Genomic DNA, 72,089 nt, shown 5'->3' with positions numbered 1-72,089 from the left:
TCAGAAATTTTGGGGCCCCTTACACAGCTCAAGGCCTGGGCCCCCCCTCCTACCCCGCCCCTTTAGAATCCATCCTGACTCCACCTCCCCTCCACCCCCAAGGACCTACCCCCAATTTCATAATTTTTTTACAACTACAAAGACAGTAAAAAGTGATAATCAGTGATTTCAGTAAGGAATTCATTTTTGACCAAATAATATGAAGTCTGCTACCACGACAAGGTAGACTCTTTTAAGCAGGACCCTCCACTAACACTAACTACACTACCTGTTCTAATCTGCCCTAGCAATCTTCCCCTGGCACATTTAAAAAAAAAAAAAAAAAAAAGCACAAGGTTTACTGTTTCAGTGTTATGGGGGGATCTGTGGATGACGTACTGTTATGGGAGGAATCTGTGGAGGACTTGCTCTTATGGGGGGAATATGTGGATGACACACTGTTATGGGGGAATCTGTGGATGACACTGTTATGGGGGAATCTGTGGATGACACACTGTTGGGGGGGATCTGTGGATGACACACTGTTGGGGGGGGGATCTGTGGATGACACACTGTTGGGGGGGGATCTGTGGATGACACACTGTTGGGGGGGATCTGTGGGTGACACACTGTTATGGGGGGGTCTGTGGGTGACACACTGTTATGGGGGGGGGGGTCTGTGGGTGACACACTGTTATGGGGGGGGTCTGTGGGTGACGCACTGTTATGGGGGGGGGTCTGTGGGTGACGCACTGTTATGAGGGATCTGTGGATGACACTCAACCACTCTCAAACCCAACTGGTCAAACTTGTTAAATGGATCCCAAACACAATATGCACAATAACACACCCCACCCCCTCCAACACTTAATTAACCCCTTCATGGCCTAAACATTTATTTCAAAGCTGAACACAAAGCTAAATAGGGCTAGGTGGGCTGGCAAGGGAGGGGTTAATAACAATGATGGAGGATCATGGCCCTGTGGGATAATCCAGAAAACAGCTTTGCATTTTACCCCTGAGCAAAGACCACCTTCTTTTAACCTGAGACTCATTCGATTCTTTCTTAGACTCCCTGTACTAGTGTCAGTGACTCAGACTCAGAGCTGCTAGTGTTTGCCTTGCCTCAGCTCTGATTGGTTGGTGGGCGGGGAGGGGAGGGGCTGGCAGAAGCAGCTTCCACTCTAGGATCAGATTACACTCCTCCCGAGTCCCTCCCCTCCCTGCTGCCAGCGGCTCTGCTATTGTGTGCTGTGACTCACTGACTCAGCTCTGATTGGTTGGTGGGCGGGGAGGGGCTGGCAGAAGCAGCTTCCACTCTAGGATCAGATTACACTCCTCCCATGTCCCTCCCTGCTGCCAGCTGCTCTGCTATTGTGTGCTGCGTGACTCACTGACTCAGACTGAGCGGCTTCACATGGATCGGCTCAGTCAGAGGAATCGACTCCTCCGATTCAGTGAACTGAATCGATTCAAATGAATGATTCGTTCATGAACTGGACATCACTAGCAAGGAATGATCAATTGCCCCCCTCTAGCGATGCAATAAAGTTCAACTCAAGTCACTGACAAATGAGAGGGGGTAAAAAAAAAATTAAAAAAAAAAATAAAAAAAAAAAAAAAAATTTTTTTTTTACATTGGAACTGGCCGGGCCCCCCCCAGGGTCTGGGCCCCTTGCTGGGGTATCGGCTGTACCCCCCTGATGGCGGCCCTGGCGATTAGTGTTGAGCACGAATATTCGAATTGCGAATATTGGCACTTCGAGAATTCAAGAATATTTAGAATATAGTGATATATATTCGTAATTTCGTATATTCTAGATTTAAATGTTTTCATCAGTAACCTCCACTCTTGCTTGTGGGCCAATGAGAAGGCTGCAATGTCTTTGTCTGAGCTTAACAACACCCCTAGCAACCAATAGGAAAGTTGCCTACCCCTTACTATTTAAGAACCTCCCCAGCAGCCATTTTCTGTAGTTTTATGGCGTTTTGAGCGAGACAGCAGTGTCATTGCTGTGCTCTGTGCTTTCCACACTACATTAGATAGTTAGATAGCTTATATATATATAATACAGATAGTTAGTGGGAGATAGTCAGTGTAGGTTATATCCTGATGAAGTGTAGCTGTTGCAGTGCAGTGTATTAGGTTCTGCTGAATGAGAAGTTTCACGTATTGCGCCAAACTGCATATAAAGCCATTTTTAATGTTTTGCCGTATCAACCATTTTCTCCAGTCTCAGGAAACTTCTAGCAGCTTGGAAAATGTAGCAAAAGTGACCCACGCCTGTATTTCGTGCGCATTACGCAAATATTAAATTCAAGAAAATAATCTTGAATTAGCAAACATATGACGAATATTCACCCAAATATTCGTGAAATATCGCAAATTCGAATATAGCCCCTGCCGCTCATCACTACTAGCGATATGCCCCCATTGTCTGAGATGGGAAAACAGGAATTTTGTCTACGTCAGCCTCTTACCAAAACACAAACACATCCCATTATACTCCATCGGAACTGGTTGATTATACTTTATTTTTTTTACCTAAAGCCTACACTTCATTATTTGTGCTCTAGAAAAAGACCAGAACAGCAGTAGTAGGCACACTATATAAAAAATTGCAATATTAAAACATTACCCCCCCCCCCCCCCCAAAAAAAAGAGACAAATTGGTATAGAACTTTAAAATAATTTATAACAAGCAATAAAGAAACGCAAAAAAAAAATAAAAATCAAATAATATTTACATTTTACAGTTCGTACCGTTCTCTGGTAAAAGGGCCAGTAGCTTGTGATGAGAGAGGCATTACCTTTGCACATTCACCCACTGTTGTAGGCCCATGTCCATGGAAAGGGGGCTTGGATGGAACATAACTCAAATTTTCTAGCTGATAAAAGGATTCCAGGTCCTGGAAATATAGTGATGGAGAACTAAACTGTATCCGTGAAGTTGGTGGTCAAGGAACTAGAGTGCTTTGGGTTGAAATGCTTGGACACACCCTACACAGTCTGCTTTGCTTGGCATACTGGAACACTTCTATCAGCTAATTGATTCCTGTGTAGAAAATAAATCACTGCTATACTAAGGGTCCAGTCACACGTCCGTAGAATGGGTCTGCATCTGTTCCGCAAATTGCGGAATGGTTGCGGACCCATTCATTCTCTATGGGGCAGGAATGGATGCGGACAGCACACAGTTCATCCACATTTCCGGAGCGCGCCCCCGATCTTCCGGTCCACGGCTCTGGAAAAAATATAACATGTCCTATTCTTGTCCGCAATTGCGGACAATAGGCAGTTTTATGTGGGTGCCGGCCGGGTGTATTGCGGATCTGCAATACACTACGGACGTGTGAATGGACCCTAAGACTAATGCATCACAGGTGCCTCTCTTGTAGGATACGTTTCAGGCAGGGGGCGAGACTCCATAGTAAAACCTCATGGCCCTCAGCACTGTTCCTGTTTAGCACACAAGCATCGATAACGGCCTGAGTATCAGAAGCAGGAACAGGCTGAGGTCGGCCCCCCCTTTTTTGATGGGATGGGTTGTTGAAAGACCGTGGTGTGCGATCTGGGACAGATGGTTGGTCTTACGTTGCAGGAGGTTGGAGGTGGAGCTGTCAGCAGAAAAATAAACAACTAGATGCTCCAACTGTGTCTCATCTGAATCCTCTGCAAAATCTTTGGCCACACTGTCAACAGTCCTGTAAGTAATACATTTGAAAAATGTAAATTTGTGAAGAAGCATTAGTGGTAGCTCTGAGCACTGAGAGTGTACAGCCTGAAGGTCATTATTTTGGGGGCGTGACTTGGCTGCTGAGCAGTATGCAGCCTGATCTCCTTGCTCTTCACATATTCAGCGGTAAACAGCGACTCCCAACTCTCACACACACATCAAAAACCCGGCTATATGCAGGGGTTTGACCTGGGAACCATGCCTAGAAGAAAAACGGTCAGTGCTAAACCTGGCAAAGGGCTTGAATTCTATTCCTCCCAAAGCTCCAGCGCCGTAACAACATCATGAGCAGACTCTCCAGTCTCGGATCCCTCATTTCTGAAGATAGACCAGGGTGCCACCTAGGCAAAAACATCACTCAGCTTCTTCTCATGTGTCATCCTTGTTGACGATGCCAGTAGATGGAGCAGGATGCTCTCCGAGCCACCATAATGCTGCTGCATCACAGGCCTCAATGCCTTTCTCCTCCACTCGAGGCAGCCATGCCAAACGATGACCTAGATTAGTGTTGGAGTCGGACATTGTAAATGAGGTGGGCGATATCTTGCCTACCACGGCGCCTGGCACTGTTAGTGCCGATACCTTCTATGATACACCAGCCTTGGCAGCCACAGTTACCGAAAGTTCACTTAAGACTATGCTTCAGGCCCTCCATCAGGCCTCTATTCAGGATTTAGAGGGTCATACACATGTAGAAACAAAAATGGGGTAAGTGGTGGTCTCATAATAACCTTATTGATGCTCATACAATTTAGAAGCTGACATGCCAAAACTTCAAGCCAAGATGGTGGATGTGGAAGACAGGTCCCACAGAAATAATATCAAGTTTAGAGGGAGCCCAGAGTCGATTCTCCCCAAGACCAAGACCTGACTGCCTATATACAATCCTTCATAAAGCTTATTCTACCTGAGTGCTCCCCTCAAGATCTGGAAATTGATAGGGCTCATAGAGTGCCTAAGCCCAACCACCTTGCTGAGCATTTACCTAGGGATGTGCTTGCACGTATCCATTTTTCCAAGTCAAAGAAAGGCTGCTGATGGCGACTAAATAAGGCTACTTTCACACTTGCGTTCGGGGTTCCGCTTGTGAGTTCCGTTTGAAGGCTCTCACAAGCGGCCCCGAACGGATCCGTACAGCCCCAATGCATTCTGAGTGGATGCGGATCCGCTCAGAATGCATCAGTATGGCACAGTTTGGCCTCCGTTCCGCTCAGCAGGCGGACACCTGAACGCAGCTTGCAGTGTTCGGGTGTCCGCCTGGCCGTGCGGAGCAAACGGATCTGTCTAGACTTACAATGTAAGTCAATAGGGATGGATCCGTTTGACATTGACACAATATGGTGCAATTTCAAACGGATCCGTCCCCCATTGACTTTCAATGTAAAGTCTGGACGGATCCGTCTGAATGAAATATAATGCAGGCGGATCCGTTCTGAACGGTTACCATCGTTTGCATTATAGGAGCGGATCCGTCTGTGCAGACTCCAGACGGATCCGATCCGAACGCAAGTGTGAAAGTAGCCTAAGAGACTCAACTAACTTCCATCCCCTTATGAATCAATGTTATTGTTCTCAAACCTGTCTGCAGTGACTTTGCAACTACGAAGACAATTAACCCCAATTACCACAGCACTCCGTGATAACAAGATTTTATATAGATGTAGCTTCCTGGTCCGCCTGTTGATTAAAAGAAGAGATATGCTTCATGTTATTAGATCAGTGGAGGAAGGCACTGACGTTTAAAAAAAAAATAATGAACATCCCCATTGCTGCTGGCAACCCCTTGCCTTCTGGGATCACTATGGAATGGCAAACAGGGGGTACAAGGCAGAATAAACCTACTTGAAGTGGAAGAATGAAGAAATAGGATTTTCAAATGGCTTCGACTGAAGTAGCAATATGCTATTGTCACAGTTTTTCACCCTCATACAAGGGTTCTATTTTGTTGTATCTATTTTCATTTTACTTTCCTTAAGTTATTACTATTGTAGTCTTACGGCTACCAGGTGTCTCCGCTTCTATGTATCTGCTGTTTGGAGAGATGTCAAAAGATGCGGATTGGAATTCTGCCCGGTAACAATATGTTATTTGGCTTTCCTTTTAGTTATGGTACTTAAAGTATCATCTTTACATGTTAAGGATAAGGTTGCACATGTGGAATAAGCAAAGCTTCTTCATTGTGACATTCTGTGCTCGCAGGAAACCCATCTTATAAAAAAAAAATGCTTTTCACATAAAACACCCTAATTTTCTGGACATTTTCCACTCGCATCACCCTGGCAAATCAAGAGGATTGCTGTCAGGAACTCGGTGGCTTTCCGACTAATTCAGGAGATAATGGACACTCAAGGGCGTTATATTATAGTGATCTGTTCCCTTAATAATGTGGTATACGGTACATGCTTATTTCATTATATGCTCCAAACAGAAGACAGATCCACATTTTTAATAAGATGTTCAGAGTGATCTCAAAAGAAGGGTAAGCTTCTAATTTGTGGAGATTTTTATTTTTTTCTTTCATTTATTTTTATTGAGATTTATGAATAAATCAATAGTAGAAACAAATGCAACACACAGTTGCCAACATTCTGGCAATGGAAAAATACAAAGTATATAGCATCATACTTTACATAAGCCTAGTGGTTACAAGAGAAATAAGTCTGAGCCTTGCAACTGTGTACAATATTGTTATTAATAAAGAGTAATGGATATTCAAGTAAAAGGTAGTAAACATAACCTTAGTTATAACATTACTAACATTACTACTAGTCACACGTGTTGTCTTGATCAATTGCGGCATCTGTTAGTGGAATGGCAGGTCTGAATTCAAGCCATGCTTGCCAATGAGAGTGGAATCTTCTCGAATTCTGGTCCCTATATGCCATCATTTTTTCAAAGATGCAATTCTGTTGCACCCGGAGGATCGTCTCTGACAGGGATGGGATCACTGTTGACTTCCAGTGTCTCGTAATATTGAGGTTAGTAGCTATGAATAGGTGAGCTATAGGGATCCTGTGGAACCTAGGGATGACATGCATATCCATGAACATGAGGGCCCAATAGGGTGAGGATTCAAGGTTTATTCCACAAAATTTGGAGGACAGGTTAAATACGCTAATTAATAAGTTGGTTAACCATAAAGTGTGCAGGAGTGTACCTTTGGCTCCACAATGGCGCCAGCATAGGTCGGAAGTTCCAGGAAATATTTTGCTCAACCTATCAGGAGTCAAGTACCACCTCAAACATGTTTTGATAGCTGCTACAAGGTAGTACTTATGAAGGTATTTGATATAAATCTTAGGGCCGGTATCCTGCTGGATATTGGGACCTGATTATTGAGTTCCTTGTCCCAAGCTAAGAAAGGAGTTAATTTTTGAAAGATGGGTTTGTCTCCCAGGCTCAGGTATAACACTCTAAGACTCTGTTTTTTTGAGGGTAGAGTTGGGGATCCCCATAGCTCAAACAGTTGCCTATTGGCTGTTATTGTACATGGGTTCTGGGATTGTAATAAATGGCGTATTTGCAGGTATTTGTAAAAAAAATCTGTACGCGGTAGATCAAATTCTTGTTGGAGTTCTGTAAAGGATCTAACCTGATGTCACGGATGGTGTTGCAGAAAACAAGAAGTAACAAATAAAGATCCGACTGACTTGATCCCAAACTAAGGGACAAAAGGGTGAGCTTTATTAAAGCCCTATAGCTTTCCCTGACTGCTCAGCCCATGCAAAGATCTCTGTGATAGAAAGTTGCATGTCCACGTACCTAGACCTAGAGTGACACCTGAAAACCCTATAATAGTGAGGGGACACGACCACCGGCTACCTGCACTAAATACGGAGGGAGTCAGGGTCACCTAGAATCAAGCCAACAGGAAAACACAAATAAAGGGATAGACTTATCTGAGAAACCAGCAGTAGCAAACTTCTAGCACTGAGCACAATCCAGGAAGTAGTATAAACCGCAGTGTGAGGCAGTATGGGAGGGGATATAAAGGGAGGCAAACACTGCTAATAGATGACAACTGGCAGAGGGAGAAGAGATGTCAAAGCAAAACCAAAACAAAAGCACATCATGCAGGAGGTACTGAAGAACGTCTATCAGAACTTCTCAGAGATCTGGCGGTGACACCTGACCTTCGTTGCACAGTTGTAATAGCCAAACAAGGCCGTGGGACCTCCAAGAGGTGAGTTTTGTATCAGGGAGCTTTAGTTCTAACAATTGCAGGGGGGACACGGATGCTGCATTGATGGTCGCATATGCGCTCCTACTATGAAATGTGCGCCCATGTTGTATGGCACTTTCTAAAAGGTAGGGAAGGTCGGGAGTTTGGTCGGGATGGATTAAGGCAGTCAATTAAGAGTGATCTTAAATGTATTGTGTGAGCTAGGAAGGACTCCATTTGGATCCACGGGATAGAGGTATCACCCATCCACCAACCGAAGAGGAGGTTAACTTGTGTTGCCAAGAAGTATTCTTCTAGCTTTGGTAGACTTAGTCCTCCTCCTCGTTTGGTTTTGCATAATACTGTCGAGGATGTCCTTGGTTTACGTTCTGCCCAGATAAAGGAGTTGAGAAGGCTTTGGGCTTTTTTAAAGAAGTGGGAAGGCACTTTGATGGGGACCGTGCGAAAAATGAACAAGAGCTTAGGCAGAGTCATCATCTGGAAGGTTGCAATGCGACCCACCCAGGATATCTCGTATCTGCCATAATTAGAAATATCTTCTTTAATAGTTTCTAAAACGGGAGATAGTTATGTTGAAACAGTAAAGGGATAGATTAGATAACATTGATGCCCAGGTATTTCATATATGTGGATTGCCAGTCTAATTGGAATTTAGACCGTAATTGAGCCAGTTGGAGTGGGGGAATATTAAAAGGGGAGGAGTTGAGACTTGTTCTCATTCATCTTATAATATGATATATGCCCAAATTGTTCTATAAGAAGCATAGCAGTTTCCAATGATGACTGAGGAGAGGATAGGGACAGCAGGATGTAATCTGCATAAAGAGATATGCAGTGCTGTTTGTTCACAAAATTGATACCCGTGATGTCGGGAAGAAGCCTGATGGCCTGGGCCAGGGGTTCGATAGCCAAAACAAAAATGAGTGGGGACAGCGGACAGCCTTGGCGGGTTCCGTTAGTGATTGAGAAATTAGCTGACACTTCTCCGTTTACCTAAACTTTCGCTGTGGAAACTGAATATAATGCCCTAATGGCTGTTATTTAAGTCTTCCCTAGGCCCATACGCTCAAGGACCAAGAAGGCATACGACCAATTTAGGCGTTCAAACGCCTTCTCGGCATCCAGCAGGATAAAAAACGCTGGGGTTTTATGACGAATAATGTGGTCTAGGATATTCAGCGCCCTTCTCGTATTATCTGTAAGTTGTCTCCCTTTGACAAATCCCACTTGGTCTATATCCACTAGTGATGGAAGGATCTTTGAGAGCCTGTTAGCTAGTGCTTTGGCGTATATTTTAATGTCCGTATTCAAAAGAGACATGGGTCTGAAATTTTGGGGTTTATCCTGTGGCTTGCTGGGTTTTGGCAGGGTTACAATGGTGGTGGCTAACATTTCTTGAGGAAATGATTCCTCCTTAAACGCTTGTGAGAACATTGACATCAAGTGGGGGAATAAGCCAGGAGTATAGGTCTTATAATAGGTGTTAGGCCGTCAGGGCCTGGGGATTTGTGCATGGGTAGGGAAGAAACTGGGATATTTCTGTTGTCGTGAATGGAAGAGATAAAGAGCCTTGTGGTTGTGCAGTTAATGAGGGAAGATGGAGAGAAGCTAAAACAGTGTTAATTTCCTCTGGAGTTGCTTGGTAGGTTTGCTGAGATTTATTCAAATTGTATAAGGAAGAATAGTATTCCATGAATTGATTGGCGATATCTTTAGGGTCATATGTATATTTTACTCTTATTATCTGAGTGGAGCAGGAAGGGTATCCTAGATTTGGTTGATCTCTGTTTAATCCTATTTGCTAGTAATTTTCCTGCTTTATTGTTTTGGGAATAGTAGCAGGCTTTAACTGAAGTAAGCTGCTTTTCATATTTGTGGAGTAAACACTCTTTGAGTTGTAGTCTCAGGAAGTTAATCTGTGATTTGCGTTCTTCCGTAAAGAGGGATTTGTTTAAGGTTTCTAATATGGAAAGTTTAGACGTAATAGTCTATGTGTCGCTCCCGCTCCTTCTTTGCACGGTGACCCATTTTGATGAAAATTCCCCTGATAAATGCTTTATGCGTGTTCCAGAGGCTGAAAAGGCTAGATACGGAGCCTTTATTAATTGAAAAGTATTCTCGTAGCTCCTTTTCAATTATTTTTTTGTAAGTAGGAAGGGATATTAAATAGTCATTACAACGCCATATAGTATCCCTGACATTATATGTTTCTGTGATGAAAAGAGATATGGCGGCATGATCAGAGGAAAATATCTATTCGAGAGTATGTATTATGTACAGAAGAAAAAAAGGAAAAGTCACGTTCTTGGAGATGGTGAATCCTCCAAATGTCATAGAGTTCCTCTCTGTGCAGCAGAGGACCCAGGGACGCCCCATGGATTCTAGAGGGGGCCGTGGAGTCCACCGCCGCATCAGGGACCATGTTGAAGTCCCCACACAATAGTATATGACCTTGTTATATCTTAATCATTTTAGTTATGTTTGCAAAAAAATCCTACTTGATGAGTATTGGAGGCGTAAGTCACAACCACTGTGTATGTTATATTGTTTACCTTGCATACATGGATTATAAACCTCCCATGGGGATCTACATTGGAGGCGATTGGTTGATAAGCGGTAGAGGCTTTAAAAGCTAACACCACTCCTCTCTGCTTTTTGTGATAGTGGGATTGGATAATGTGAGGGAATAAATGGTGAGTCACCCTATGTGCGTCCTGAGAAATGATATGTGACTCCTGAATACATATGATATCTGACATCCTCTTTCCACATATATGAGCATTTTTTGGGTCTATCTATTGAGGCCCTTAACATTAAGAGACATTACTTTAATCACCATGGTAACGGGATTAGAGTGCTATTTGTCGTTTTAAACACAGTAGTGGTAGCTCGCATCCCCAGTGAGTGTATGACATTTTATAAAGAGAAAACATTTGTCGAAGACTGCAATCCCTATGTGTGGGATAGTAGTAAAACTGTATAATAGGAAAAGAAGAACAAAAGAAACAAAACTCTTAGGGTCCATTCACACTTCCGTTGTTTCTTTCCTGATTTGTTCAGTTTTTTGCTGAACAGATCTGGACCCATTCATTTTCAATGGGTCCTGAAAAAAAATCTGACATTGTGCTGTCTGTTTTTTTTCAGGACCCATTGAAAATGAATGGGTCCAGATCTGTTCAGCAAAAAACGGAACAGATCAGGAAACAAACAACGGACGTGTGAATGGACCCTTATCTGACGATTCAGTTGACTAAGTGGTATTGTACTTGGATCCTAGCAGTGGATGAGTATTATAAGGGCCCTTTCACACTTGCGTTGTCCGGATCCGGCGTGTACTCCACTTGCCGGAATTACACGCCGGATCCGGAAAAATGCAAGTGTACTGAAAGCATTTGAAGACTGATCCGTTTTCAAAATGCGTTCAGTGTTACTATGGCACCCAGGACGCTATTAATGTCCTGGTTGCCATAGTAGTAGTGGGGAGCGGGGGAGCGGTATACTTACAGTCCGTGTGGCTCCCGGGGCGCTCCAGAATGACGTCAGAACGCCCCGTGTGCATGGATGACGTGTTCCATGTGATCACGTGATCCATGCGCTTCTTTACCATGGCTGCCAGGACTTGAGCGTCTCGGCAGCCATGGTAACCACTCTAAAAAAGCTAAATGTCGGATCCGGCAATGCGCCGAAACGACGTTTAGCTTAAGGCCGGATCCAGATCAATGCCTTTCAATGGGCATTAATTCCGGATCCGGCCTTGCGGCAAGTGTTTAGGATTTTTGGCCGGAGCAAAAAACGCAGCATGCTGCCAAAAAACTTTCCGTTCCGGAACTGAAGACATCCTGAACGGATTTCTCCCCATTCAGAATGCATTAGGATAAAACTGATCAGGATTCTTCCGGCATAGAGCCCCGACGACGGAACTCTATGCCGAATCCGGACAACGCAAGTGTGAAAGGGCCCTAAGGGGAGCAAAGCTCGTGTTGATGCCGCTGGTAGACATGTCTCTCTCTGGCACTGTTGGGAAGTCGATTCAGTCAGTGTTTGGTCCCTCAACGGGCGCCATTCCAATTCTAGGTGCTGCAGTGATTGCTTGCTGAATGTAGATGTAGCTGCAACCGAAATGTTCCATGACTCCAGCTATTTTTGGACCCCTCCACTGTGGTTTACCGGGAAGCCCCGTTTGTACTCCATTTTCAGCTCTCTCAGAGCCATTGTATTTGGGGCTAACATTCAGCGCTGTCACTAGGTTGCTGCCGAAATATCTACATACAGTTTTACTGTTTGATACGGTGCAGGTATATCTGGCTCTTGCCTTGCTGCAGCTAAGGCATCTCTAGGCGTTGTGTCAGGTAGATGTCGGGGCTTTGGGATTCTATGAGCCCTGTCTATGGTGAAATCCATGTCGGAGCAAGATAGAAGGAGGTGTTTAAGAAGGCCTTCTAGGAATGGAGTCAGCGCAGATGGGCTGATATCTTCAGGCACCCCTCTAAATTTAATGTTGTTCTGCCTTGAGCGGTCTTCAAGATCAATAAGCTTAGCTTTAAGAGATTCCATGGCTTCTGTCATCTCTTCATGAGAATCAATGAGCTGATTGTGTGATGAGGCAAATTCGGCCATTTTGGTTTCAATGTGTGTTACTCGTGACTCAGTCTCTGCAATAGAGGATCTAAGAGGGGTAAGTAAAGATGTGAAATATTTGTGAAGGGCTGAGCTGAATGCAATAAGCATGTTTTTCATTAGGTTCCCAGAGGCAGGTTTATCAAATGTGGGGAGCTGCTGAAGAACACTGGCCAGGTAGCCTGACTGGCCTGGTTCACAGTCTGGGCCTACCTCATGTGCAGTGTCTTCCTGAAGGCATGGTCTCTGCTTCTCTGGACTCCTGGTGGACGGAGATTGTGATGAAGCAGGTGACTTGCGTACCTCATCAGGAGGAGAGGAGGTCACCGCGGTCCGTTGTGGCAGTGGAGGAGAGCTGGTATGCAGGGGGGACTGCTGTCCTCATCGTGGGGAGCCAGCTTCTGCGTGCGGCGGGAGTGGGTGCACTGGGGTAAGCAGAGAAGATGGCGGAGAAGAGCCAGAGTTCGCGCTGTCCACGTCTTTGTAAAAATAAAACTCCAGTTTCCCCTGCTTCTGCAGAGATCTTCCCCCCCCCCCCCCCCCCCGGGGCATCTTGCTGGCAAATCGGGTCTGGAGTGGAGGTATGTAGAGTGGTATATGTCGAGGGAACTTGCTTATTCAAGCGCTTAGTGCCAGATTTCTAAGCGGCCATTCCTACTTCCTGTAATTCAAAAGGTTATTGAAACTGGAACATTCCATAAGGAAAACCTTTCAGCATTAAAAATTATTCTTCCAAAACCTGGTAAATCTAATGATTTCCCCCAAAAAATTCAGCTCTATATCTCTTTTAACCACAGACCATAAGCTATATGCTAAATTAATTGCGAACAGACTCGCCCCTCTGTTATCCTCCTTATTTAATACAGATCAAGTAGGATTTCTACAAGGCCGTCAAGCATATAAAAATACTAGACTTGTTCTTAACATCTTATATTTCATAGAATCGCAGAAAATTCCAGCTATACTGCTGTCTTTGGATGCCAAAAAGACATTTGACCATATTTACTGGTCTTATGTCTTTTCAATTCTAAGATGTATGAACTTCTCTGGGAGCATTATGACAGCCATTTTGGCCTTATATTCCAACCCTTCGGCTAGAATCTTCAACAATGGTACCCTTTGGGATGAATTTTCAATAGCTAATGGCACTCGCCAGGGTTGCACCCTCTCACCTCTTATTTTTGATCTTTCTATTGAGCCTTTGGCCCAGCTATTTAGATAAGATCCTCATATTTCAGGAATTCGGAATACTATATCCCTGCACTATCTGATCCCGAAAGATCTTTACAGCATGCTCTACAATAACTGCAGTCCTTTGGCGGGTCTCTTTTGATAAATTGAACGCCCAGAAATCTCAAATAATGTCCTTTTTTCCTTTATTGGGGTTTTGCTGTAAAATGAGGATAATTACCACCAAAATAATCTAGCCAAGAACCACACATCTATTTTTTCCACAGACACAGTTTGTACAGACTGTCTAAATACATTTCTGGATGGTTGGCAACTCTGGCAGGGAGAGCTTGCATAGGGTTATTCAATGCTCATAGTCTGATGCTACAGGAAACAATTCCTAGCATGCTCCCTTCATATCTATGCTAGGAGTTGTAGTTTCACAGCTGGAGTGCCAGAGCTTGCCTTCTCCTCTTCTATACTATATACTCACGTTATGATTGGGAGGCAATCCTCCGCCAATCTTGAAAATGAAGCTCTGGTGTGACTTCAACATGTAAACTCTGCACAACATCCCATTCTCTGGAAAAACAGTAGACACCATTGTAGATGTTCCTCTGGACACATACTGGCTTCCTCCAGATCCAACACCTACTGATGACATATAAAACCATTATCACTAAAGCTGCAATGAGTAAGGGCGGAATCATAAGAATGGGACCCGGGGGAAGGATTGACCGGCCGCACATGAAGCCTGTGGCACGCACGTAGCGGAACGCATGGATGGGGGCGCGCCCCCCAGACCGGAAGTGCCCATGTGAATTTCCTCCGGTGAGGAGTTAGAAGAGAAGCGGTTGATGTGCGTCCTCGGTGCTAGCGAGTGCAGGTGAATTGATCAGGCATCCTTGTAAAATGGTGGTTTAGAAGCAGGTCGCCCATTATGTACTAAGTCGTATGGTGCAGAGGCTTCATTTCATACATTTCTATTGTCATAACCGCCCTCAGACAGTAGGGGCGCTGTAGTTATTGCTCCACCACAATGGGACACAACACAATGACAGGTTAGAGGCTAAATGATGCACAAAGACTTTTTGAACCCCAGGAACTTAGTCTAATAGGAAATAGAAATATTATAAAATGATAGAGATGCCTCATGGATAGTGACTGATTTTTATTGTTTTATTCCTGTATTTCATGTCAAGACAGGAAAAGTGCAAAACCCCAAACCATCGGGACCTTGTATCATCCTGTGAGGATGGACATGGGCGCGAGTAATGTAAGCGAGAGGGTGCTGCATCTCACCCTGGAGATCATCTACCTGCTGACCGGAGAGGTGAGGGCTTCTACCACTTGTCACATCACCTCCACGTTCTCATTCTTAAACCTCCATCAAGGTCCTACAGTATGGACTGCAACATGAGCCATGTTCTAGTAATGGTCATCGCCAGCCTTGGTATTAAAGCGGGAGTCCAGGCATACTTTATGTACCTCCATGCTTGGTGGTCAGGTTGCCAAGGCGACCGTTCAATGCTCGGTGAGTGTCTGTGACTGAGCCCGCCCTGGTTTTGTCTTTCATTCATAACTCAATAGTGTAAGTGAAAATGGTGAATTCTGTGATTCAGATTTTGCACTTATTTTCCTCGCCCTTCCCTGGTCACTGTGAACGGACTGATGAAATCCATACACGGGAGAGGCAGTGATTTCTTTCCCCCCTGGTCTTGGATTATATTTCGTGTGATAATCCAGCTCTTAGGAGAAATAAATGAGTCAGTGGCTGCCCCCCGTGTGCCTTAGCAGTCCATAGACTCTTACAGATTTCTGTCGGTGGTTTTCATCAGTCTATACGGAGACAGTGAAGAGGGGTAGGGAAAAATAAGTGCAGGACCTAGCACTTTTCTTAAAGGGTTTCAGTCAGCAGGAAAATGGGTATTAACCTGGCTGACATTAGCGATGTGCTAATGTCAGCTGAACATAACTATATTAGTCCCATGTCACTATATGCCGGTGTTATTGAGAGAAAAAAACTTTTACAATATGATAATGAGCGGGAAGGGGGGGGGGGGGGGGGGCTTGCTCCTGCTCCTGCTCCTAGAGCAGTGATGGCGAACCTTTTACAGACTGAGTGCCCAAACTGTAACCCAAAACCCACATCTTTATCGCAAAGTGCCAACATGGCAATTTACCTGAATACTACAGTACTATAAAGTATATCTTCCTTGTACTTTATCATTTAGGGTCCATTCACACGTCTGTGTGTGTTTTGCGGATCCACGTATCCACAAAACACTGACACCGGCAATGTGCGTTCCGCATTTTGCAGACTGCACATCGCCGGCACTTAATAGAAAATGTCTAATCTTGTCCGCAATTCCGGATCTGAGCCGCACAGTAGGGCTGAATTGATTACTCGATTGAATAATTGAGCAATTCAACCCAAAAAAATACTCAATGCATATTTTTTGCATTACGGATTTGTTTGTGTCATGTGACCACGGAGCGGGAGTGAAGTGCTTGCTACTACCAGGGCCATCTTTAATATTGATTGGACCCTGGGCAAGAATTTACTTGGGCCCCCTGGATCCTGCCTGGCCACACCCTAGCATGTGGCCACTAGAGGTGTTCCTTGGCAGTAATGTAAATACTGCCTTTTTTTTTTTCTGAAAAGGCTAGTGTTTACATTAAAAAGCTTGCAGAGACATGCTATAGACACCAGAACTACTACGTTTAGCTGTTGTTGTTCTGGTGACTATAGTGTCTCTTAATATAGAGAACAAAAAAAGAATCAGCACAATGTATCAAATAAAATGGCTGTATCATTATTCTAAAAATAAAACCAAAGCATAACTTCTGACACAAATACATAGTAAGGGTGATTGTTAGGGTTGCATCGCTTACAGTGAATTACTGTGAATACTTACAGTTCTGAAGACTCCAGCAGGCTCATTGCAGACTGGGCAGCTGGGCTCAGGGCTGGAAGAAGGCACCTCTCTGCAGTTCAGGAAGGAGACTGGGGCTCGGCTCACCCTAGCGTTGCGATGCCTCCGCGTGATGTCACGGCAGGGGAGGTCGGGAGGAGGAGCAAGCAAGTACCGTATTTTTCGCCCTCCTGCTGTCCCACGGGGTCCTCCTTTCTACCTAGGTTTTAGAGGGGGACAAAAAGAAAAAATATATTTTTCATTATACCTCAGATCAGACCCCCAATATTAATCAGACCTCAGCTAACAGCCCATATAAGATCCCCAATGTTAATAAGACCTCAGATCAGACCTCCAATCAGACCTCAGCTCAGGCCCCAATATGAATGGCCCCCAATCAGACCTCAGATAAGAGCTCCATGCCTCTCATCAGCTCCCAGCAGCCTCATAGCAGCTCCCAGCAGCCTCTCCATCAGCCCTCAGAAGTGTCCATCAGCCTCATGAATATAAAATAAAAAAATCCACTTACTTCTCCTGCTCCTGGATGCCGCTGCTCCTCTCCTCCACCGTGATCTGCATCCTCCTGCTGTCGGCTGTGCTGTGCAGACAGCCGAGGACCAGGAAGCGGTGAGTACAAAGCCTTCACCGCTTCCTGGTCATTGAATTTGTGTCTAGTGGCAGGGCCCCCCAGGAACAACTGGGCCCGGGGCAGCTGCCCCTTTTGCCCCGCGTTAGACGGCCCTGGCTACTACTCACCGATCCACTGTCACCCGTCGGCCTGTGCACTGCACTGTCCTCCTGACACATCGTCAAGACATAGTGCAAGTGTGCGTGCACTATGACCTGACGCTGCGTGACGTCAGGACAACAGTGCAGCACACAGAGAAGAAGGAGGAGAGGAGTTGTGGAGCGGCGCCCCTACAGGAGAGGTAAGTATTAAAGGGCTGCTGGAGACTAAGAGCTGTGATGGTGGCACTGGGGGAGCTGAGGGCACGCTGGCATCAGAGGGGATGATGGTACTTGGGGGCTGGTACAGAGGATAGATGGCACTGGGGGAAGCTGATGGCACAGATGACTGATGGCATAGACGACTGATTGCACTGGGTGGAGCTGATGGCACGGGGGAGTGATGGCTGCTGCGCTGTCTGTGACCGGCCGGGAGCTCCTCCTACTGGTAAGTGACAGGTCTGTGCGGCGCATTGCTTAATGATCTGTCACTTACCAGTAGGAGGAGCTCCGGTCGGTCACAGACAGCGCAGCAGCCAGCAGGTAAGTATGATGCTTCTACTATTGCTAAGTAACCATGGCAACCAGGACTGGAGTAGTGTCCTGGTTGCCATGGTTACCGATCTGAGCCCCAGCGATTAAACTGGGACTCCGATCGGAACTCCGCTGCCACCAATGATCGGGAGGGGGGGGGCCGCACTGGCCACCAATGAAATTAAAACTGGAGAGGGAGGGGGGGGGTCTATCCCCTGCTGCCTGGCAGCCCCTGATCTCTTACAGGGGGCTATGATATTACCAATTATGATATTGCTGCACCTGAGGGGTTAATTGTGCTGATCACAGCCCCCTGTAAGAGATCGGGTGCTGCCAGGCAGCAGGGGGCAGTCATGTACACAGTTCGTAGTATATTCTAACTAGAAGCGTCCCCATCACTATGGGAACGCCTCTGTGTTAGAATATACTGTCGGATCTGAGTTTTCACGAAGTAAAAACTCAACTCTGAAAAAGCTTTTATGCAGATGGATCTTCGGATCCGTCTGTATGAAAGTAACCTACGGCCACGGATCACGGACACGGATGCCAATCTTGTGTGCATCCGTGTTCTTTCACGGACCCATTGACTTGAATGGGTCCGTGAACCATTGTCCGTCCAAAAAATAGGACAGGTCATATTTTTTTGACGGACAGGATACACGGATCACGGAGGCGGATGACAAACGGTGCATTTTCCGAGTTTTCAACGGACCCATTGAAAGTCAACGGGTCCGCAAAAAATCACGGAAAATGGAACAACGGCCACGGGTGCACACAACGGTCGTGTGCATGAGGCCTTAAGCGAATCGAGCTTCGGATCACAAATCCAAAGTCAATTTGTTCAAACACCTCAGGGTTCATTTGTTAAACTGGTGTAAAGTAGAATTGGCTTATTGGCCACCGCAACCATTCAGATTCCACCTTTTATTTTCCAAAGGAGCTGTGAAAAATGAAAGGCGAATTCCGATTAGTAGTTATGGGCAACTAAGCCAGTTCTACTTTACACCAGTTCGACAAATGAACCCTGAAGTGTTTGAACAAATTGAGTTTGGATTTATGATCCGAAGCTCGATTCGCTTAACACTAACGATTACCAATTTTTGCCAATTATTTTTTTCTGTGAACTTTTATACTTTTTGGCAGTATTTTTTTGTGGTACATATAACTTATTGATTAACTTGTAGTATTATTATTATTATTATTATTATTATTATTATTATTATTTAGGAGTGGTAATAGAAATAAAGGCAGCCCGCCATAATTTTTTGCACTTTAAATTTACAACATTTACTGTGCCGCATAACTAGCGAGTTACTTTCATTCTCTGGGTCAGTATGGTCACTGCGATGCCAAATATGAATATTTTTTTGGGCAATAATATCACTTATGCAAAAACCATGGTTTTTATGTTGCCACAATCTAAGAGCCATACTTTAATTTTCCTGCCAATGTACCCATGTACAGGCTTAATTTTTTTTTTTGTGGGATAAGATGTAGTTTTGATTGATACCATTCTGGGGTACATAGAACTTGAAGGGAACCTGTCACCTCTACTATGCTACTGTCACGGAAGGTGTTACAGAAAACTAGAAGACACAAATGAAGATCTGACTGACCTGATCCAAAACTAAGGAACCAAAGGGTAAGCCCTGTAACAGCCCTAGCTCTCTACCTTACTGCTCAGCCTATGCAAAAATCTCAATGGTAGAAAATTGCATACCCTCGTTCCTCGACTGTATGACACCTGAACACCCTATAATAGTGAGGGGACACGACCACCGGCTCCCTGCACTTAATACGGAGGGAGTCAGGGTCACCTAGGATCAAGCAAACAGGAAAACGCAAATAAATGAACAGACTTATCTGTAGAAGCATCAGTTGTAGCATCCAGCATGCACACACTCCAGGAAGTTGTATAAACCGCAAAGTGATGCAGTATGGGAGGGGATTTAAAGGGATGCAATCAGTGCAACTAGATGACAGCTGAGAGAGGGAAACGAGATGACAAAATGAAAGCAAAACAAAAGAACCTCAAGCAGGAGGTTCGGAAGAACGTCTGTCAGAGCTTCTCAGATGTCTGGCGGTGACAGTACCCCTCCTTCTACGAGTGGACTCCGGACACTCAGAGCCCACTTTCTCAGGATGGGACCTATGGAAAGCCCTGATGAGACGAGTGGCCTTAATGTCCGTCACTGGGACCCACATCCTCTTCTCAGAACCATAACCCTCCCAATGAACGAGGTACTGGAGAGAACCGCGGACAACACGAGAATCCACAATCCTAGAGACCTGAAATTCAAGATTACCATCAACCACAATCGGAGGAGGAGGCAAAGAGGAGGGTACAATGGGTTGGACATAAGGTTTTAATAGGGACTTATGAAAAACATTATGGATCTTCCAAGTCTGAGGAAGATCAAGACGGTAGGCAACAGGATTGATGACGGACAAGATTTTGTATGGCCCAATAAACTTAGGACCCAACTTCCAGGAGGGAACCTTCAATTTGATATTCTTAGTAGACAACCATACCAGATCACCAACATTCAGGTCCGGACCAGGCACACGTCTCTTATCCGCCACACGCTTATATCTCTCACTCATGCTCTTTAGATTATCCTGAATCTTTTGCCAAATAGATAACAAAGACGAGGAGAATCTCTCCTCATCAGGTAAACCAGAAGACCCCTCTCCAGAGAATGTCCCAAACTGCGTATGAATCCCATAAGCACCAAAAAATGGTGACTTATCAGAGGACTCCTGACAACGGTTATTTAAAGCAAACTCAGCAAGGGAGAGAAAAGAACACCAATCCTCCTGATTCTCCGCCACAAAACAGCGCAGATATGTCTCGAGATTCTGATTGACGCGCTCCGTCTGGCCATTCGACTGTGGGTGGAAAACAGAAGAGAATGACAACCGAACCCCCAAGCGAGAACAGAAAGCCTTCCAGAATCTGGAAACAAACTGCGTGCCCCTATCAGAGACTATGTCTGAAGGAATACCATGCAATTTGACAATGTGATCAATAAATGCCTGTGCCAGCGTCTTAGCATTGGGCAACCCAGGAAAAGGAATGAAATGCGCCATTTTGCTAAAACGGTCCACCACCACCAGAATCACTGTCTTCCCCGAGGAACGAGGCAGGTCCGTAATGAAGTCCATGGACAGATGTGTCCAAGGACAGGAAGGAATAGGTAACGGGAGGAGAGGAAAAACCCTCAACCGACTTACGAAGCGCTGGCCACCAGAATCTCCGAGCGATGAGATCCATTGTGGTTCTACCCCCCCCGGGTGCCCAGCAAGAACAGTATTGTGGTGCTCCTTAAAAACCTTGTGTCTTAAAGCGAGAGGCACAAACAACCCTCCCAGGAGGACAAAGATCAGGAGCCTCTGCCTGGGCTGCCTGAACCTCCCGGAAAACAACGTGACGGGGCATCCGCCTTCACATTCTTAACCCCAGGGCGGAACGTGACAACAAAATTAAACCTTGAAAAAAACAAAGACCATCTGGCCTGTCTCGGGTTCAGACGCTTGGCTGACTCCAAGTAGGCCAGATTCTGGTCGGTAAACACGGTAATAGGGTGTCTGGCTCCCTCTAGCCAATGGCACCATTCCTTAAAAGCTAACTTGATGGCCAACAACTCCCTATCTCCCACATCATAATTTCTCTCTGCGGAGGAGAGTTTCTTCGAGAAAAAGGCACACGGTCGCCATTTGGCAGGAGAGGGACCCTGAGACAAGACCGAACCCACACCCACCTCAGAAGCGTCCACCTCAACTATGAAGGGCAGAGAGATATCAGGTTGTACCAAGATGGGAGCGGAAGCAAAACTCTCCTTGATACTAGAAAAGGCCTTACGCGCCTCTACCGACCAGGAGGAAAAATCTACCCCCTTTCTAGTCATATCAGTGAGTGTTTTAACAACAGAGGAATAATTCAAAATTAACTTCCTGTAAAACCCAAAAAACGCATCAGCGCCTTCTGATTCTCAGGAAGCTCCTACTCAAGCACAGCGCGGACCTTCTCGGGGTACATGCGAAAACCAGAAGCGGAGAGAAGAAACCCCAGAAATTGAATTTCTGGAACCGCAAACACACATTTTTCCAGTTTAGCGTACAATTTATTCTCCCGCAGGATGAGCAAGACCTGGCGTAGGTGGTGCTTATGAGTTTTGAAATCAGGAGGAAAAAAATCAAAATGTCATCTAGATACACTAGTACAAATTTCCCCATTAAATGATAAAAAATGCTGTTCACAAAATGCTGAAAGGCAGCTGGAGCATTCATCAAACCAAAAGGCATAACCAAATTCTCAAAATGACCCTCAGGGGTATTGAAGGCCGTCTTCCATTTGTCTCCTTCTCTGACCCTGACCAGGTTGTATGCCCCTCTTAGATCCAACTTGGAAAAAACTTTAGCCCCAACAATCTGGTTAAACAGGTCCGGGATAAGAGGAAGCGGATAAGGGTCACGAATTGTGATACTGTTCAGCTCCCTGAAATCCAGACATGGTCTTAAAGAGGACCTTTCACTAGTTTAAAAAGTTAAAACGAACTATATCAGTGGGCAGAGCGGCGCCCAGGGGTCCCCCTGCACTTACTAGTATGTCTGGGCGCCGCTCCGTTCGCCCGGTATAGGCTCCGGTGTCTGCAGCTCCCTCTGTTGTACTGGGCGGAGTTTTCGTATTAGGGTTGTCCCTTGCTGTAGCGCTGGCCAATCGCAGCGCACAGCTCATAGCCTGTGAGTCCCAGGCTATGAGCTGTGCGCTGCGATTTGCCAGCGCTGCAGCAAGGGACACGCCTAATACAAAAACTCCGCCCAGTACAACAGAGGGAGCTGCAGACATCGGAGCCTATACCGGGCGAACGGAGCAGCGCCCAGACATACTAGTAAGTGCAGGGGGACCCCTGGGCGCCGCTCTGCCCACTGATATAGTTAGTTTTTACTTTTTAAACTAGTGAAAGGTCCTCTTTAAAGAACCATCTTTTTTCTTAACAAAGAAAAAACCAGTGGCAACAGGTGACTTCGAGGGTCGTATGTGTCCCTTTCTCAGGCTCTCAGAGATATATAAGCACGCATAGCAACCCTTTCAGGTTGGGAGAGATTGTATAGGCAGCTTGGCGCCTGGGATGAAATTAATAGGGCAATCGTACTCCCTGTGAGGGGGCAGCTCCTGAACACCACTCTCAGAAAACACATCCGAAAATTCAGAGAGAAAAGATGGTACAGTCTTAGTAGAAACCTCTGCAACAGATGTCGTGAGGCAATGATCTCTGCAAAAGTCACTCCAACAATTTATTTGCCTCGCTTGCCAATCAATGGTGGGGTTATGCTTAGTGAGCCAGGGTAGCCCCAACACTAGAGGAGTAGGCAACCCGCTTGGGACGAAACATGACACATCCTCTACATGAGTATCACTCACAATCAAACGGATATTGTGAACTATGCCCTTTAGCAATTTCTGAGAAAGTGGAGCAGAATCAATAGCAAAAACAGGTATATCCTTTCCCAAAGTGCATACCTGGAAACCATGTGTTATAGCAAATTGATTATCAATGAGATTGATAGCTGCTCCACTATCTACAAAAATCTCACAAAAAATGTTCTTGCTCTCTAGCGCCACCCTGGCAGGTAGGACAAAACGGGAACTACAAGCAAACGGAAAACCTTCAATTTCCGCATCAACTTTGCCAATAGTAACAGATGGAACATTTTTAGAGGATTTTTTTCTTTTTGTTTCTTTATTACTCTCAAAAAACTGCCTGAATCTCCTAGAGGAACAAACATTTGCCAAATGATTTATACCTCCACAACAGAAACAAACCATCCTGTGAGAGCTGAATCTTCTATTGTCAGAGGCAAGCAAACCGAGCTGCATAGGCTCCTGCTCAGAGGGGATTGAGAGAGACTGAGACCCCTGCGCACTGAATGAGACCGTCGCACTGTCCTTGGACTGAGTATGACAGGAAGGAGTGATCTCTCCTCTCTCTCTAAGACGCCTGTCAATACGAACGGCCCGAGACATGGCAGTGTCCAAGGAGGTAGGTCTCTCATGAAAGGCAAATGCATCATTCAATCCCTCTGAAGGACCATGGCAAAATTGACTTCGGAGTTCAGCATCATTCCAACCAGTATCAGCTGCCCATCTCCGAAATTCTGAACAGTATATCTCTGCGGACTGTTTACCCTGGCATAAAAGACGTAGTCTAGACTCAGCCAGAGCAATACGATCCGGATCATCATATATCTGACCCAGGGCTAAAAAAAAATTCATCCACTGAATGAAGGGGCCGTGCCCCCACCAGCAGCGGAAAGGCCCAAGACTGAGCGTTATCCCTGAGCAGCGAGATGATGATCCCCACCCTCTGCTCCTCATCACCAGAGGAATGGGGAAGTAGGCGAAAATGGAGTTTGCAAGCCTCTCTAAAACGAACAAAATTCTCACTACCCCCGGAGAATGTATCCGGGAGCGAGATCTTAGGCTCAGAACAAACTCCATGAACGCAAGCTGAACCGGTCACCTGAAACTGAGATACAGTTTTACGGAGATCTGCTACCTCTAATGAAAGACCCTGCATGTGTTCAGTCAAAAGTGAAACCGGATCCATGCTTGAGACACAAATGAAGATCTGACTGACTTGATCCAAAACTAAGGAACCAAAGGGTAAGCCCTGTAACAGCCCTAGCTCTCTCCCTTACTGCTCAGCCTATGAAAAAATCTCAATGGTAGAAAATTGCATACCCTCGTTCCTCGACTGTATGACACCTGAACACCCTATAATAGTGAGGGGACACGACCACCGTCTCTCTACACCTAATGCGGAGGGAGTCAGGGTCACCTAGGATCAAGCAAACAGGAAAACATAAATAAATGAACAGACTTATCTGTAGAAGCATCAGTTGTAGCATCCAGCATGCACACACTCCAGGAAGTTGTATAAACCGCAAAGTGATGCGGTATGGGAGGGGATTTAAAGGGATGCAATCAGTGCAACTAGATGACAGCTGAGAGAGGGAAACGAGATGACAAAACGAAAGCAAAACAAAAGAACCTCAAGCAGGAGCTTCTCAGATGTCTGGCGGTGACAGCTACCCTCACTGAGCGTTTCTAAATGTTCATTGTGTTACCCTAAACATATAAATTACACTTTTAATTTCATTTGCAGACAAATTCAATAAGTATTATGCATTTTTGTACTTCCCGCCTTTTATGCAAATTAACATAAGAGTCATTTTCAAGCTCTGAGTTATCTCAAGTTAATTTGCATATGTATCAAATCGTTTTTTTACACAATAAAAGCACACAGAGCTATGGGGACTGGGTATTGCGGATGTGCTAGCGGCCATCTAGCTACCCATGTCCTCAGCTCTATACCCAAAATCCCGGTGACAGGTTCCCTTTACTGATTAAAGAGGATGTGCAGGCCATACATATTGATGACCTATCGTCAGGATAGATCATCAATATCTGATTGGCGGGGTCTCACACTTAGCACCCCCCGCCGATCATTACACTACGTGTCTTCTCCTTTGGAGCAGTGGCATAGTGTAATTACAAGTGCTTGCTCCATTCAAGTGAATGGAGCGAGAATTTGTCATTACATTGCACCACTGAAACTGAGACGATGGGCAGTGTAATGAACAGGAAGCAGTGCTCACATGGAGCGCCGCCTCCTCTTCAAACAGCTGATTAGTCGGGGTTCCAGGTGTTGGACTGCTGCCGATCAAATATTGATGACCTATATCCTGACAATAGTTCATCAATATGTATTGCCTGCACAAGCCTTGTAACATTTTTTTGGGGTAGTATAAGAAAAAAAAAAACTGTTTAATTATTTTTCGTTGTTCACGGACTTCCTTAACCCCTTCACGCATTTGGATGTAACTGTACGTCCAAATCGCAAGTAACTTACTGCATTTGGCTGTGACGTCCAATCTGCTTACCGGTGCTGTGACACTATAAAGTGTTACAGTCCCGGAGTCTCCGCTCTCCCCGAGAGCAGAGACACAGGGAAGCCGGCAAGGGACCAGTCAGAGTGGTCCCTTGCCAGCAATCACTCTGATAGGTTAGTCTGCAGAGAATAGCCAATCGGAGCGCTTCATTGAGAAAATGCCGATTAAATCAGGTATGTCTGCCTCTGTTCCCCTGATGAGTACAGGCCTCCCATATACCTCCTGATGCCCTCTTCTGCTCTGTGCATTGCCGGCTATAATGTCGGCGGCTCAGGAACGGAGCTGCCGCCATCAGCAGAGTGTCATCTGTAACTTACAGCTACCTCTCTCTTCCATCGGGCCGCTGCTGCGATGGCAGCAGCCCCGTGGTTTCCATGGCAACCGGACGCCCTACAATGGCGTCTGGGCTGCCATGTACCAAAGGGCTTGTTCACACGACCGTGTGAAGCCCCTGCCCGTGCTGTGGACTGCAAATTGCGGTCTGCAATGCACGGGCACTGACCGTGGCTCAGCCACTTGGGGATCGCGTACCCTTTCACTTGAACAGAACCCCAGGAAGCACTCCGTAGTGTTCCGTTCCATACTGTGATGCATCTGTGATGCGAAATGCACACGGAACGGTGCCCGTGTATTGTAGATCCGCAAAATGTTTTCCGCAATACGGCAGCGGGCAACACACGTTCGTGTGAATGAGCCCTAAGGCTGATCAGACCCTGAGGGTCTGATCAGCTTTAGTATAAGTGTAGCACGACTATACAGTGTATTACAATAGATGAATATTGGAATGCACTGCATAGCCATCAGGCCCACTGGATCTTCAAGATCCAAAAGGGACTTGATTTAAAAAAAAGTGTAAAGAAAAAAAATAAAAAAAAATAAATGTCATATCAAATCCATTCATTTATATTTCATAAAAAAAAAATAATAATAATAAACTTCACATATTTGGTATCACCGTGTCCGTAACGACCTGATCTGTAAAAGTATCATGTTACTAATTCAGCGCGGTGAATTAAAAAAATAATTTAATAAACAATGATGGAATTGCTGTTTTTGTCACCTCAACTCCCAAAAAAAAATAAACAAGTGATCAAAAAGTCGTATATACCCTAAAATTATACTAATAAAAACTACAACCAGTCCCCGCAAAAAAAACAAGCCCCCCACACTACATTGGTGAAAAAATAAAAATGTTATGGACTTTAGTATATGATGATGCCAAATAGCATTGATTTGTAACATAAAAATGATTTTATGCTGAAAAAAGTAGTAAAACATAAAAATTTCATAACCCCATCAACCTACAGAATAAAATTATTAAATCCTATTTACTGCAAAAAGAACCTCATAAAAAATAAAAAAAACACTGACAGAATTGCCATTTTTGCCCACTTCACCTTCACAATTTTTTTTATAAAAATTGATCAAAAACACCCTAAAATAATACCAAATGATACCAACAACAAAAACAAGCCCCCACACACAGCTACATTGGTGAAAAAATTAAAATGTTATGGCTAGGGATGAGCGAACTCGAACTGTATAGTTCGGGTTCGTACCGAATTTTGGGGTGTCCGTGACACGGACCCGAACCCGGACATTTTCGTAAAAGTCCGGGTTCGGGTTCGGTGTTCGTCGCTTTCTTCGCGCTTTTGTGACGCTTTCTTGGCGCTTTTTGAAAGGCTGCAAAGCAGCCAATCAACAAGCGTCATACTACTTGCCCCAAGAGGCCATCACAGCCATGCCTACTATTGGCATGGCTGTGATTGGCCAGAGCACCATGTGACCCAGCCTCTATTTAAGCTGGAGTCACATAGCGCCGCCCGTCACTCTGCTCTGATTAGCGTAGGGAGAGGTTGCGGCTGCGACAGTAGGGCGAGATTAGGCAGATTAACTCCTCCAAAGGACTTGATTAACTGATCGATCTGCAGCTGTGGATCATTGAGCTGCTGATCCTCAATTGCTCACTGTTTTTAGGCTGCACAGACCGTTTGTCAGTCTCATTTTTCTGGGGTGATCGGCGGCCATTTTGTGTCTTGTGGTGCGCCAGCACAAGCTGCGACCAAGTGCATTTAACCCTCAATGGTGTGGTTGTTTTTTGGCTAAAGCCTACATCAGGGTGAAGCTGTCACACCAAGTGCATTTAACCAGCAATAGTCTGTTCATTTTTTGGCCATATACAAAATCAGGGGCAAGCTGCGCCTGTCACCAAGTGCATTTAACCCTCAATGGTGTGGTTGTTTTTTGGCTAAAGCCTACATCAGGGTGAAGCTGTCACACCAAGTGCATTTAACCAGCAATAGTCTGTTCATTTTTTGGCCATATACAAAATCAGGGGCAAGCTGCGCCTGTCACCAAGTGCATTTAACCCTCAATGGTGTGGTTGTTTTTTGGCTAAAGCCTACATCAGGGTGAAGCTGTCACACCAAGTGCATTTAACCAGCAATAGTCTGTTCATTTTTTGGCCATATCCCAGTCTAATTCTGTCACTAAATCCATACCGGTCACCCAGCGCCTAAATACTAGGCCTCAAATTTATATCCAGCTAAATCTGTCCCTAGTGCTGTAGCTGGGCGAGTTATTTAGTGTCCGTTCAAGCACATTTCTTGTTCTGGGTTGAAATACAATTCCCAATTTAGCAATTTCATAATTTAGTGGTTCCTGCTATATCAGAGCTCTTTGAAATCTATCCCAAAAAGGGTATATAATATTGAAGGTGCACATAGGGTCATTCAGAGTAACTTCACACACACCCGCTACTGTGTATTTCCAAGTCTAATTCTGTCACTAAATCCATACCGGTGACCCAGCGCCTAAATACTAGGCCTCAAATTTAATTCCCTCTAAATCTCTCGTTACCCACCGCTGTACTGTTGTTGCTGGGCAAGATATTTAGTGTCCGTCAAAGCACATTTTTTGTTCTGGGTTGAAGTACAATTCCCAATTTAGCAATTTCATAATTTAGTGGTTTCTGCTATATCAGAGCTATTTGAAATCTATCCCTAAAAGGGTATATAATATTGAAGGTGCACATAGGGTCATTCAGAATAACTTCACACACACGCTTCTGTGCATTTCCAAGTCTAATTCTGTCACTAAATCCATACCGGTGACCCAGCGCCTAAATACTAGGCCTCAAATTTAAATCCCTCTAAATCTCTCGTTACCCACCACTGTACTGTTGTTGCTGGGCAAGATATTTAGTGTCCGTCAAAGCACATTTTTTGTTCTGGGTTGAAGTACAATTCCCAATTTAGCAATTTCATAATTTAGTGGTTTCTGCTATATCAGAGCTATTTGAAATCTATCCCTAAAAGGGTATATAATATTGAAGGTGCACATAGGGTCATTCAGAATAACTTCACACACACGCTTCTGTGCATTTCCAAGTCTAATTCTGTCACTAAATCCATACCGGTGACCCAGCGCCTAAATACTAGGCCTCAAATTTAAATCCCTCTAAATCTCTCGTTACCCACCGCTGTACTGTTGTTGCTGGGCAAGATATTTAGTGTCCGTCAAAGCACATTTTTTGTTCTGGGTTGAAGTACAATTCCCAATTTAGCAATTTCATAATTTAGTGGTTTCTGCTATATCAGAGCTATTTGAAATCTATCCCTAAAAGGGTATATAATATTGAAGGTGCACATAGGGTCATTCAGAATAACTTCACACACACGCTTCTGTGCATTTCCAAGTCTAATTCTGTCACTAAATCCATACCGGTGACCCAGCGCCTAAATACTAGGCCTCAAATTTAAATCCCTCTAAATCTCTCGTTACCCACCGCTGTACTGTTGTTGCTGGGCAAGATATTTAGTGTCCGTCAAAGCACATTTTTTGTTCTGGGTTGAAGTACAATTCCCAATTTAGCAATTTCATAATTTAGTGGTTTCTGCTATATCAGAGCTATTTGAAATCTATCCCTAAAAGGGTATATAATATTGAAGGTGCACATAGGGTCATTCAGAATAACTTCACACACACCCGCTACTGTGTATTTCCAAGTCTAATTCTGTCACTAAATCCATACCGGTGACCCAGCGCCTAAATACTAGGCCTCAAATTTAATTCCCTCTAAATCTCTCGTTACCCACCGCTGTACTGTTGTTGCTGGGCAAGATATTTAGTGTCCGTCAAAGCACATTTTTTGTTCTGGGTTGAAGTACAATTCCCAATTTAGCAATTTCATAATTTAGTGGTTTCTGCTATATCAGAGCTATTTGAAATCTATCCCTAAAAGGGTATATAATATTGAAGGTGCACATAGGGTCATTCAGAATAACTTCACACACACGCTTCTGTGCATTTCCAAGTCTAATTCTGTCACTAAATCCATACCGGTGACCCAGCGCCTAAATACTAGGCCTCAAATTTAAATCCCTCTAAATCTCTCGTTACCCACCACTGTACTGTTGTTGCTGGGCAAGATATTTAGTGTCCGTCAAAGCACATTTTTTGTTCTGGGTTGAAGTACAATTCCCAATTTAGCAATTTCATAATTTAGTGGTTTCTGCTATATCAGAGCTATTTGAAATCTATCCCTAAAAGGGTATATAATATTGAAGGTGCACATAGGGTCATTCAGAATAACTTCACACACACGCTTCTGTGCATTTCCAAGTCTAATTCTGTCACTAAATCCATACCGGTGACCCAGCGCCTAAATACTAGGCCTCAAATTTAAATCCCTCTAAATCTCTCGTTACCCACCGCTGTACTGTTGTTGCTGGGCAAGATATTTAGTGTCCGTCAAAGCACATTTTTTGTTCTGGGTTGAAGTACAATTCCCAATTTAGCAATTTCATAATTTAGTGGTTTCTGCTATATCAGAGCTATTTGAAATCTATCCCTAAAAGGGTATATAATATTGAAGGTGCACATAGGGTCATTCAGAATAACTTCACACACACGCTTCTGTGCATTTCCAAGTCTAATTCTGTCACTAAATCCATACCGGTGACCCAGCGCCTAAATACTAGGCCTCAAATTTAAATCCCTCTAAATCTCTCGTTACCCACCGCTGTACTGTTGTTGCTGGGCAAGATATTTAGTGTCCGTCAAAGCACATTTTTTGTTCTGGGTTGAAGTACAATTCCCAATTTAGCAATTTCATAATTTAGTGGTTTCTGCTATATCAGAGCTATTTGAAATCTATCCCTAAAAGGGTATATAATATTGAAGGTGCACATAGGGTCATTCAGAATAACTTCACACACACCGCTACTGTGTATTTCCAAGTCTAATTCTGTCACTAAATCCATACCGGTGACCCAGCGCCTAAATACTAGGCCTCAAATTTAATTCCCTCTAAATCTCTCGTTACCCACCGCTGTACTGTTGTTGCTGGGCAAGATATTTAGTGTCCGTCAAAGCACATTTTTTGTTCTGGGTTGAAGTACAATTCCCAATTTAGCAATTTCATAATTTAGTGGTTTCTGCTATATCAGAGCTATTTGAAATCTATCCCTAAAAGGGTATATAATATTGAAGGTGCACATAGGGTCATTCAGAATAACTTCACACACACGCTTCTGTGCATTTCCAAGTCTAATTCTGTCACTAAATCCATACCGGTGACCCAGCGCCTAAATACTAGGCCTCAAATTTAAATCCCTCTAAATCTCTCGTTACCCACCACTGTACTGTTGTTGCTGGGCAAGATATTTAGTGTCCGTCAAAGCACATTTTTTGTTCTGGGTTGAAGTACAATTCCCAATTTAGCAATTTCATAATTTAGTGGTTTCTGCTATATCAGAGCTATTTGAAATCTATCCCTAAAAGGGTATATAATATTGAAGGTGCACATAGGGTCATTCAGAATAACTTCACACACACGCTTCTGTGCATTTCCAAGTCTAATTCTGTCACTAAATCCATACCGGTGACCCAGCGCCTAAATACTAGGCCTCAAATTTAAATCCCTCTAAATCTCTCGTTACCCACCGCTGTACTGTTGTTGCTGGGCAAGATATTTAGTGTCCGTCAAAGCACATTTTTTGTTCTGGGTTGAAGTACAATTCCCAATTTAGCAATTTCATAATTTAGTGGTTTCTGCTATATCAGAGCTATTTGAAATCTATCCCTAAAAGGGTATATAATATTGAAGGTGCACATAGGGTCATTCAGAATAACTTCACACACACGCTTCTGTGCATTTCCAAGTCTAATTCTGTCACTAAATCCATACCGGTGACCCAGCGCCTAAATACTAGGCCTCAAATTTAAATCCCTCTAAATCTCTCGTTACCCACCGCTGTACTGTTGTTGCTGGGCAAGATATTTAGTGTCCGTCAAAGCACATTTTTTGTTCTGGGTTGAAGTACAATTCCCAATTTAGCAATTTCATAATTTAGTGGTTTCTGCTATATCAGAGCTATTTGAAATCTATCCCTAAAAGGGTATATAATATTGAAGGTGCACATAGGGTCATTCAGAATAACTTCACACACACGCTTCTGTGCATTTCCAAGTCTAATTCTGTCACTAAATCCATACCGGTCACCCAGCGCCTAAATACTAGGCCTCAAATTTATATCCCGCTGAATTTGAATACAATACATTGGGCCAAATAATATATTTGTTGTTGTGGTGAACCATAACAATGAGAAAAACATCTAGTAAGGGACGCGGACGTGGACATGGTCGTGGTGGTGTTAGTGGACCCTCTGGTGCTGGGAGAGGACGTGGCCGTTCTGCCACATCCACACGTCCTAGTGTACCAACTACCTCAGGTCCCAGTAGCCGCCAGAATTTACAGCGATATATGGTGGGGCCCAATGCCGTTCTAAGGATGGTAAGGCCTGAGCAGGTACAGGCATTAGTCAATTGGGTGGCCGACAGTGGATCCAGCACGTTCACATTATCTCCCACCCAGTCTTCTGCAGAAAGCGCACAGATGGCGCCTGAAAACCAACCCCATCAGTCTGTCACATCACCCCCATGCATACCAGGGAAACTGTCTCAGCCTCAAGTTATGCAGCAGTCTCTTATGCTGTTTGAAGACTCCGCTGGCAGGGTTTCCCAAGGGCATCCACCTAGCCCTTCCCCAGCGGTGAAAGACATAGAATGCACTGACGCACAACCACTTATGTTTCCTGATGATGAGGACATGGGAATACCACCTCAGCATGTCTCTGATGATGACGAAACACAGGTGCCAACTGCTGCGTCTTTCTGCAGTGTGCAGACTGAACAGGAGGTCAGGGATCAAGACTGGGTGGAAGACGATGCAGGGGACGATGAGGTCCTAGACCCCACATGGAATGAAGGTCGTGCCACTGACTTTCACAGTTCGGAGGAAGAGGCAGTGGTGAGACCGAGCCAACAGCGTAGCAAAAGAGGGAGCAGTGGGCAAAAGCAGAACACCCGCCGCCAAGAGACTCCGCCTGCTACTGACCGCCGCCATCTGGGACCGAGCACCCCAAAGGCAGCTTCAAGGAGTTCCCTGGCATGGCACTTCTTCAAACAATGTGCTGACGACAAGACCCGAGTGGTTTGCACGCTGTGCCATCAGAGCCTGAAGCGAGGCATTAACGTTCTGAACCTGAGCACAACCTGCATGACCAGGCACCTGCATGCAAAGCATGAACTGCAGTGGAGTAAACACCTTAAAACCAAGGAAGTCACTCAGGCTCCCCCTGCTACCTCTTCTGCTGCTGCCGCCTCGGCCTATTCTGCTGCTGCCGCCTCGGCCTCTTCCTCCGCCTCTGGAGGAACGTTGGCACCTGCCGCCCAGCAAACAGGGGATGTACCACCAACACCACCACCACCACCTCCGTCACCAAGCGTCTCAACCATGTCACACGCCAGCGTTCAGCTCTCCATCTCACAAACATTTGATAGAAAGCGTAAATTCCCACCTAGCCACCCTCGATCCCTGGCCCTGAATGCCAGCATTTCTAAACTACTGGCCTATGAAATGCTGTCATTTAGGCTGGTGGACACAGACAGCTTCAAACAGCTCATGTCGCTTGCTGTCCCACAGTATGTTGTTCCCAGCCGGCACTACTTCTCCAAGAGAGCCGTGCCTTCCCTGCACAACCAAGTATCCCATAAAATCAAGTGTGCACTGCGCAACGCCATCTGTAGCAAGGTCCACCTAACCACAGATACGTGGACCAGTAAGCACGGCCAGGGACGCTATATCTCCCTAACTGCACACTGGGTAAATGTAGTGGCAGCTGGGCCCCAGGCGGAGAGCTGTTTGGCGCACGTCCTGCCGCCGCCAAGGATCGCAGGGCAACATTCTTTGCCTCCTGTTGCCACCTCCTCCTTCTCGGCTTCCTCCTCCTCTTCTTCCACCTGCTCATCCAGTCAGCCACACACCTTCACCACCAACTTCAGCACAGCCCGGGGTAAACGTCAGCAGGCCATTCTGAAACTCATATGTTTGGGGGACAGGCCCCACACCGCACAGGAGTTGTGGCGGGGTATTGAACAACAGACCGACGAGTGGTTGCTGCCGGTGAGCCTCAAGCCCGGCCTGGTGGTGTGTGATAATGGGCGAAATCTCGTTGCAGCTCTGGGACTAGCCAATTTGACGCACATCCCTTGCTTGGCGCATGTGCTGAATTTGGTGGTGCAGAAGTTCATTCACAACTACCCCGACATGTCAGAGCTGCTGCATAAAGTGCGGGCCGTCTGTTCGCGCTTCCGGCGTTCACATCCTGCCGCTGCTCGCCTGTCTGCGCTACAGCGTAACTTCGGCCTTCCCGCTCACCGCCTCATATGCGACGTGCCCACCAGGTGGAACTCCACCTTGCACATGCTGGACAGACTGTGCGAGCAGCAGCAGGCCATAGTGGAGTTTCAGCTGCAGCACGCACGGGTCAGTCGCACTACAGAACAGCACCACTTCACCACCAATGACTGGGCCTCCATGCGAGACCTGTGTGCCCTGTTGCGCTGTTTCGAGTACTCCACCAACATGGCCAGTGGCGATGACACCGTTATCAGCGTTACAATACCACTTCTATGTCTCCTTGAGAAAACACTTAGGGCGATGATGGAACAGGAGGTGGCCCAGGAGGAGGAGGAGGAGGATGAGGAAGAGGGGTCATTTTTAGCACTTTCAGGCCAGTCTCTTCGAAGTGACTCAGAGGGAGGTTTTTTGCAACAGCAGAGGCCAGGTACAAATGTGGCCAGCCAGGGCCCACTACTGGAGGACGAGGAGGACGAGGATGAGGAGGAGGTGGAGGAGGATGAGGATGAAGCATGGTCACAGCGGGGTGGCACCCAACGCAGCTCGGGTCCATCACTGGTGCGTGGCTGGGGGGAAAGGCAGGACGATGACGATACGCCTCCCACAGAGGACAGCTTGTCCTTACCCCTGGGCAGCCTGGCACACATGAGCGACTACATGCTGCAGTGCCTGCGCAACGACAGCAGAGTTGCCCACATTTTAACCTGTGCGGACTACTGGGTTGCCACCCTGCTGGATCCACGCTACAAAGACAATGTGCCCACCTTACTTCCTGCACTGGAGCGTGATAGGAAGATGCGCGAGTACAAGCGCACGTTGGTAGACGCGCTACTGAGAGCATTCCCAAATGTCACAGGGGAACAAGTGGAAGCCCAAGGCCAAGGCAGAGGAGGAGCAAGAGGTCGCCAAGGCAGCTGTGTCACGGCCAGCTCCTCTGAGGGCAGGGTTAGCATGGCAGAGATGTGGAAAACTTTTGTCAACACGCCACAGCTAACTGCACCACCACCTGATACGCAACGTGTTAGCAGGAGGCAACATTTCACTAACATGGTGGAACAGTACGTGTGCACACCCCTCCACGTACTGACTGATGGTTCGGCCCCATTCAACTTCTGGGTCTCTAAATTGTCCACGTGGCCAGAGCTAGCCTTTTATGCCTTGGAGGTGCTGGCCTGCCCGGCAGCCAGCGTTTTGTCTGAACGTGTATTCAGCACGGCAGGGGGCGTCATTACAGACAAACGCAGCCGCCTGTCTACAGCCAATGTGGACAAGCTGACGTTCATAAAAATGAACCAGGCATGGATCCCACAGGACCTGTCCGTCCCTTGTCCAGATTAGACATTAACTACCTCCCCATAACCATATATTATTGGACTCCAGGGCACTTCCTCATTCAATCCTATTTTTATTTTCATTTTACCATTATATTGCGATGCTACCCAAAGTTGAATGAACCTCTCCTCTGCCTGTGTGCTAGGCCTAAATATATGCCAATGGACTGTTGCAGTGGTGGCTGACATGAAGCCTGATTCTCTGCTATGACATGCAGACTAATTCTCTGCTGACATGAAGCCAGATTGTCTGTTACGGGACCTCTCTCCTCTGCCTGGGTGCTGGGCCTAAATTTATGACCATGGACTGTTGCAGTGGTGGCTGACGTGAAGCCTGATTCTCTGCTATGACATGCAGACTGATTCTCTGCTGACATGAAGCCAGATCGTCTGTTACGGGACCTCTCTGCTCTGCCTGTGTGCTAGGCCTAAATATATGCCAATGGACTGTTGCAGTGGTGGGTGACGTGAAGCCTCATTCTCTGCTATGACATGCAGACTGATTCTCTGCTGACATGAAGCCAGATTGTCTGTTACGGGACCTCTCTGCTCTGCCTGTGTGCTAGGCCTAAATATATGCCAATGGACTGTTGCAGTGGTGGGTGACGTGAAGCCTCATTCTCTGCTATGACATGCAGACTGATTCTCTGCTGTCATGAAGCCAGATTGTCTGTTACGGGACCTCTCTGCTCTGCCTGTGTGCTAGGCCTAAATATATGCCAATGGACTGTTGCAGTGGTGGGTGACGTGAAGCCTCATTCTCTGCTATGACATGCAGACTGATTCTCTGCTGACATGAAGCCAGATTCTCTGTTACGGGACCTCTCTCCTCTGCCTGTGTGTGTGCTGGGCCTAAATATATGCCAATGGACTGTTGCAGTGGTGGCTGACGTGAAGCCTCATTCTCTGCTATGACATGCAGACTAATTCTCTGCTGACATGAAGACAGATTCTCTGTTACGGGACCTCCCTCCTCTGCCTGGGTGCTGGGCCTAAATATATGCCAATGGACTGTTGCAGTGGTGGCTGACGTGAAGCCTCATTCTCTGCTATGACATGCAGACTAATTCTCTGCTGACATGAAGACAGATTCTCTGTTACGGGACCTCTCTCCTCTGCCTGGGTGCCGGGGCCTAAATATCTGAGAATGGACTGTTCCAGTGGTGGGTGACGGGAAGCCAGATTCTCTGCTATGGAACCTCTCTCCAATTGATTTTGGTTAATTTTTATTTATTTAATTTTTATTTTAATTCATTTCCCTATCCACATTTGTTTGCAGGGGATTTACCTACATGTTGCTGCCTTTTGCAGCCCTCTAGCTCTTTCCTGGGCTGTTTTACAGCCTTTTTAGTGCCGAAAAGTTCGGGTCCCCATTGACTTCAATGGGGTTCGGGTTCGGGACGAAGTTCGGATCGGGTTCGGATCCCGAACCCGAACATTTCCGGGATGTTCGGCCGAACTTCTCGAACCCGAACATCCAGGTGTTCGCTCAACTCTAGTTATGGCCCCTAAAAACAATTTCAGAATGCTACATGTTTGAAAATCCTGATGCCGCTCCTCCCCTTCTGAGTGCTGACGTGCCCCCAAACAGCAGCAGATTACGACCCCATGTATGTTGTTGCCCTATTCAGAAAAAAATTGTGGGGTGCATTTTCTCTTGTTACCCCTTGTGAAAATAAAAAAAACAAATGTGGCACTATAGCAACATTATATTGGAAATAAAAGTTAAATTTTTTCATATGTTTCTAAATTCTATGAAATGCTTTTTGGGTCAAAACATTAACTTCACCCCTTGATTTCTACCTTGAGGGGTGTAGTTGGGTCTCACTTTTTGGGGTTTTCTTTCTAGGGGTACCTCAGGGTCTCTTCAAATGTGACATTGCACCTGAAAACCTTTCCTTCTGCGCCCTGCCGTGTGTCCGTACAGCAGTTTACGACCACATATGGGACGTTTCCGTAAACCGCAGAATCGGGGTAATATTTCCCCTCAATTTGCTTTAATTCTTGTGGAACAACTAAAGGGTTTTGAATAACTTGAGGGGTGTCGTTTCTAAAATGGGGTAATTTATGGCTGGTTTCTACTATGTAAGTCCCACAAAGTGACTTCATAACTGAACCAGTCCTTAAAAAAGTTGGTTTGGGCAATTTTCTTAAAAATTAGCTTCTAAACTTCTAAGCCGTCTAACTTCTTAAAAAAAAAAAAAATGTCATTCAAGGTACTTTCACTCTAGTGGCGAGCTGTTTCGGCGGGTGAACAGCCTGTCTGATCTGTCCTGCCGCTAGTTCACGTGCGCTTCCGGACTGCCGCTCGGTCCCCATTGCATGCAGTACTTTTAGCCCGGCTGCCGCTGGGCGTGCGCTACAGTGTTGCCGCAGGAATTTCGCCCCCGCCTCATTATAGTCAATGGGGACGAAGTGGCAGTCTGGGGGCACACGTGAACTAGCGGCAGGACCGATCCGACATGCTGTTCACTCGCGGAAACAGCCTACCGGAGTCCCCTGCCGCTAGTGTGAAACTAGCCTCACAAAATTATGCCAACATAAAGTAGACATATGGGAAATGTAAAGTTATAACTATTTTATAAAGTATCACTATCCGTCTTAAAAGCAGAGAAATTCTAATTTTGAAAATAGTGAATTTTTCCAAATTTTATGCAACTTTTGGATTTTTTTTATGCATAAAGGTAAAACGTATCAACTTAAATTTACCACTAACATGAAGTATGATGTGTCACGAAAACAATCTCAGAATTGCTTGGATAAGCAAAAGCGTTCCAAAGTTATTACCAGATAAACTGACATGTCAGATTTGAAAAATGGAGCTCCAGCATTTGATCCAAACTGGCTGTTGCGTGAATGGGTTAAATAACTATCTTTTATTGTATGCCTTGTGGAGAAAAAATGTTTAGTTACTCTTTAATATTACTTCTACTAAACTTTGCATTCCTATATTAGTGCTTTTTTTTTTTTTTTTCTTAACCCCTTACTGCCATCGCCAGTTTTCGCCAATTTATAACATGGCAATTGAAATGTGTAATGCGTTGAAAATAATATATTAGCATTTCTAGGATGGGGTGGAAAAGCAGGTTCTCTGTTTGCATAGACACATGGCTGTAGGTAACTGGTTTAACCCCTTCCCTGTTCCTGACACGTGCCACCCATTTACAGTGTGACGTGCTGATCAGGCAGGCACAGAAGCTGTGCTTGCCCAGTCAGCGGCAGGCTCCCGACTGTTACTGCCAGCATCAGTGAAAACTCTGATGCTGGTGGATTAAAGGGATTTTCACAGTATGAACATGCAGTATTGGTTTTAGATGTTTGGTCATCTCTTGTAACAGAAAATAAATTTATAATGAAAAATAAACATTTTCCAAATTTTTTTTTTAAATGTAACTATTGTATCTGTCATCTAATTACACAAAAGAAAGATCTAAGGATAAGGTCCTCCAAATAGGTCATCATTATCAGATTAGCAGGGGTCCAACTCCCATCAGACCAGCCGATCAACTGCTTGAAGGGGTTGCAACACTCACTCTTTTAAATGAAGGCTACAAACATTTGCACCATCGCTACAAAGAAACTTTGAAGAGGAGGCAGCACGAGCGCCGCAGGCCCGTCGCCCAGTCAAACAGCTGATTTTCAGAGGTTCTGGTGTTGATCTGATATTGATGACTTATCTGGAGGATATGTTATCAATATTACACCACTACACAACCCCTTTTAAAGTACTGGAAAATCCACTTAAATAAATGTCAGTCCATAATAATCTGCATAAGCCCTTTTAATGTTGATGATTTATCATCAGGATAAGCCTTAAGTATCTGATCAGTGAGAGTGTGCCACCACACACACCCACCCCACTTCCCGATCTGCAGCTCTGTCTGCTTCTCTACTGAAGTGTATGGGAGCAGAGCTGCAGTAATCAGTGCCCTCCACTACAGAAATGGAACAACGTCTGTCATCATAGCTACTGCAAAAAGGTTGATTGGTGGGAGTGCGGGAAGTTGGACCCGTGCCAGTTAGATATCAATGGCCTGTCATGGCGATAGACCACCAATATTAAAGTACCATAAAACCTTTTAATAAAATCTGACATGTGTGTGTATATATATACGTACTTGAATTTTAGGACTATGGGCCTGTAGGCAACTCCAGTGACCCAATGAAAGCCAACAGACATCCTTGTTCATCAAAAGGATGGGACAAGAGCCAGATCTCCATCACAGAGCCTCCATCTCACTCACAGATCATTAAGAGAAACCAGGAGAAGACAATTCTAGAACTCACCAACAAGATCATTTTGCTGCTGACTGGAGAGGTGAGCGCTCCTGGGAATGTTGAAAGGTTAGAATGTAATGTTAAAGCTATGGATACCTTTGGGGTGGCATGTTTTTATCGCATTCTACTCATTTCAGGCTAAAAATAATTATTTCAGTCTGTTATTATTATATGTCAGGTTTCTGTTCGGTGTCAGGATGTCACTGTCCATTTTTCCATGGAGGAGTGGGAGTATTTAGAAGAGCACAAGGACCTCTACAAGGAGGTTATGAAGACTCGCCTACCCCTCAAATCGCCGGGTAAGTGAAAACTATTTTATTTTTCCAAACTGGTGTCATCCAATGTGACCACAGGGCACCTAGATCCACATAATTAAATTTTTTTTTTTAAATCTCTGGATTGTGAATCTTACCATGTGTCCCTGGCTTTGCTTAATTGCAAAAGTTTTTATACCGCTTTCATGTTCAGAAATAAATAACTGCACGTTTTCACGAAATGAAACACCCTGCCTAAAATTAAACAGATGTGGAAAAATACTGCGAAGTAAGGAAAACTTAAAAAAGAAAAAAAAAAGTGTTAATAAAAGTTCTATAGCTGCACACCATCCCAGACACACTGGATGAAGTTGAGATCAGGGCTCTATGGGGGCCATACCATCACCATCACTTCCAGTCTCCGTTCTACTTTTTGCTGAAAATAGTTCCTAATGACAGTGGCTGTATTTTTGGGGGTCATTGTCCTGCTGCAGAATACATTTGGAGAACATCTGAGTTGCATGATGAATAGGTATGTGCCTGAATTTCTTAACACTGAGGACATGATTAATCCTGACCACGTTAAGAACGGTAGATGCAGTGTTGGCCCAAGGAAACTTAGTACGTAGATGAAAAACACATCATGGTTAATTCCCTTAAAAGTCTGAAATCAAGATATATATATATATATATAGGTTTACTTCTCTGTGGATAATCTCTACTTTTATATAGCATAAAGTAATTCTATTCTGTGCCCTTATATCAGTATTTGCCCCATGATATCAGTATATGGAGTGGTCTGTTCTATTATTGTAGTCCTTAAACCTCATCCCACCCTGCCTTGTGTTGTAAATGTCTGGTGTAGCGTAGGGTTGGGCAATGTAAAAAATATTCCCACATAACGATATTAACTATATTGCTCTTATACATTATAATGTCACCTTGATGCACCCATACAGTATACAGTAATATTTCCTTGTTGCCCCACCAAGAATAGTGTTCCCGTTCCCCCCGATCTTTTGGAGCAGAAGATAGGGCATGTGCCCTGCCTCTCCATTACTTCTTTATGGGAATGCTGTAAATGGCAGCGACCAGCTATCTACAATATACAAAATGGGATATACTAGTGGAAAACCCTGATAAATGATTTGTTCAGAGTGCGCCCATCATAAGTGCACACTGGAACATAGCAGCTGTTAAACAGTGTCTGGTCTCCTAGCTCCAGGGGTTTTAAGCCAGTAGATGCTATTTCCAATGAGCTAACGGACCTGAGATGACGGTATGCACATGTGACAAGACTTTCCTGTGGGCAGAGCAATGCTGGGAAGTTTGCTAGATCGTGTGTTGGTTTCCCTGGTTTCTGGACAGCTGCTGGAGATATCTACACTGTGTGTACATGGCCTACTTTTTGTAATGTGCTCTGGATGTTTTAGAAGCGGCCAGCACTGTCAAGTAAGGGTTCTACAGTTTGTTTTAACTGATCTATCCTCTGGATAGATCATCAGCATCTGATCGGCGGGGTCACCCTGGGACCCCTGCTGATCAGCTGTTTGAGAAGGCAGCGGCGCTTCAGCAGTGCCGCACCCTTCTCACTGTTTACCGCAGGGCAAGTGACGTCACGACTTGTATCAACTGGCCTGGGCGGGGCTAAGCTCCATTCAAGTGATACTAGTCGTGACGTCACTGGGTCTGCGGTAAACAGCGAGAAGGCCGCAGCTCTGCTGGAGTGCCGCTGCCTTATCAAATAGCCGATGAGATGCTGATGATCTATCCAGAGGATTGATCATCAGTTAAAACAAACTGTAGAACCCCTTTAAAGGCCATGTACACCTTTTGGTGGCAGTTTTTTTTCCATTATTGCATTGTACTCATTTTGAGCTAACAATAATTTTTTTAAATTGGTCTTTATTAAAAATTATTCGGCATTTTCCATTCACAGCTTTGAGTTTACAGTATCTACTAGCAGGATCTGTATTTTCTCTCTGCTTCGTCAGGCACGGAGCTGACGGGCTCCTTATCTCTGATCTCTGACCTTATAAACGCTCATTAAAGCTCTATGCTTATCTTACTGATAAGGGCTCATGCACACAAATGTATTTTCTTTCCATGACTGTTCAGTTTTTCTCTTCGTCCTATGACAGCACCTGGAGAGAGGATCCTCGCCCAGGACAGGAAACCCACAGATATTTAAGAAGGAGGGGTCTCTCCATTCCTCAGTGGTTTTCCTCTTCTGGGAGAGGATTTCCTGTCTGCTGGGGAGTAGTTTCTCTCCAAGTTAACTCTCCAGCTGGGCTGGGGAGCGCTCCCTGAAGACTACGGAAGGGGTGGCATACCTGGAGCCTCCTGTGGATTACTCCTTTTTTTTTCTTCTTGCCTAACGCAATTAGTGGGCACGGTCAGGCAGGGGATAGGAGCGCAGGTGTTTGCGGAGAAAAGAGCCTTCCATCCATAGTATCGTAAGACCGCAGTGAGCAGGAAGCAAGCTCTCGTTATACTTCTTCTCCTAGTGCGCCAGAGTGCGAGAGATTTGAATTTCCAGCTGGATTTAAAGACCAGACCAGATCCAAGGTGTACAGTGGACCTCTGACAGCATGGAAGACGCTGGAGAGGCACAGAAGGACCCGTCTAAACCTGCCCTTTTGGTATGGTTGGAGGGTATGTACGGCAGGGGGGTCTGTCCCCGCTTTTTGTTTTCCTTGACATGTGGGTTTATTATGGCATATTGTCTTTTAGGATAAACCCAGGAAGGTGTCAGCTAAGACAAAACATAAGAAATGTGGAATTTGTGGCAGCTATGATAACGAATGAGCGGAAGAATCCGGACAAACATAGTTTTATTCCGTAGTCCGTTAAACGCAAATACCCCTTTGACGCAGCAGATTTAGTACACTGGGACCGCGCACCGAAAATCGATGTGCCAATTGCTAAAGTTTCACGCAGATCATCTTTGCACTTGGATGATCTAGGGCAGCTTAAAGACGCCATGGACAGGAGAGCAGATAGCTTCCTAAGGCAAACACTGGAATCAACAGGGGCTTCTCTTAAACCTAACATAGCAGCCACTTGTAATGCTAGGGCCCTTATTTTATGGGTTAAACAGCTAGAAGACCAATTTAGGGATAAGACTCCTAGAGACCAGTTATTAGAAGCCATCCCTGTTATTGCCAAAGCAGCTGACTTTCTTGCAGATACTTCCGCCGATGCAGTTAGACTGTCTGCTCGTTCATCTTCCCTGGCTAATTTGGCTCGTAGAGCCCTTGGCTTAAGAATTGGTCAGGGGACGTGGCGTCTAAAAATAGAATGTGTAATATTCCAAGTGAAGGAAAATACTTGTTTGGGTCTGCCTTAGATGATATTCTTCAGAAAGCAGGAGATAGGAGGAAAGGGTTTCCCTCTTCCTTTCGTAAGCAAGATCCTTCCTTTAGCCAGAATAGAAGATTCTTAGTTACAGAAAAGAGCCTGAGTAAGAGAGATTCCAAGTGGAAATTTTCTTCTTCCAAATCTAAAGGACTTTTGGACTTTCTCCCAGCCTGGTCAAAAATTACCAAGAGTACTTGGATTCTTCAGTCCCTGCAGGAAGGACTCAAACTGGAATTCAAGTGTCTTCCCCCAGAAACATTATTAATATTATTTTTTTACAGAAGTAGGCCCGAGTGGGGCTCTAGAAAGAGAGGTAGAGAAGCTAATTTTAAAAGGTGCAATTATCTCTTGTCCTCCATCAGAAGACGGTATGTGGTTCTACTCCAGCCTTTTTCTTGTAAAGAAACCAAATGGAGATGTCACGACCATCATAAATTCAAAGGGATTAAACAAGTTCTTAGTGTACAGAAATTTCAAAATGAAGATAATGAAGTCAGTAGTGGACCTCCTATACAAGGACTGTTATATGGTAGTCCTGGACATCAGGGACGCATATTATCATCTCCCAATATACCCAGCTCCCCAGAAATTCTTAAGAGTGGCACTGAAGATACAGGTATTTCTGAGGCATTTTCAGTTCCAAGTGCTACCCTTTGGCATCTCCATGGCGCTGCAGATCTTCACAAAGCTTGTAGCAGAAATGGCAGCCGTATCTGAACAATTTCCTGATCATAGCCCAGTCCAAACGGGCCTGTCTCACCCAGATGGAACAAGTGATCTACATTCTGTACTCTCTAGGGTGGATAATCAATGCGGAGAAATCCAGAATGGTTCCTCAGAAGGTTCAACAGTTCCTGGGCATATTACTGGACTCTGCATCTCTTCTGCCTCCAGTGAAAATCCAGAGAGTCAGTAGTAGATCGGCTTATTCAGAATCCTTCTCTGTCCATCTGGAAAGGCATGTCAGTTCTGGGAACTCTATCCTCCTGTATTCCGGTGGTTCTCACTCCAGGAGCCTTCAATAGGAGATTTTCTAGATTTGGTCAGGAAAGGGAGAAGAGTTGGACAGCAAAATTTTAATTTCCAAACAGACATGCAGTTCCCTAAAATGGTGGTTGGATCCAAACAATCTTGTCTGGGGGGTCCCCTGGAGGATTGTGGACCCAATAGCAGTGACTACAGATGCCAGTCCAGTTGGCTGGGGGAGCGCACGGCCAAGGCAGGGTTCTGCAGGGCCCTTGGGACGGATCGATATATGCAGCTTCTTCAAATGTAAAATAATTAATGGCGGTTATTCTAGCCTTGCAGAAGATCTTGCCCTTGCTCGAGAATCATCATCTAAAAGTTTTGTCAGACAATGGTTCCGTTGTAGCTTTTCTGAATCATCAGGGAGGGACCAGGTCCATAGAGTTAAAAAAAAATAGCTACCCAGATTTTTTCCTTACTAGAAGGAAGAGTCCTGTCGTTGTCGGCCCTTCATATCAGAGGAGTGGACAACCAACAGGCAGATTTCTTTGAGTCGCCACAAACTATACCAGAGAGAGTGGTCTCTGAATCAGGGGTTTTTCTCCCAGCTAGTACAGCTTTGGGGGAACCATCGGTGGATCTCTTTGCTACAAGATCCAACAGGAAAGTGGAAACGTTTTTTTTTTAACCACTTTCCAAGAGACTCTCCTTTGACGGTGGATGCGTTTCTACAGCCGTGGGACCGGGGTCTTCTCTATGCATTCCTTCCTCTTCAGTTAATATCCAGGGTCCTCAAGAAGAAAAGGGAGGAAAGGTCACTGCTAATGCATAAGGGATTGTCTGAATCCATTATTTCCGCCTTGCTTAAAAGTAGGAAACCGGTGACCACCAGGATCTTTGCTAGAACCTGGGTGGCTTTTTTTTGCTTTCCTCGGAATTGCTCCTGTCCTACACTGTAGTCTCTATATTCCCAGAATTTTGCATTTTCTTCAGAAGGGTTTAGAGAAGGGTCTTTCCCTTAGTACTATAAAGGTCCAGATTTCGGCTTTGAGCGTTTTGTTTGACGTTAGATTAGCTGCTCATCCTCTTATCATGAGATTTTGTAAAGCAATTGCAAGAGACATTCCGACTAGGATTTTACAAGTTCCTCTCTGGGACTTAAATCTAGTGTTGCAGAGTTTGATGAAGGGACCCTTTGAACCAATTTCTGAGATCTCTATCAGGATGTTGACTCTTAAATGTGCCTTTTTTAGTAGCAAATGTGTCAGCTAGAAGGATAGGGGAGATCCAGGCCTTGTCCATTAATCCCCCATATACTTCCATCCAAGAGCATAGAATCGTCCTTAGACCAGACCCAGCTTTTGATCCCAAAGTAGTGTCTAGCTTCCATGGTCTCAGGAAGTAGTTCTTCCGTCCTTTGATACCAATCCCAAGTGTCAAAAAGAGTTGGAGTTTAGTTGCTTGGATGTCAGGAGATGTGTTCTAGTTTACCTGGAGGCTACTAGGGAATGGAGGAAGTTAGGTGCCCTGTTCGTTTAGTATTCACGTCCTAATAAGGGAAAGGCCTATCTGTCTAGCTTATGTTTCCTTACAGAAACCAGTACCTATGGGTTGGATGGCGCACTCCACAAGAGCGGTATCGTCTATCCACGATATTTGCAAAGCGGCTACCTGGTCTTCTGCTCTAACCTTCTATAGGCTGGACCTCTCTTCTGTCTCTGACCTTTCCTTTGGTTGTAAAGTCTTGCAGGCTGTTATCCCACCCTAGCTCTCCATCTCTGAGATCTCTCCTAGTGCTGTCATGGGACGAAGGGAAAAATGATCATTACTCTTACCGGTAATTTGATTTTTCAGAGTCCATGACAGCACCCTTATATTCCTTCCCTTGGTTGTTGGGGTTGGTGATGGGTCTTGGTTATGGCGCATATAAAAAAAAGTTTGAATTAAATGCAATGGATTCGGATGAATGAGAAGGATGGATATCGGGGATGCTCTCTTCGTCTCTGAAGACCACTGAGGAATGAAGAGGCCCCTCCTTCTTAAATATCTGTGGGTTTCCTGGGCAGAGGATCCTCTCTCCTGGTGCTGTCATGGACTCTGTAAAATCAAATTACCGATTAATCATTTTTTTTTGTGGCCCATATGCGGAACTATTCATTTCAATGGGTCTGCAAAAAAAAAAATAACGAAAGTTACTCCGTGTGCATTCAGTTTCCATATGTCTGTGCCACCAAAAAATAGGACATGTTCTATTATTGTCTGCATTACGGACAAGGATAGTACTGTTCTATTAGGGGCCAGCTGTTCCGTTCCACAAATACGGAATGCACACGGACGGTATCCATATTTTTTGTGTGTTCGTTTTTTGCGGACCACAAACTACATACGCTCGTGAGCCCTAAGGATGTGGCTTAAATAAATGTTTAGGACCTTTTTAGTAATTTAGTGATAAGGGTTATTAGATGACCGACGCAAGTAAAAGTGCTGTTCACACAGCTAGAAAAACTGTTAACCCTTTGTAATAGAATGGTTCAATATTTGTAATAAAGACCAATTAAACAAATTAGTTTTGGTACAAAATGAGTAAAATGCAATAAAAAAAAATAATTGACCCCAAAGGTGTATATGGTCTTTAAGAAACTGCAATGTAATTCCTGCTAACCACTGAACACTTGGGTTAAAGGGGGGGAGGTTTGTATCATGAAGTAAACCCGTTAACTTAATTTGATCATATACCAGCTCAGAAACAAGGTAAAAACTGCTTTATACATGTTTATTATAAACTTAAAGGCCTGCTTGGTATGCTTTCAATTGGATGTTTTTTGTAAGTGTTTTAAAGGGCTTATCTCAATATCAGTTTTAGGTAAACTAACCACTCTTCCAACCCCCCTCCCCCAATAATGCCAAGAACAAGGAATCCTTAAGTCCCCTCCCTGAATGGAGCGGTACCGGCCAACTGCACCATTCGCTCTGATGTAAACAGAGCTGTGAAATCATAGCAGCGAATGGAGAGGTGCACCAACATATGCTCTATCACTCCATAAAGAGAGGAGATTCAGGAACTCCTTTGTATTCGAGTTTGTGATCGGACCCCTGCTATCAGTTATTTATCACCTATCTTGTGTATAGATGAGCAATACTTTTTATGGAATCACCGCTTTAAGCCACCATAAAGACTTTCTGCTCACTTTTCCCCCCCTTTATTCACTGTAGAATTCACATCTTGTAAGCACAATGTATTTCTCTCCCACAGATCTTATTGAAGTTTCAAAGACATCGCGGGCATCCCATAACCCTGTTTCTTCACTGGATTGTATAAATGACAGTCCCAGTGTTTTCAATATTTACACTTCAGATATGGCCAGCTCTCTGGATGACGTTACTGAGATACCCAATTCATGTGAAATAGTAAATCTTGGTGACAATGACATATGTATAAAATCTAATAAAAAACAATTCTTAATTCCTCATATTGAAGAGGAACTTTGTGAGAAAAATGTTCTCATTGAATCCCAGATGTATATACCCACAGGTCACAAACAGCACTATCCAGCTTCCTATATTAAGGTGGAAATTGAGGAAGAAAATCCAGAACATACCACCATTTATACAATAACAGATTCAACACCACAGTATCAATCTATTCAAATTAAGGAGGAGCCAGTCTCATGTGATGAAGATAATTTCTCAGACACTAATTTATATGCCTCCATAAATCACAGACAACAGTATCCATCTGCGCATGCTAAGGTGGAAGCAATTTCCTTTGAAGAGGAAGACACAGACATATGTACATCAGATCATATTCAGCAAGATTTATCTTACCATGTTAAGGAGGAACCAATGTTATGTGATGATGAAAATCTTGCAGCGTTTTATTTGGGAGTAAACCATATAGAGCAGAATGGAGAAATATATCCATTAAAACCTAGACCATTCATGTGCTTTCAGTGTGGGAAGTGCTTTACACGCAAGTCACAGCTCCATAGACATCAGATGATACATACCGGTGTGAGACCATATTCCTGCTCAGAATGTGGAAAACGTTTTTTCCGGAACTCACACCTTCTTATACATCAAAGAACACACACAGGAGAGAGGCCATATTCCTGCTCTGAATGTGGAAAACGGTTCACCACAAATTCAAATCTTACTATCCACAAAAGGATCCACACAGGTGAGAACTTATATTACTGCCCTGAATGTCACAAATGTTTTACAAATAACTCCAATCTTGCTATACATCTGAGGATACACACAGGAGAGAAACCGTATCCTTGCTCAGAATGTGGTAAATGTTTTACAACCAAATCAAATCTCGTTCTACACCAGAAGATTCACACAGGTGCTCGACTGTATCACTGTTCTGAATGTGAGAAGAGTTTTACCACCAGTGCAAACCTGGCTCTTCACCAGAGGATTCACACCGGAGAAAAACCATATTCTTGCTTGGACTGTGGGAAATCTTTCACGATAAACTCCCATCTTGTCAGACATCAGAGAGTCCACACAGGAGAAAAGCCCTTCTCTTGCATGGAATGTGATAAAAGTTTCATTAGCAATTATGAACTTAAAAGACATCAACAAACTCACTTTGAAGAAAAGGCTTATGCAGAAACCTTTGGCGATGAATGCATAAATGATCCTGCAGATCCCTCTAAGGATTGGAGAGTTTCCTCAACAGAGAGATCATATTTTTGTTCTGAATGTGGAAAAGGATTTGCCACCAACTCAAATCTTGTCCAGCACAGGAGGATACACAGGACTGAAAGACCATATTCTTGTTCTCAATGTGGTAAAAGTTTTACATGTAAAGCATATCTTCATAGGCATCAAAAAATTCACACTGGAGAGAGACCATATTCTTGTCCTATATGTAGAAAATGTTTCTCCAGAAACTCCCATCTGAAAAGGCATCAAAAATGTCATACAAGAAAGAAAGCCTTCCCATGCCTGGACTGTGGAAAATATTTTAGTTCTCAGGCGCGCCTTGTTCAACACAGTCAGATTCATGCAGCGGAAAACCCTCAGTCTTCTGCACATGAGGACATTTATATTATATAAGTTTAGGATTTGGACATTAAATTAGAGATTGATGGTTGAAGATAAAACTTAATTTTGTTAGGACATGGATTCTAATTTTCTAGCAATGTCGAAAAATGTCTCACTATGAAGTGAATATTAGAGATGTTTATGGCTGATGTGATCATGTGTATTCATGTAGAAATTGTTCTAAGGTTGAAGATCTCGATGGTTCACTTGTAGAGCTACCCAAAATTAAGAGCATCAAACTTATTTGTGTGGTAAATTAGGGTTTTCTTATAGGCCGTTTATGTTCGGTTGGTGGTGCTCAGACACCTCGGAAACCTGGAGACCAGCAGAATGAATGGACTGCAGCACTCCAGCAAGTCCTGCAGGCTGATTCATTTACACAGGAAAGTATTCTTAGTTTGCTGCCAATATAAATATGGACATACAATACAGACCAAAAGTTTGGACACACCTTCTCATTCAAAGAGTTTTCTTTATTTTCTTGACTATGAAAATTGTAGATTCACACTGAAGGCATCGAAACTATGAATTAACACATGTGGGATTATATACATAACAAAAAAGTGTGAAACAACTGAAAATATGTCATATTCTAGGTTCTTCAAAGTAGCCACCTTTTGCTTTGATTACTGATTTGCACACTCTTGGCATTCTCTTGATGAGCTTCAAGAGGTAGTCACCTGAAATGGTTTTCACTTCACAGGTGTGCCCTGTCAGGTTTAATAAGTGGGATTTCTTGCCATATAATTGGGGTTGGGACCCACAGTTGCGTTGTGGAGAAGTCAGGTGGATACACAGCTGATAGTCCTACTGAATAGACTGTTAGAATTTGTATTATAGCAAGAAAAATGCAGCTAAGTAAAGAAAAACGAGTGGCCATCATTACTTTAAGAAATGAAGGTTAGTCAGTCCGAAAAATTGGGAAAACTTTGAAAGTGTCCCCAAGTGCTGTCACAAAAACCATAAAGCGCTACAAAGAAACTGGCTCGCATGCGGACCGCCCCAGGAAAGGAAGACCAAGAGTCACGTCTGCTGCAGAGGATAAGTTCATCCGAGTCACCAGCCTCAGAAATCGCAGGTTAACAGCAGCTCGCATTAGAGACCAGGTCAATGCCACACAGAGTTCTAGCAGCAGACACATCTCTAGAACAACTGTTAAGAGGGGACTGTGTGAATCAGGCCTTTATGGTAGAATATCTGCTAGGAAACCACTGCTAAGGACAGGCAACAAGCAGAAGAGACTTGCTTGGGCTAAAGAACACAAGGAATGGACATTAGACCAGTGGAAATCTGTGCTTTGGTCTGATGAGTCCAAATTTGAGATCTTTGGTTCCAACCTCCGTGTCTTTGTGCGACGCAGAAAAGGTAAACGGATGGACTCTACATGCCTGGTTCCCACCGTGAAGCATGGAGGAGGAGGTGTGATGGTGTGGGGGTGCTTTGCTGGTGACACTGTTGGGGATTTATTCAAAATTGAAGGCATACTGAACCAGCATGGCTACCACAGCATCTTGCAGCGACATGCTATTCCATCCGGTTTGCGTTTAGTTGGACCATCATTTATTTTTCAACAGGACTATGACCCCAAACACACCTCCAGGCTGTGTAAGGGCTATTTGACTATGAGTGATGGGGTGCTGCGCCAGATGACCTGGCCTCCACAGTTACCGAACCTGAACCCAATCGAGATGGTTTGGGGTGAGCTGGACCACAGAGTGAAGGCAAAAGGGCCAACAAGTGCTAAGCATCTCTGGGAACTCCTTCAAGACTGTTAGAAGACCATTTCAGGTGACTACCTCTTGAAGCTCATCAAGAGAATGCCAAGAGTGTGCAAAGCAGTAATCAAAGCAAAAGGTGGCTACTTTGAAGAACCTAGAATATGACATATTTTCAGTTGTTTCACACTTTTTTGTTATGTATATAATTCCACATGTGTTAATTCATAGTTTTGATGCCTTCAGTGTGAATCTACAATTTTCATAGTCATGAAAATAAAGAAAACTCTTTGAATGAGAAGGTGTGTCCAAACTTTTGGTCTGTACTGTACATTTTTGAAATATACTCATTTCTATAATGTCCAATACAAATCAAACCAATTCCAGCCACTGGAGGTAAAATGTAGAAGGCTTCATTTTTATTTTGTCCACCAAATGTCAGCACGTTATTGTTATATTCTATACTATACTGTTAAAACGGGGTATCTCATTTTTGCGGCATGGTGTGGAAGTTGTTTTTAATTCGTAGCAGACAAAGGGGTAGAGAGAGAATGGCATTTTTTCTTTTTGTGCTGCTTGAGCCCAGATATGTATGTTTCATATTGCCAGTTTGTATCTTGCACTTTTCCTGTAGTGGCAAAGGATAATTTCCGTAAATAGTCAACACTATCGGATGTAGTTTCTTCTTGCCATAGTATATGTGCATTGGCTGGTTATAAACACATGGGGGATGTATTAAGACTGATGTTTCATATGCTGGTTTTAATAAAAAGTGCATTGGAGTAAGGTGCACAAAATGTGATTTGAGGTGTACAGCACTGTTGGGTTTGAGATGCAAATGCCCTTGAGGCTACACTTTACACTTCTCACTATATGACTTGTTGAAATAAATAACTTTACTTTTGTGAAAGTGAAGTATTATTTCGTTTAACAATGCATATTTTGCGTGATTTGAAGTGTGGTGTAAATGATAGTAAATTTATTGGACTATAAGAGACTCCATGATGCTAAGCCATGGCCAGTATTTTTTTCAAAAAATGTGGTGGGAATAGTATTAAATGGCAACATTAGCAAATTATTGCACAAAATGCAGCTGGTGCAGAAATCTTTTGTACGCTAGAACACTAGCATATTTCCAACATGGATCATAAAGGCACACTACCATCAAAAAATGTTTTATTACATTTTAACAGCCTATATGTGAACATTCTATGTAATTATCTGTAAAGAATAAATCAAGGCAACTGGACGTACTGTAGATTTCTTGAAAACGTTTATCTCGTTCTTCCAACGAGCTTTTTCAATTCTGAGTGATTGTACAAAAATTCTGGGAATAAATATGTAACTGAATCCACATCTGGTAATTATACCCAGCATTGGGTCAAAGGTGTTGATTCCATTGTCCTAATTGGAGTCAGTAGGTGATAAAGACTTCCCAGAAAAAGGTGTCAAGACAGCATTGTATGTGGCAGACAATAGATGTCTAACCCCCCCCCCCCACCACCACCACCACCTCTATTCAAGCTTGGCTTCTCCATTTCCATTTTTACATAGATGGCCTCCTTCATGCCTCGTTTGTACCAATCGGCCTCCTTATCCAAAACACGTACTTGACTGTCTTCAACGGTGTGACCTGTTCCTTTTAGTAGTAAGTACACGGCTGAATCTTGACCCGAGGTTTTGGCTCTTCTATGCTGAGCCATACGTTGATGTAGTTGTTATTTTGTTTCGCCAATATACAGTTCTGAGCATTCCTCATTGCACTGGACTGCGTACACAATGTTGTCCATCTTGTGTTTAGGCGTTGGGTCTTTGGGGAAGTCTTTATCACCTACTGACTCCAATTAGGACAATGGAATCAACACCTTTGACCCAATGCTGGGTATAATTACCAGATGTGAATTCAGTTACATATTTATTCCCCGAATTTTTGTACAATCACTCAGAATTGAGAAAGCTTGTTGGAAGAACGAGTGAAACGTTTTCAAGAAATCTACAGTACGTCCAGTTGCCTTGATTTATTCTTTACAGATATATACCATGACCTGGATAAATGAGAACCTTCACAGACAGGTTCTATGTAATTATTTTTAAAAAAGGTGGATGGTTTTCTGGATATAATGGGGGCGATATCTAAAGACTGGCGCATTAATCCGTCAGTCTTGATCTCCCTGCGCTGGTGTGAGATGTGCCAGATTTGCCATGCTGTGCGCCAGAAAGTGAAGTCTACACCAGCTACAGGCTGGCGTAGACTTCAGCTATAAACTCAGCTATTTTCTGGCAAAAGTTATAGTAAATGCGGCGGCTGAGCAAAACCACACCCACTTACAATAAACCACACCCCTTTTATCGGCTCTTTAGAAAAAGTCGCAAATTATGATTCACAGATGCCATGCACCATATTGTGCAACTTTTTTGCGCCACAGGTGTAAAATCATTGATAAATGCCCCCAAATGTTTTTTAATTACTCAATTTGTTCTGCTTCCAGCCCAGGTTCCTAACTTCCCCCTTTTGTTTGGACTTTTAGCACAGCAAACGCCTCACTTGACTTTCTCTCTTAAGACACATTTACACGTCCAGATGAGTGGCAGATTGTCAGGAAGGAAGCTTTCCTTCCCAACAGGCGGCTCCTCACTAAATGGAGATGAAGCACTGCGTTTACATGCAGTGATCACCTCCACTCTAAAACTGTTGTTTGTGCAGGCACCTCCATCTTAGGATGGCCTCCATCCTAAGTCCTGTTTTCCAAGGGTGGGAGAAGTGAGAGACTGCATGTATACCTTCTGGCCAAGAGTACTCGTGATCTGGCTCACATCCGGATGTAAGGTTTGGTTTTGTGGGAGTCCTCACCAGTGTACTACTTTTGGAGGCATCGGGTACTATCGTATTTTTATTAAATAGAGTGTTTGTCACAATTTATACATTTATTAGCTATTAGTGTATAAATTAGATTAGAATTTAGGCATGCCCAAGTAAACCAGGGATAAACTGACAGGAACAGGGTTTGTTTTTGTCTTTTTGGTGGCGTCACCATGGAAATTGACAGTTTAGAGATGTCTCAGGATACAATATAACATGTTGGAATTTTTTTTATTTGAAAACTGCATGTCTTATGTGTAACTTACATTGTTGTCTCTTAGGCTCTTAGAAATGAATAGAAACCTGAAGCCAAGGAGTTTGTATTCCACCCAAATTGTGAATGTAGCTGTTCCTGCCTCAATGTTCCATACATCTTCTCCCTTATTTACGTACACAGGGGCATGTATATGAGTGTAAAATTCACAATATTGACAGACGAGGAGGAAGGAGACCTGCTTGCATTCTGGGAAGCTTGAACACTGACCCCCTTGATGTCCAAAATGGCTTTAAACCCTCTTTAAAGGGAATCTGTCACCTCCATATGGCCATATGCAGCGCTTACGTGGCTCTGTAGCACACCTATACAGTATTGTAACTGTACCTTTTGTTCTTTTCTTTAGACTTGCACCAGCAGGAAGAACTAAGTTAAATTCATATGCAAATGAGCACTCGCAAGTGCCCAGGGGAGGAGTTCAGTGTGTAGGTGCCCAGGCTGCTCTGCCTTCTTTTCACTTTACTCCTCCCCAGTCTCTGCCTTTGCCCTATTGATGAGGCAAGAGACTTGGGGGCGGGCAAAGGCAGAGACTGGGGAGGAGTAAAGTGAAAAGAAGGCAGAGCAGCCTGGGCACCTACACACTAAACGCCGCCCCTGGGCACTTGCGAGTGCTCATTTGCATATGAATTTAACTTAGTTTTTCCTGCTGGTGCAAGTCTAAAGAAAAGAACAAAGGTACCGTTACAATCCCGTATAGGTGTGCTACAGAGCCATGTAAAGCACTGTATATGGCCATATGGAGGTGACAGACTCCCTTTAAATAACATCTTACCTCAAATCATAAACTTTACTGGAAATACAAAGCCCTGATTTGTCTTCCTGTATGACGTACACTAATATTCTGGTCAGCCAGTTATGAACTCTCTCCCATTTATATGTTCCCCTTGTATGTTTTCAAACAAAATGGGACTGGATCCTTGCTGAGGGAGGATAGTACATCACCGGGTTAGCAGAGATGCCATAACCGTGCCTAAAGGGCTTATTCCACTTACAATTCCACTCTGCTCCCTATCCTCTACTGTTGCTTGTGTATGTCTTTTTGTAGTTCTTGCATCTAGTTGTAAACCAAGACGCTCAAAATGAACAGTTCTATAAGTGGAGTGCTACAGCACATTTAAATGTCCAGAAGATAATTTTTATTTATTTAAATCAAATGTGATCATCTGTAAGCAATGCTGCATCTGTAACTGCAAGGTATGTGCCTCCTAGAATAGCTTGTTAATAAAGATTTCCTAAACGACATTCTTGTCTTCATTGTGGTACTTTACCTGTAACAGGTAGACGAAACATTGTACCTGGTGAAACATTGTAGCTTATCAAGCTACAGTTTTCTAAAGCATACAGAGGTCATGCGATTTGTGATCAAAATCGCTCAGCCACCATAATTTAGAAATGGGATCTTAAGCAAGCCCTTTTCTTTTCATTATATCTGACAAATACCCTTATCAAAGAGTATCTGTCAGCTCAGAAACCCCCCTCCCCCAAAGTACAGTAAGCACTGTATAGTGTAAAGATTGCTGCATCTTCTGTACCCACAAACTGGCATTAAAACGCCTTGGAGAGGACTCCTTTCGATTTGGGAGTCCTATAAATAAATGAAATTTAGGCCTCATCCACATTTTTCAATGACGCATGCTGTCCACATTTTCTGCAGACAGCACACGTAACCATTGATTTGAATGTGTCTGTTCAAACACCAGTATTTTTTCACTGACCGCGGGTGCACCTCAGGGGTCGAACAAAATGATGATGTAGGATGATGTAGGATGTAGGATTTTGGGCAATAAATTGCTCGGCACAAAATTAGTTTGGGCCACCATTTAAATTTACAAAATCCAGAGAGAAAAATATTTTGAAAAAATATTTCTGTGAAGCCCAAAGTGTATTCTTGAGCTGCCCACAAACTCATGCATTTGAGGCTGATCTTCAGGGAGTGGGGCAATTAGTTTGAATCCCCAAATTTGTGAACCTAAAATGAGAAAAAACAAGCTTAAACTTACATTGGGTTCACATTTCCTTTGTTTGCGCAGTTTTTCAAGGAGAATAATGGAAATGCCAGAGCTGACATATTACAGTAAGGAACAGCACCTCATGCATAGATTATAATCAGATCTGTTGAGTCTTTAACCACCTCCGGACCGCCTAACGCAGATGTGCGGTCCGGAGGTGGCAGCCCTGCGCAGAGACACGCATATATGCGTCATCTCGCGAGGGCCGGGATTTCCTGTGAACGCGCGCACACAGGCGCGCGCGCTCACAGGAACGGAAGGTAAGCGAGTGGATCTCCAGCCTGCCAGCGGCGATCGCTCGCTGGCAGGCTGGAGATCCGAATTTTTTAACCCCTAACAGGTATATTAGACGCTGTTTTGATAACAGCGTCTAATATACCTCCTACCTGGTCCTCTGGTGGTCCCTTTTGTTAGGATCGACCACCAGAGGACACAGGTAGGTCAGTAAAGTCGCACCAAACACTACACTACACCCCCCCCCCCCCCCCGGTCACTTATTAACCCTTTATGAACCCCTGATCACCCCATATAAACTCCCTGATCACCCCCCTGTCATTGATTACCCCCCTGTCAGGCTCCGTTCAGACGTCCGTATGATTTTTACGGATCCACGGATACATGGATCGGATCCGCAAAACACATGCGGACGTCTGAATGGAGCCTTACAGGGGGGTGATCAATGACAGGCGGGTGATCACCCATATACACTCCCTGATCACCCCCTGTCATTGATCACTCCCCTGTAAGGCTCCATTCAGACGTCCGCATGATTTTTACGGATACATGGATCGGATCCGCAAAACACATGCGGACGTCTGAATGGAGCCTTACAGGTGGGTGATCAATGACAGGCGGGTGATCACCCATATACACTCCCTGATCACCCCCCTGTCATTGATCACCCCCCTGTAAGGCTCCATTCAGACGTCCGCATGTGTTTTGCGGATCCGATCCATGGATCCGTAAAAATCATGCGGACGTCTGAATGGAGCCTTACAGGGGGGTGATCAGTGACAGGGGGGTGATCACCCCCTGTCATTGATAACCCCCCTGTAAAGGCTCCATTCAGACGTCCGCATGTGTTTTGCGGATCCGATCCATGTATCCGTAAAAATCATACGGACGTCTGAATGGAGCCTTACAGGGGGGGGTGACCACCCCCTGTCATTGATAACACCCCTGTAAGGCTCCATTCAGACGTCCGCATGTGTTTTGCGGATCCGATCCATGTATCCGTAAAAATCATACGGACGTCTGAATGGAGCCTTACAGGGGGGTGATCAATGATAGGGGGGTGATCAGGGAGTCTATATGGGTGATCACCCCCCTGTCATTGATCACCCCCCTGTCATTGATCACCCCCCTGTAAGGCTCCATTCAGACGTCTGCATGTGTTTTGCGGATCCGATCCATGGATCCGTAAAAATTATACGGACGTCTGAATGGAGCCTTACCAGGGGGGTGATCCGGGAGTCTATATGGGTGATCACCCCCCTGTCATTGATCACCCCGCTGTCATTGATCACCCCCCCCCTGTAAGGCTCCATTCAGACATTTTTATGGCACAAGTTAGCGGAAATTTTTTGTTTGTTTTTGTTTTTTCTTACTAAGTCTCATATTCCACTAACTTGTGTAAAAAAATAAAATCTCACATGAACTCACCATACCCCTCACGGAATCCAAATGCGTAAACATTTTTAGACATTTATATTCCAGACCTCTTCTCACGGTGTCTTCTTTCCAAAGTGGGGTCACATGTGGGGTATTTATACTGCCCTGGCTTTTTAGGGGCCCGAAAGTGTGAGAAGTCGTCTGGGATCCAAATGTCTAAAAATGCCGTCCTAAAAGGAATTTGGGCCCCTTTGCGCATCTAGAAAAATATCTTGGTCAAATGCCAACTTTGTATAAAAAAATTGGAAAAGTTGTCTTTTGCCAAGATATTTCTCTCACCCAGCATGGGTATATGTAAAATGACACCCCAAAACACATTCCCCAACTTCTCCTGAGTACGGCGATACCAGATGTGTGACACTTTTTTGCAGGCAAGGTGGGCAAAGGGGCACATATTCCAAAGTGCACCTTTCGGATTTCACCGGTCATTTTTTACACATTTCGATTGCAAAGTTCTTCTCACACATTTGGGCCCCTAAATTGCCAGGGCAGTATAACTACCCCACAAGTGACCCCATTTTGGAAAGAAGACACCCCAAGGTATTCCATGAGGGGCATGGCGAGTTCCTAGAGTTTTTTATTTTTTGTCGCAAGTTAGTGGAATATGAGACTTTGTAAGAAAAAAATAACAATAAAAAATCATCATCATTTTCCGCTAACTTGTGACAAAAAATAAAAAGTTCTATGAACTCACTATGCCCATCAGCGAATACCTTAGGGTGTCTACTTTCCGAAATGGGGTCATTTGTGGGGTTTTTCTACTGTCTGGGCATTGTAGAACCTCAGAAACATGACAGGTGCTCAGAAAGTCAGAGCTGCTTCAAAAAGCGGAAATTCACATTTTTGTACCATAGTTTGTAGAACTATAAATTTAGCGAAAAATTTATATATGGATGTCGTTTTTTTTTTTGCAACATTTTACAGCTGAAAGTGAAAAATGTCATTTTTTTTCAAAAAAATCGTTACCTTTCGATTAATAACAAAAAAAGTAAAAATGTCAGCAGCAATAAAATACCACCAAATGAAAGCTCTATTAGTGAGAAGAAAAGGAGGTAAAATTCATTTGGGTGGTAAGTTGCATGACCGAGCGATAAACGGTGAAAGTAGTGTAGTGCAGAAGTGTAAAAAGTGCTCTGGTCATGAAGGGGGTTTCAGCTAGCGGGGCTGAAGTGGTTAAGAAGACACCATTTTACCAGATAAAATGGCACAGCATGTGGCTCAGTTTTGTCAGATACTTTTTGTGGAATCCGTGGTGGAGGCTTATAATGGAGCCTATGACACGGATGTGAACCTGGCCTAACAAAAATATAGCCGGTCTATACATACAGAAGTGAAAATACACTACCTAAAAATGAAGAACACCTAGGAGTTATGATAAAAACCCTTTTTTACGATATGGCAATGCTGAAGGGTGTTACATGTAGTGTCAGAGTTTCCAGATCCTTACTTTACATTCAGATGTTCCAAAGTTTTTTTGTTTTTTTTTAATCTGGCATCAATATTGTTTTTAGTCTGAGGGCACAATTTTCAACAACACCCAATCAACAGGCCTTTTGATTAGGTGTTGTTGAAAATTGTGCTGTCAAAAATCAACAATAGTGATGCCAGATTTAAAAATTAAAAAAATTCTGTGGGGCATCATATGTATAGCAGAGACGGAATAGCAATAGACCATTCCAGTGAAACTTCCCAACGGGCTGATGCCCAGGGACCCACCTGAATCCTCCTCACAGCCACCAGTAAGGTAAGTAATAATGCTGGGAGTATCAACTACTTATGTACCTGGTCGGCAGCTGCAGGTGCCCTTTTGACTTCTGAATTATATTGCTATCCTGAGGCAACTGGAGTAGGAGGACACAACATGACAGCTGGCTCTACCACAGAGGGGCAGCTTCTGAGAGGTATTTGTTGCTGCTGGGGCATTAGTTTTTTGGTTCTGCAACGGCTGCACTGTGGTATTGCTGGCCCCCTCCTACTTGTGTTGGCCCTGACTTCTGGCAATCTGGGCCTACAACATAGGGCCACTTATTGTTTTTTCCAGGGCTACCTTAAATTCACACTCCACCCCTGCCTTACACTGACTGCCCAGACCATAAAAAAGTCTACTTGAAGGATTGCATTCATGCACTCTCATAATCGCCAAGAGAATTTGCACTGGAGGCACGAGTAGTTTCTTATACTCCTATCTTCATGATAATTCACACATCCAGATTTTTCCCCACCTACTAAAATAACTCAGCTTAACCAATACATCATAAAGTTATATATAATCAGACCATTATTTATATATAAAGGAAACTCCCCCTCACAACTTATACCAGCAATCTAGGACTTGTTTAATCTAGCCGTCTTTCACTATTCAACCAAACAAGGTTTCAAATCCAGGTCGATGGTCAGACCATCCAGCTGTAGGGACCGCATTCTAAAAATCCATTCCACCTCCCGGCGGTTAATTGCCGCCACTGGAACTCCTCGCCAGTTCTGTTTGACCCTTTCTATCCCTGCGAACCATAACCCCTTAGGATTTTTACCATGCCTTGTTTTAAAATGCATGGACACACTGTGTTTTGAGCCCTTTTTTGATGTTATTTTAATGCTCTGGAATTCTTGTTTTGAGTTTTCGCATGGTCCTCCCAATATATATTCGTCCACAAGGACACTTCAGGAGATATAGATATATTTGTGAGTATAATAAAATCTATTATCATCGGAAACATTGATGGACTATGTGCCTTAACCTTTATAGCTACAGAGGGGTGGTTTTGTGACCGTGACGTTGTTTGGCATCACCAATAGCTGTTGTATCCTATCCTGATTAGTACTCATGAAATATAGCCAAGTAAGGCAGCGCGACTCCTTTTTTGAACTGACTTGTTGAATGTGAATAAGCCTGCTTCACACGGAAGTCTGCGACGCCAAAAAAAGAAGAAAACACAGTGGTGAACTTTTATTATTTATTTTAACTGCATTTTTATTTAAGAGACTGCACTGTGTGGGCTATTGCCCTGTATTTTTTTTAACCATGGCTGATAGTTTTGATTTTAGAGATAATTTCAAATGTGATATAGATTGTTTGTTTTATCCCCAGACATACAGTACAGAGCAAAAGTTTGGACACACCTTCCCATTCAAAGAGTTTTCTTTATTTTCATGACTATGAAAATTGTAGATTCACACTGAAGGCATCTAAACTATGAATTAACACATATGGAATTACATACATAACAAAAAATGTGAAACAACTGAAAATATGTCATATTCTAGGTTCTTCAAAGTAGCCACCTTTTGCTTTGATTACTGCTTTGCACACTCTTGGCATTCTCTTGATGAGCTTCAAGAGGTAGTCACCTGAAACGGTTTTCACTTCACAGGTGTGCACTGTCAGGTTTAATAAGTGGGATTCCATTTAATAAATGGGGTTGGGACCATCAGTTGCGTTGTGGAGAAGTCAGGTGGATACACAGCTGATAGTCCTACTGAATAGACTGTTAGCTGCTTTTTTCTTGCCATAATACAAATTCTAAGTAAAGAAAAACGAGTGGCCATCATTACTTTAAGAAATGAAGGTCAGTCAGTCCGAAAAATTGGGAAAACTTTGAAAGCGTCCCCAAGTGCTGTCACAAAAACCATCAAGCGCTACAAAGAAACTGGCTCACATGCTGACCGCCCCAAGAAAGGAAGACCAAGAGTCACCTCTGCTGCGGAGGATAAGTTCATCCGAGTCACCAGCCTCAGAAATCGCAGGTTAACAGCAGCTCAGATTAGAGACCAGGTCAATGCCACTCAGACTTCTAGCAGCAGACACCTCTCTAGAACAACTGTTAAGAGGAGACTGTGTGAATCAGGCCTTCATGGTAGAATATCTGCTAGGAAACCACAGCTAAGGACAGGCAAAAAGCAGAAGAGACTTTTTTGGACTGCAGAGTGAAGGCAAAAGGGCCAACAAGTGCTAAGCATCTCTGGGAACTCCTTCAAGACTGTTGGAAGACCATTTTAGGTGACTACCTCTTGAAGCTCATCAAGAGAATGCCAAGAGTGTGCAAAGCAGTAATCAAAGCAAAAGGTGGCTACTTTGAAGAACCTAGAATATGACATATTTTCAGTTGTTTCACACTTTTTTGTTATGTATATAATTCCACATGTGTTAATTCATAGTTTTGATGCCTTCAGTGTGAATCTACAATTTTCATAGTCATGAAAATAAAGAAAACTCTTTGAATGAGAAGGTGTGTCCAAAATTTTGGTCTGTACTGTATGTAACAAAAAAATCTGAAAATGTGGGGGATTTTTTTCTTGATGCTGGAGAAGGAACTTATCAGGGAGGTGAAAACCACCTGGGATGTGATAGCCCTTCAAAAGTACCTCTAAATTCAGAGGATAAGGGAAAATTGGATGAATGGGAACTTTTGATGAATGAATGTGGTATGAAAGTACTAAGATTCATTATAGGAAAAATAAACTTAGGCACATAAATGAAAATATAAATAAGCTCAGATTATCTCTTGATCCATATAGAAATCAAGTACAACTATCGAAAAAATGCCAAGAAAGTAATATTAAAACAGAGAAAGAAATAAGAGATAAAACGCATGGGAAATACATGAAGGTGAGTGAGGATTATAATTCTAAAAGTTTATAAATGGAAAACTAGAGGAACTGAAAATAAGATGAGTGAGAAAGGAGGAGAGAGAGACAGAGGTGTAACCTTACCCAAGCAGGGAAATTACATTGAGGATAAGAAAAAGGGACAAGCATATGGGCCACAAATGCTTACCGTATTTTTCGCCGTATAAGACGCACTTTTTCCCCCCCAAAAGTGGGGGGAAAATAGCAGTGCGTCTTATACGGCGAATGTAGCTGATTTTGCCCAGTTTTCAATGATACACCCGCCGCGATGCCGCGCGGCGGGTGTATCAGCTGTGAGGGAGGAGGGGCTGGGGGCCGGCGTCTGCATTAATAATGACAGCGGGGCCCGTGCAGTGACTATTCTACTACACGGGCCCCGCTCACTGTATAATCATATCTCTCTAATAGTTAATTGTTGTATGCATTGTAATCGCATAATGAGCGCTAATGAGCGCTGTGTATTACCGTACTTAAAACTAGCAGCGCTCGCCGTTCGGAGCAGAGAGGAGGCAGGAGGCAGGCCGGGAGGACGGGCACTTGCAGCGTGAGTCATACGTCACGCGCCTGCGCCGCCCACTTATGAATGAAGCAGGCGGCGCAGGCGCGTGACGTATGACTCACGCTGCAAGTGCCCGTCCTCCCGGCCTGCCTCCTGCCTCCTCTCTGCTCCGAACGGCGAGCGCTGCTAGTTTTAAGTACGGTAATACACAGCGCTCATTAGCGCTCATTATGCGATTACAATGCATACAACAATTAACTATTAGAGAGATATGATTATACAGTGAGCGGGGCCCGTGTAGTAGAATAGTCACTGCACGGGCCCCGCTGTCATTATTAAAGCAGATGCGACCCCCACCCCCTGTATTGAGGGTCATTCACTACAGGGACACTTATGGAGGGGATCTGTGGATGACAGCATAAGATGCTATATATGTGTCATCCACAGATCCCCCCCATAACTGTCATTCACAGATCCTCATCCTCATAACAGTGCCATCCAGAGAGGATCCCCCATAAGTGTCACCCACAGATCCCCCATAAGTGTCACCCACAGATCCCCCATAAGTGTCACCCACAGATCCCCCATAAGTGTCACCCACAGATCCCCCATAACAGTGCGTCACCCACAGACCACAATTAGTTCAAAACCCACCAAAAGTGCACCTTTTGGTTCAAAATATTTTTTTTCTTATTTTCCTCCTCAAAAACCTAGGTGCGTCTTATAGGCCGGTGCGTCTTATACGGCGAAAAATACGGTAACTATACACATATGCAAAAGACTACCAAAGCAATGGATCACAGAGAATGTATTACAGTAATAACTATGGAGGTGGTTTATATGGATCAAATTATTACCCTAGATTTAACCAATACCGCAGATACCAAAGTTATCAGCAACAATATTATAAAAATAACTATTATCAGAATCGATATAAAAACGCCTATAGTGGAGAATGTAGGAATGAAAATAAACAACAACATGAAGAACAAAAAAAATGCAGTAAAGGATTCACAAAATTTTCCTCACCAAACAATAAAGGGAATTCAGAGAGAACCATAAATCCAGAGAATAACTGCACACATGAAAATAAATCTAATAGAGGAAAAAGAGGAGGTAGAAAAAACCAGCCCAAGATCAAAGAAATGCAGGGAGGATTGAGAGGGATTTATAATCTCAGTTCTCATGTCCTGCATGATGCTGAAAAGAATGTGCTTGCCAAAGGACTTAAATTCGCCCCAACAAAAAGGCCATATACATTTTGTATTTTTTTTTAGATATCCATAAATACATCAGAAAATTCAATATGGCTAAATATGCCATTAATAAACAAAAAAATGTGTATTAGCCAAGATCGAAGTGCTGCGGTTTTGGACTCTCAGGAGTCCAACTCCATTATTCATACAGATCTACGGGAAAAGAGTACTTTTTTTCCATTTAACAAGGAAAATGACTGCATAGAAACATTCAAGAGAAGTCTCCTTAAAGAGCTAGAAAAGATGGATGATAAACCTAGGAAACACAATTTGACAATAGAGGAACATAAAGCCTTGAGAAAGTTAGAAAGTAACTCACAAATTGTAATTAAACCAGCTGATAAGGGGGGAGTGGTGGTTTTAGACAGGAGATAAATATGAAGGTGAAATGCTTAGGCTGTTATCAGGCAAAGACGCATACAAAAAATTATAAAAAAAAGACCCTACCACTGAATTTAAAAGGGAATTAGAGGTGTTATTGCAAGAAGGTTATGTGAACAGGGTCCTAAATAAAACAGAATTAGAATATTTGAAAGTGAAGTTTCTAAAGGTCCCTGCGATATATTTCCTGCCGAAAATTCACAAGATCCTGTCCAACCCCCGATTGTGTTAGGAATTGGGTCGCTTACAAGTAAATTGACAGAGTACGTTGATTTTTTTTTTTTCTTGTAGAAATACATGAAAATATCTCTTATCTTAAAGACAGTGGTAGTGTTTTCGAAGTTTTTTTTCTTTTTTATAACTTTCTTTATTTGGATGTAACAAGCACTATCATATATTTGAGAAAACATATTGCATGCAATATGCAACTATGATCCAGGCCTGTCACATCATGTACATCCTTTTATATCATATGATTACATTTGAAACAGGATAATCATACCCATTTTTATATCCCCCCCCCCCGCCCAACACCTGTTGCTCATGCTGATCCTAAACATCATCTCAAAACTCCTATCCTCATGGTATTATATGAGACTTCTCTCCTAAATCTCAAGTAATCCTAGTGTGCCCTTAACTTTTGCTTTCAAATACCATTTGGTTTGCACAAAAGGAGACTTCAATTCCTTGATTTCCTCTCTCGTCGAGATATGCTCAACCAGTTTGTTGGAAGTTATTGAGAAATATTGTTCACCCTCCCCTAATTCATGGCTTGCTACGGCAGTTGTCTGATCCTTGTATACGATTATCCCAAAGGATTTAGGTATCAACGCCATTAAAGAACAACTTGAAAGCGATGTAGACATAACAGAATACAAAGTACTTTATATATATATATTTTATTTTATTTTTTTCACCCAGTTCAGTGCAATTGTGGGACCTTTTAAAAAAACTCCTTGAGAAAAAAATTGGTCAATAATAAAAAAATGGCCCGACTCTGGGTGATATTATCCCTGATTAAACCTAAACTCCTCTTTAGGAAAGCACCAAATTTGAGGGACGCTTTGGTACACAGCCATATTCCAGTGAAGGTTGGAAAAGAAAGCAAGAGCCAATTCACATGGTGTGGTTTCTGTATTGCTTGCAGAAACTGCACCCTGGAAGATAAAAAGATAAGAAATGTTCAGGAAGTAGAATTGAAAAATGGTCAGATTTGCAACATCAAGGGGGAAATCTCCTGTGAATGTATGGGGATAATATATCTCCTGAAGTGTCCTTGTGGACTAATATATATTGGGAGGACCATGCGAAAACTTAAAACAAGAATTCAAGAGCATTTAAATAACATCAAAAAAGGGCTTGCTACCTTTGTGAGTATAATAAAATCTATTATCATCGGAAACATTGGTGGACCTTCACTATGTGCCTTAACCTTTATGGGGTGGTTTTTGACCGAGATTATCCTCCTGTGGAACCTTGTTGTTTTGCATCACCAGAAAGCTGTTGTATCCTATCCTGATCAGTACTCATGAAATATAGCCAAGTGAGGCAGAGCGACTCCTTTTTTTGAACTGACTTGTTGAATGTGAAAAAGCCTGCTTCACACATGGAGGTCTGCAACGCCCCCCAAAAAAAGAAGAAAACACTGGTGAACTTTTTATTTATTTTAATTTAATTTTTATTTTAAGAGTTGAGCAAGTTGTAGATGAAATGATCTCCAAAGGCATAAAGTTAAAGACACTCTCCCTTTGTATTTTAAGGAAAAACACTTTTTTTATTTTCCTCTTTTACATTTTCAAAATAACAAAAAAGAAAAGGCCTGGAAGCAAAACAAAAATTTTTTTTGTTGGGAAAGATTCAGTAAAACCTGTAATTTATATCAGTTTTTTTGCAGCCCTGTGAGCAGCTATCGGTACAGGAGATGACAGCATTGTGTGTATGAGTGTACATACAGAGATAGCTGTCAGTCACTGGTAACACATCCTACCTGTACTGACCGCTTGTCACAGGGCTGCAAAAAAGCAAAGATATAAATGTATTCATCCGCCAATAGTGGAAATCTATTAGACATCTTATTGTCCCTATTGTTTTTCACTAGTAGCTGCTGTAGCCAAGGGCCCCGCCAAGTAGGCTACATATAAGGACCAGGATTGCATGATTTGCATTTTTATCTTATTTTATCAAATAGAAGCTGGTCAATGGATCTTTTCCTCATCAAGAATGGCAGAGACTGCGTCCAAGTACAAAGTGCTTAGAATGACATACAGTTGTGTTCAAAATAATAGCAGTCAGACATCACTAACCTGATCAATCACAGTTTTTGGTAGAAATGATATTTTTACATGGCAAATAATTTTCTAGCAGGTGTAGTAGAGTAATAGAAATCCAACAGACCCAACAGTCATGACATGCATGCTGCTGATTCTGGGTAATTCAATCACTTATTGAAAGGGCATTTTCAAAATAATAGCAGTGTGGAGTTCAATGAGTCATTCATTCTTTGAAAAACAGGTGGAAATTATTGCCCTTATTTAAGGAAGGAAGGCAGCAAATGTTGTACATGCTGGTTACAGTGCATTTCTCTCTGAAATTCTGAGTAAAATGGGTCGTTCCAGATATTGTTCAGAAGAACAGCATACCTTGATTAAAAGGTTGATCGGAGAGGGGAAAACATATAAAGAAGTGCAGAAAATGATAGGCTGCTCGCATACCAGGGATCATGGATCTGTTTGAATACATCAGAATACTTGAAGCGGTCATGCTGCCTTAGGCCTCATGCACACAGCCGTTGTTTTGGTCCGCATACGAGCATCCGCGGCTCGGATGCGGACCCATTCACTTCAATGGGGCCGCAAAAGATGCGGACAGCACTTTGTGTGCTGTCCGCATCCGTTGCTCCGTTACGTGGCCCCATTTATATTAAAGGCTGTCCGTGCCGTTCTGCAAATTGCGGAACACGACCAGACGCCATCTGTGTTTTGTGGATCAACGATTTGCGGAACACAAAACACACCATGGCCTTATGCTGAAGAGGAAATGCCCTTGATATGGGTGTTCCAACAAGACAACGACCCAAAAAACACCAGTAAACGTGCAACATCTTGCAACAAGATTGACGTTATGGAGTAACAAGCCCAATCCCCGGATCTTAATCCAATAGAAAACTTGTGGGTGACATAAAAAATTCAGTTTCTGAGGCAAAACCAAGAAATAGAGAAGAACTGTGGAATGTAGTCCAATCATCCTGGGCTGGAATACCTCTTCACAGGTGCCAGAAGAGAGAAATATCTCGGCAAAAGACAACTTTTCCCAATTTTTTATACAAAGTTGGCATTTGACCGAGATATTTATCTCACTCAGCATGGGTATATGTGAAATGATACACCAAAACACATTGCCCAACTTCTCCTGAGTACGGCAATACCACATGTGTGACACTTTTTTGCAGCCTAGGTGGGCAAAGGGGCCCACATTCCAAAGAGCACCTCACGCATTAGGGCCCTTAAAATGCCAGGGCAGTATAACTACCCCACAAGTGACCCCATTTTGGAAAGAAGATACCCCAAGGTGTTTCATGATGGGCATAGTGAGTTCATGGAAGTTTTTATTTTTTGTCACAAGTTAGTGGAATATGAGACTTTGTAAGAAAAAAAAATCATCATTTTCCGCTAACTTGTGACAAAAAAAAAATATTCTAGGAACTCGCCATGCCCCTCACGGAATACCTTGGGGTGTCTTCTTTCCAAAATGGGGTCACTTGTGGGGTAGTTATACTGCCCTGGCATTTTAGGGGCCCTAATGCGTGAGGTGCTCTTTTGGACAACTTTTCCCATTTTATTAATAAAAAGTTTGCATTTGACCGAGATATTTATCTCACCCAGCATGGGTATATGTAAAATGACACCCCAAAACACATTGCCCAACTTCTCCTGAGTACGGCGATACCACATGTGTAACACTTTTTTGCAGCCTAGATGCGCAAAGGGGCCCAAATTCCTTTTAGGAGGGCATTTTTAGACATTTGGATCCTAGACTTCTTCTCATGCTTTAGGGCCCCTAAAATGCCAAGGTAGTATATATACACCACATGTGACCCCATTTTGGAAAGAAGACACCCCAAGGTATTCCATGAGGGGCATGGCGAGTTCATAGAAGATTTAATTTTTTTTGCACAAGTTTGCGGAAATAGTTTTTTTTTTTTGTTTTTTTTTTCTTTCACAAAGTCTCCCTTTGCGCTAACTTGGGACAAACATTTCAGTCTTTCATGGGCTCAATATGCCCCTTAGCGAATACCTTGGGGTGTCTTCTTTCCAAAATGGGGTCATTTGTGGGGTGTTTGTACTGCCCTGGCATTTGAGGGTCTCCACCATGGGCGTAGGGATCACCATAGCAGCCATAGCAATGGCTATGGGGCCCTACGCCACTGGGGGCCCGGGCTGCCTGCTGAAGATTATTATTATTTTTTTAATTCATGTGGTATAGCTACAGGGGTCGCAGGCCCCTCCAGGACAAACAGAGAAAGCGCTATTTGCAGGGCCTGTAGGCTGTGGGCGGTGCGATAGGGGGCGGCCGGAGGCAGAGAGGCGTACCTGCAGTGAGGAGAGGGAGTGTTCCCGCTCCCAGTCTGTGCGGCAGTCCTACTGGCCGGAAGTGGAAGAGGCAGAGCATACAGCAAAGCTGTGTGCTGCTGGGCCTGGCAGCGCTGCTGGAGTGTGGGCGCGCAGACGTTCAAGTGGCTGTGAGGTGAGGGCTGGCTGACTCTGGGACTGGTAAAATTTACTCTGGAGTCCTGGACCATTATATCTAGGGAGGAGGGGGGAGCAGGACCCTGGAGGTATGGACCAGTACATTTAAGGAGAAGGGGGGAGCAGGACCCTGGTGGTCTGGACCAGTACATTTAAGGAGAAAGGGGGGGCAGGACCTGGAGGTATGGTCTGGACCATTACATAGGGGGGAACAGGACACTGGACCATTATATCTGGGGAGGAGGGGGAGCAGGACCCTGGAGGTCTGGACCATTATATTTAGGGGGAGCAGGACCCTGGAGGTCTGGACCAATTTATTGAGGGGGGAGCCACAGGGTCTCCAAGGTCTAAACCATTAAATTGAGGGGGGAGCAGGACACTTGATGTCTGGACCATTTTATCTGGGGACTTGCGGTGGGAGATTTAGGATGGGTGTGGGGGTGGGAGGTCTTGGAGGGGTGTGGGGATGTTGGGGTGGGAGGTACTGGAGGGGTGTTTGGGTGGGAGCTCTGGAAGGGGTGGGAGGTCTGAGAGGTATGTGGGGGTGAGAGATCCGGGAAGGGGGCCCATACATTTTTTTTGCTATGGGGCCCAGTCATTTCTAGCTACGCCCCTGGTCTCCACAATCATTACATGTATGGCCAGCATTAGGAGTTTCTGCTATTCTCCTTATATTGAGCATACGGGTAATGAGATTATTTTTTTCCGTTCAGCCTCTGGCTGAAAATTAAAATGAACGGCAGATTTCTTCATTCGCCTTGATCAATGTGGATGAAAAAATCATTGCCGTGATTTATTTTTATTTTGTTTATATACAAAGTGTTTGCCAAAGCATATGAACACCACCGCCCCCTCAGCTCATAAGCCTCGGCAAACGTATCTTTTACTGCAGAGGAGAAATCTCGTCTTGCAGCGCCGCATACACCGACTTTTGTGTAATCTGTCAGCAGCGCAATGCTTCTGTCAGAATGCACATCAGTGCTACAGCTGGTTGATCGGTTGGTCCACCTAGAAGGTAAAAAAAGAAAAAACCAGGCCGCAACGCAATAAATGTATTAACTTTATAACATTTGAACAGAACATATAAACTTTATTTAACTTTTTGAACAGAACATTAACTTTTTTGCTTACCGGTGATTTTTTTTTTTTTTTACCTTTATAGGACAAACCTCTCCTTCCCCATGGGACAATGTGCAAAGCGCAAATCGCCCAAAGATGTGGCGAAGTATATTATGCACTTTGTCCCAGGTGAAAGGAGAGGTTTGCAGCAGCTGTGAGTGAAAGGGCCCTAATAGCCCTGTGTGTGATACTTCCGGAAACACTCCCCTAAGCATAGGGCAGGGTGGTCAGGGCAGTCAGGACAGAAATAGCGGGTGTCATGCCTTATTCCACTCCTGCTACAGACACAACATTTTTTTCGGGGTGCCGGTCGGTTTGAGGTACCAGCAACGACACTGGGGAAATGTCGCTTGTGTAGACGGCTCACTACACTGGTGGATGTGTAGTGATAAAAAACATTATTTTTTTTGTCACTGCGGCGGGGCGGGCATGGGTGAACGCACGTGTGGGCGACCGATCAAGCCTGATCGGGCAAACACTGCGTTTTGGGTGGAGGGCGAACTAAGGTGACACTAATACTATTATAGATAGTTCTGATCACTTACAGATACTATAAAAGTACAAATTCTGATTAGCGAATCAGTGACTGCGTTGCGGTGGGCTGGGCGCTAACCGACGCTAACTGCCTAACCAAGGGGCCTAAACTATCCTAAAACCTAACAGTCAATACCAGTGGGAAAAAAAGTGACAGTTTACACTTTTTGATAACATTGTGAAATTACACGGCATTCCCTCTGATGTGGTGTCTGATAGAGGGACTCGATTTGTTTCCAGATTCTGGAAGGCTTTCTGTACTCGCCTGGGGATTTGTTTGTCCTTCTCTACGGCTTTTCACCCTCAGTTGAACGGACAAACTGAACGCAATAACCAAAATCTGGAGACGTAGTTGGCTGAATTTGCTTTGATTAACAGTCGTCAGGAGTCCACTGATAAGTCACCATTTTTAGGTGCATATGGGTTTCACTCTCAGTTTGGTACATTCTCTCTGAATAATTCCTCTGGTATTCCTGATGAGGAGAGATTTGCTTCTTCCTTGTCATCTTTCTGGCAGAAAATTCTATGGTCGATAGGTATAAACGTATGGCTGACAAGAAACGTGTGTCTGGTCCGGACCTGAATGTGGGTGATTTGGTGTAGTTGTCCACTAAGAACATTAAGTTGAAGGTGCCATC

The 72,089-nt window shown here is 43.9% G+C and overlaps 1 protein-coding gene across 2 annotated transcripts; it reads left to right on the top strand.

Moving 5' to 3' along the window:
- Positions 1–14,498: 14,498 nt before the first annotated feature.
- On the top strand, positions 14,499–50,205 carry LOC122941328 (zinc finger protein 2-like). 2 transcript variants are annotated; one of them, XM_044298460.1, is made up of 5 exons: positions 14,499–14,572; positions 14,889–15,019; positions 39,982–40,170; positions 40,309–40,429; positions 47,964–50,205. In XM_044298460.1, exons 2-5 carry the CDS (start codon positions 14,942–14,944, stop codon positions 49,772–49,774), a joined length of 2,199 nt encoding a protein of 732 aa, XP_044154395.1. In that variant the 5' UTR covers positions 14,499–14,572; positions 14,889–14,941; the 3' UTR covers positions 49,775–50,205. The 2 variants fall into 2 exon arrangements, with proteins under 2 accessions (XP_044154395.1, XP_044154396.1); XM_044298461.1 differs by having other exon boundaries at positions 14,557–14,572; positions 14,889–15,220.
- Positions 50,206–72,089: the final 21,884 nt, after the last annotated feature.

This window comes from Bufo gargarizans, chromosome 6 (assembly GCF_014858855.1).
Source record: "Bufo gargarizans isolate SCDJY-AF-19 chromosome 6, ASM1485885v1, whole genome shotgun sequence".
Lineage (NCBI taxonomy): Eukaryota > Metazoa > Chordata > Amphibia > Anura > Bufonidae > Bufo > Bufo gargarizans.
The sequence above is the reverse complement of the archived record's forward strand: the minus strand, read 5'-3'. Positions and strand labels throughout refer to the sequence as shown.

Bases quoted from the DNA above. Each gene is read 5' to 3' on its own strand.
- LOC122941328 (XM_044298460.1), top strand. From the start codon at position 14,942: ATGGACATGGGCGCGAGTAATGTAAGCGAGAGGGTGCTGCATCTCACC. The intron at 15,020-39,981 runs GTGAGGGCTTCT...CTTGAATTTTAG, and splicing joins TCTACCTGCTGACCGGAGAG to GACTATGGGCCTGTAGGCAA. The intron at 40,171-40,308 runs GTGAGCGCTCCT...ATTATATGTCAG, and splicing joins TTTTGCTGCTGACTGGAGAG to GTTTCTGTTCGGTGTCAGGA.